General features: G+C 39.1%; 2 protein-coding genes across 5 annotated transcripts; one reads left to right on the forward strand and one right to left on the reverse strand.

The window, feature by feature from the left end:
- Positions 1-2,717: 2,717 nt before the first annotated feature.
- On the forward strand, positions 2,718-38,377 carry LOC117394822 (protein NDRG1-like). 4 transcript variants are annotated; one of them, XM_033993427.3, is made up of 16 exons: positions 2,718-2,869; positions 17,217-17,282; positions 20,458-20,493; positions 27,520-27,625; positions 31,407-31,527; positions 32,041-32,103; positions 32,274-32,334; positions 32,654-32,740; positions 34,038-34,094; positions 34,785-34,888; positions 35,053-35,112; positions 35,289-35,340; positions 35,611-35,658; positions 36,428-36,463; positions 36,727-36,778; positions 37,222-38,377. In XM_033993427.3, the coding sequence occupies exons 2-16, from the start codon at positions 17,229-17,231 to the stop codon at positions 37,482-37,484; spliced, it is 1,200 nt and encodes a 399-aa protein (XP_033849318.1). In that variant the 5' UTR covers positions 2,718-2,869; positions 17,217-17,228; the 3' UTR covers positions 37,485-38,377. The 4 variants fall into 4 exon arrangements, with proteins under 4 accessions (XP_033849318.1, XP_058866428.1, XP_058866429.1 ...); XM_059010445.1 differs by lacking the exon at positions 20,458-20,493; XM_059010446.1 differs by lacking the exons at positions 17,217-17,282; positions 20,458-20,493 and having other exon boundaries at positions 2,724-2,869.
- Positions 38,378-38,696: 319 nt separating this feature from the next.
- LOC117394918 (CCN family member 4-like) lies at positions 38,697-52,959 on the reverse strand. The gene is made up of 5 exons (XM_033993656.3): positions 52,447-52,959; positions 42,881-43,157; positions 41,483-41,737; positions 41,051-41,241; positions 38,697-40,550 (listed from the first exon to the last, which is right to left on the reverse strand). Exons 1-5 carry the CDS (start codon positions 52,501-52,503, stop codon positions 40,245-40,247), a joined length of 1,086 nt encoding a protein of 361 aa, XP_033849547.3. The 5' UTR covers positions 52,504-52,959; the 3' UTR covers positions 38,697-40,244.
- Between the last annotated feature and the right edge of the window lie 13,740 nt (positions 52,960-66,699).

The raw sequence follows: 66,699 nt of genomic DNA on the forward strand, positions 1-66,699 counted from the left end.
CAACATTTCCACAAGTCACTTATCATTTTACATTTTCCAAGGTTGTTTTCACTTCAATGGTACTTGGATTCACCATTCACTCTATGTGTTTCAAGTAAATAGGACTCCACATAGTGCTGCTGGGTTCGTATGTGTGGCATTGAACTTGAATGTGAGGTTCAGGGGGAGACAGAAGGTGTCTATCCTATAATTTTTAAGAACTGATTTTAAAGCGAGGACAATTTGCCCCATTTTTTCTTAAAGGAAAAAAAAGACATGTTGAGATATACAGTATAAAAATGGTGTTAATGTCTTAGTTATTTAAAGAAAAGTGGACCAAACCAAAGTTCCCTTGAGACAAATAAACACCAGTATATCCAGTTTGGTAGAGACCAGTAATTAGAATGACAATTGCTGTATAAACAAAGCGGAATCACAATGCTATGATCAGCTATGTAAATCAGACTAGTTTGTTTTGGAAGATGTAAAAATAGCTAGAATATTGTAGACTATCTCACAATGTTTAGTCCATAGATGTGTTGAGAACGTATTTTAAATACATCACAATGGCCAAAACAATTGTCAATATCATGCTGATATATGATACTGCAGTATGCTGGGGAAATGAGAATGATATGGATTAATAAAATAATAAAAAAAACACTGAATCAACGGAACTCAAACTGCTCGTCACAACCCCACTTTCAGAAACCCTGGTGAAAGTTCAGACTTCTTATCAGTGGCCTAACCCACTAGCCTGACCTGGCTTCACCTTAATAGCTAACACACGAATTATGCAATTTGAACATTTAAAAAAATGAGAAAAGAGTGGAGAAGAGTGGATACTTCATTAAATATAATTATTATTTGTTGTAATTGTAGTATACTGGACTCATTTAAAAACAAGCAATAAAGTGAATTTGAATTCTACTATAAGGGCTAAATTCCCCAAACTATTTACTCCAGTTTGTGATTAGCATGAACCCAATAAAGATACCAAACCAGAAATAAACAACTAAAGCTGAGTGAACACAAAGTGGCTTGAAACCTGGTTCCAGGAGACCAGCAGACCTGGTTTGAGGCAACTTTTGCTGTATTAAACCCCTGGTGTGCCATTGCAGTGGCCTGAAACCTAGTCTCCTGAAACCAAGTTCCAAGCCACAAAGTGCCTCTGTATTCCCTCAGCTTAAGACTTGTATTTAATTAAGAGACATGAATTAAGTATTGAGTTGTTTCTTATTCGTTTAAGACATTTTATTGGTGTTTTTTCTAGTCAGAAAACAAAGAATTGCACTAATGAGGAGTTAATACTTTGAGAATCTAGCCCTAAGTGTTCAAAAAGAACAATTATTAAACAAGAAGCAACCAGTAATTAGCAATACTCCATAATACTATTTTACTGTACATGAAATCGTGGGTGCATTTAGATTCACCCAAGGGCTCGTTTTCAGCGGAACAGATCCAAACTTTCTATGAGAATGTGAGTGTCAATTCTTGTCTTGTCAGCATTAAATGAAATAATGTATTGCATGGCATTTCATGTATTTCATCAGAGTCTCTGCTTTACTCTGGCATCGATGCTCTCTCTCTACCAACTGTGCTGTAATGTAGAAATGTAGGTCATACTGTGTAGAAAGGTATCAATTCAAACAATCTGGGTTTAGTTTGGCCAGCACACTCCCACTGTCTTTCCTTTTTAATATTAAGTATGCAGATTCGGGGTTCAGTGCTGCGCCTTATAGACTGTACTGTAGTGTAGCATGCATGGGGTTCCCTAATTGTGTTTGCAGCTTGGCCGTCTTGCTTGGTGAGATCCTGTGCAATTTGGTGCTGTCAGGCTTTTTGCTGGGCTGCTTTGAGTTGTCACTAAGCTCACCTGGGGGGTTCAGTGAATTGTGGCAGGTCAGACTAGGGGCTTCCTTTAACTTGATTAGGGAGAGGTAGGGATGGACACACACACACACACACACACACACACACACACACACACACACACACATACACACATACACACACACACACACACACACACACACACATAAAGGAAAATACGAAAAGATATATAAATAGGAATTTACAAACTTGTGCTAGGATGTGTTAATTCACGTTTGTACTGGAAGCAATGACACAGAGAAATGTGAGGGTCTGGAACCAACTCCCCAGTAATGTTGTTGAAGCTGACATCCTGGGATCCTTCAAGAAGCTGCTTGATGAGATTCTGGGATCAATAAGCTACTAACAACCAAACGAGCAAGATGGGCTGAATGGCCTCCTCGCGTTTGTAAACTTTCTTATGTTCTTTTTTGGTACTCATGAATAAAAAAAAATTCACAGCACAACAGTAGTACGGTTTTTTAGTACTTCTTGAATGGCCAGTCACAATAAGGCACACCACTATGAAAATAAGATGCATGTGAATGTACATTGTACTGTACCCATTGAAATGGTTTCATGATAGAAACCATGCGTAACAAACGTGTGTTTTTGTGAGAGTGGAGCCACGGAACAGCTACGTGCAAAGCGTGTTCCAGAAATATGCCTGAATTTACACAAATTAATAACTAAAAAAAGGACTCTCTCTGTCCAACAATACCCTACTCTCCTTCGGACATACCAAGGGCTTAATACACCTTTAATTGTAAAAATTGCAACGAAACAGAACATCATTGCCCAATAGCTAGAGTTAGAAAGACCGAAGTGGGCCGGGCTGTGTTCACTCCCAAGGCTTTATAAAAAGTCGCAGTATATCCGCTTGCCAGCTGTAAAAAAGAACAACAGGCAGTGTCTACTAGAAGGAAAACGAGGACACGGCGTCTTAAAAGAACCAGAACTGTTTTGTTTATTGCATTAGGACACGTTCTCATCAACGTTTTCCGGGCTATTTGAAAAGGTAAGAAGGTTTTTACACACTAGTTGACCACTTTGAGTTTTATACTGAATCTTAGCTATATTAAGCTATCTATAGTTTTAAAATGTTTAGCACAACTGTAGTCAAATACGGAAGATTTTCAAAGCGAAGTATCAAATGTACAGTCCAGACTGTGCAAATTAGTGTAAGCTACGTTTATTTATTTATTTAAGCCTATTTAGTTTGTATATGTTGTAATATTATGTAATTTCCAGATATGCATGCATATATTAAAAGAATGCAGAAATCGAAATTGCTTATTTTTCTTATGGCGTTATAGGGACAATGGTTTACTATAGATTATACTGAATTGTTTAAAGTTGTCTGAATTCTGAATTGTTGTTACATTACTTAGGGAAACCCCGTTGCAGAGTGGTACAGCAGTTGCAATTAGTTTGTACAGGTTTTACTTGGCGTTCAAAACTGAAGTTAATGTTTATTTATATTTCGTCCTGATGAGTTAATAACCATGGTACTTTTCAGTATGTCGCACTACTTGTCTTATGCAGTTTTCACAAATCCTGTACGTTTCATATTCAGATATGAAAGTAACACATTTCAAAGGACAACATTTTATGTATGCATTCACACTAATCTGTCTTCAAAATGATGTCATTTAAGATAGTTCATTAAGGATATTTTCTTTCATTTCCGTTCATTTGTCAATCTTGTTTCGGATCACAAAGGTATAAAACGTTTGGTCATTGCATGGCATTTTAACTGTAACATTGTCTCTGTCATTGACCGACAGTTGTGAAACGTGCAGTCTGTGAATTGATGCATCTGTGGGTCAATATGGTCGCAGTTTTGCCACGGCATTTGTATTTGTACATTCATTACTTTCCAAAAAGGCAAATGTAGTGCGTGGTAGTAACACTAGTTTTAGTGGCGCTAAGGCTGCTGATTCGGCCAGTAGCTGCACAAAACACATTCTTAATATTGCCATTTCACTTTCTACATCGTGCTTCTCTTTCTTCAGCCCTGATGTTAAAATACTGTCGGAAGTCTTTTTGGGACTTTTTACTGGCAGTAGAATTTGTACTGGTAATGGTAACCCCCCAAAAGACTGTTGTCAGTAGATTTTCTACTGTTTATAATCACTCCGTTAGAAAGAAAATCTCGCACGTGACAATAAATGTTTATAACATAGAACAAGTTACAGTCCTGAATCTGATCTAAATAAGTACTTTTAATCTGTTGTGTTTAATTGCCAGACAATGTTATCATTCACGTCACCTGTAATAAAGCGCAGTAAACAATTCAAGGATGTTTCCTGCCAGTTAACTTCAGATAGGCGTATATATAAGCCAATTAAATAGCAGCGTGGGAGTTTGCAGTGCACCGATTGGCGGTAATGTAGACTAAACTAACCAACAGTGTTACTGTGGGCAGCGGTTGGGACGGCCACTGTTGTTGCCAGAGTAACCAGTTACTGGACCAAGTTTTTAGTCAGAACTGAGTCAGAGCTGAAAATAGTTTCATGTGGAAAAGGAAAGTAAGTTATAGTAATTTAAGAGTTTTTACTTTATTTATTAATTAAACCATGATACCATTACAGTTATTGCCCAAGGAAATATCTTTACAAAATGTTATACTTGATCGCACGACTCGAGGGGGTTATTTGTGTGTGTAACCAATGAGTTAAATTTCTACAGATGACCGAGTGATTACTGTGATGTCAAACAAAAACAGTTGTGTCTTAACTCGCATATTTCAAAACACATTCACAACAATTCTGCCACATTTGTCACCCATAACCTTTGTTATGGTTATAATCGGTAGCATTTGCGGATTATAAAAACAGTTAAACATATAGCAATCTCGATTAACGCATCACACAGAGCGAGGCAATTCACACAGACTGAGGAGGGCGGGCGCGAGCCCGGGGGTCCTAGCACTGAAGCATAGCGCCAATACCGCTGTACAAAACAGCCGGCTCCTTTGCAAGGAGCGTATAATCGGGTTTATGTCTTCGTGCGAGAGGTCCCGGATTCGCGCCCACCCTCCGTCTGTGTGGATTGCCTCGCCCTGTATGATGCACCTGCCTGCGTTAACCGAGATCGCTACATTGGTGTCTGAAGTGGACGCAGATACCCCTGCAAGCACTAGCGTGGTGAGCAAGTCTGGGGTAGACTTGAGGCTGGCAGGGGAGAATGTAGCGTGCACGGGGAAGGCAGCAGCAGGGCTGGTAGGTGACACCCATGTAGCTCGGTTAAAGCAGGCAGGAGCATCACAGGGTGAGGCAATCCACACACAGGCGGAGGGCAAGCGTGAACCCTGGACCTCTCCCACCAAAGCATAGCGCCAATACCAACTGTACAAAAGAGTCGTGGTCTAGTCTATGGCACTATGGTAAGCTTTTTCCCACTTTCCTGCTATACAGTATTTATATTACCAGTGGTGTGCATACAATTTAGCTTTACTGTCGTGTTATTGTCATTGTTTTCCAAATAGAACTGTACCAAAATGGTGTCTGAGGTTATAATCTGTCATATTAAAAAATAAAAAAATAAGTTAACGAGCTGACTTGCATAAATATTTATGCCCAAGCAATTTATTATAAAATAGACACTTCTTGAATCCCTCTGTATTGGTTCAGTCAGTTACATTTCCACTCAGAGGAGATTTGTTGGGCCACATAGTTTGGAAAGTGGGAGAGTATAATTTGAGATGAAGAACCTGATTAGATTAGTAATGTTACAAAATTCAATTGTGAAACAAGTCCTTTGTCACAAATGTTGCTTAACAAAAGCAGCAAGCTACAGTACAAAAGGCGTTTTTCTTTCTTTCTCTTACCCCCTGTAAGACAGAACATTGGCAGCAGTCCTGCATACACTTCGACATGGTGGTCCAATGGGATGGAACGTATTGAAAGTCGTTATACTGTATGGCATATATCTTTAGGGACAGGGATATAGTGGAGTCTGACCAATGAAATGTACACTGTAAAATCAAGTCAGTTTGACTATTTCAGAGCCCCCTCAACTGAGAGATGTGAAAATATAGGCTTGCCCCAAAGAAATAGCCCATTGGATCCCCACATAGTCGCAGTTTTCTCCAGGTTTTTACTGTACTGCAAGGTCAGTTTACTTGAACTGAATGGCCCAATGTGTCGGGTACCTGCAGCACACAGTACGAAACTATTTAATATCATAGGGCAGTACTATATTTTTGTGAAGTTAAAGTGCTTAAGCCAATCCTCATTGAATTGGAATACACACACACACGTTTATGAAAGCATACCTGTACTCTGGGATCACGTGAAGTGTTGGGCAATAGTGATAAAATGTATATCACCGGTTTGCAGCCCAGACCTTTGTTCATTTGACACTTATATTATTTTATGCTATGGAAGGGCACCTCATGCAATGCAGCAGTCGGGCCTCTTCCATCTGCAAATGAGTTCACAGTGTCAAAGTGAAGTCTGATGGCTCTTGTGACATTTATGGCTGAGGAAGCACAGGGGTCTGGATTACAATTATAATTCCCTGTTACTTTTACAAGTTTTAGTTTTTAAATTCGTGCCAAAGACTGAGACGGGACCCTCTCGAACAAACAAGGTATATTGCAAAAAACTAGGGCCTAAATAAGTTTTGTACTTCATTCAAGATACTGTAAAGTTGACTATTCCTTCACTGGATCTTAAATCTGCAGATTCAATTGATTATGGTTAAAATATAAACATTATGTGCAATTTACCTCCTTTTTGTTTATTTGGGATTTCTCTTCCCTTAACTAGTAAATCTGGTTTCTATCTACAATCCTGGCACCTCACTTTAGAAAAGCATAAATGATCTCATGTACTGTTGCAGCTGAATCCCTTCAGCTACTCCAGTGTCCTGGCGGAACTATAATGTAATGCTAAAATGGGATATAAACAAACTGCAAGAAAGTGTGTGTGTGTGTGTGTGTGTGTTTTATTTTTGTTTTTTTTTCGAAAAATTTCTGCAATCAAAAATCTCTGTAAATACTGTTCCCTCATAACTCCATGGCTTATGTGATTTTTGTATTTAAAAAATATATAATTATAATATGTTGCATAATTTGTTGTGTTTTGTATGAAATTTTGTTTAATTATGGTGTCGTAGGGAATTAGTAGAGCGGGGAAAAAAGTTGGATCGCGCAAACGCAGCAAGGCAAAAGGAAGGTGCAGCAGCAGTTTGATTTAAAGGGGAGGTTTTTTTATTTATTTATTTATTTACTGTATATTAAAAGGTTTTGCATGTCAAAATGTTGTCAATCTTTAATTGAAATTAAAATGTTTTAGTAATATATTGTAGTATTGCAAGGTCTATTTTGTGAGTAGGCCTAGCGTTAACTATCACAGTTTACAAAGACGAAACGTTAACATCCTAGTTAAAAAAACAAAAAAAACAAAACAAAAAACAAACATGATAGCACTGTCTGTAAAAATAAATGAAAGAACAAAGCGTGTAATAAATAATAATAATACAAGTGCATCCGTGATTGCTGTGCATCATGGCCTAAGTTAGTAACCGCAGCATGAAGCTCAATTTTGTCCATGACTGAAAATCATACTTTAACTTTTTGATAATCGCTCGCATACCTATCCTTGCAGTACTGCTTACATGTTAAATATGTAACAAAAACATCTTGAGTTGCTATAACGTTTGTTAAACAGACATATAAATGACACTTACAAAGTTCATTTTAATTGATTTATTTTTAGTTAATCTACCCAATTAGCTTATTCCCTGGGCTCGATCTACTAATTCCCCAGACGTAGTCCTAGTAGGCGGAAACCTTAGAAACAATGGAACCTCCCCTTTAAATTCTAGACGGCGATCCACTTTTTCCCCGGTCTACTTATTCCCCAGGACACCGGTCACCAAAATATGTTTGCAAGAATGTTGCGTACATTGAACTTTCCTTTAGCATAATCCCGGAATCTGGACATGGATGTTCATGGTTCAAGAGTCGAATATTATCAGAAGTGCATTGTGACTCTAAATCAAGAGGATTGGCTTACACACTTTTTTGTTCTTATTGTAAACACATTTATCCAGTATAAAACACACTATTTTATACAGTAACGCCATCCATATAAATAAAACTAAACTATGAACTCTTCTTGCCTGCATTCATGTTTTTTGCTGTGTGTTAAATAAAGGAGTGCTCTTCGGATAACGCAGTTGCTTGTCACCCATGTTTATACTGTTAGTGTGTCAAATTATACCTTAAAGGCTTTTTAACTGCATTTCCACTCGCCTAATGAGCAACAGTGCATGGGTGCATAGTATTACACTTCGGGTGCACCTTTTTAACCTGCAGTAGTAGCTCTGCAGATAGTTTAGCAGAAAAAAAGGTTCTAAAGCAATCAATATTTTCACATGCACGTGGGATTTCTGGTATCAAACAATGGTATACAGGATCATTCTCATTTAATTAAGGTGGTATGTTGTAATTAATGACTAAACGGTGGAGTAGAATATTATGTGGATATAAGGATATAAAGATTAACCTCCAGATCTTTACACAAGGTATTTAAGCATAGGATGGTAGTTAAGAATAAAGTGTGTTGAATGTGTACACAGTATTTTCATGTTCACTGAAATCTTAATGCACTGGCTGAGTTACTACAGTATAACAACTACATGGTTTTACAACAAACACAATTTTATCAAGAAAATCAGCAGGTGAATGAAAAACATGTTAAACCTTATTAAATGACTGACCTGGTTCTTAAATACTCTATCGGCTGGTTTCACCAACCCCAATTTAATATAGCAGTAGTCTTGGGCTGCTTTACGTAAAGTAACATTAGTTAGTCCAAGATTGATAATCTTGTTCTGTGAAACCAGCCATATGAAGCACTCTGACTTTTAAATAACTTAAAAAAAAAAAAAAAAACTAGTCCCCATCACTTACAGTGTTGTATTTGAATGCTACAGATGAGCTATACCTGAGTTTTATTATCATTGCATTGGGAAAGCTGATATGACCTTTCTGTAGGTCTGTTTGCAATAATGTAGTCAACATTGGGTGGAAATGAACAGTACGTTTCTGTTGTATGATTGGTAACTAAGCTGTTTTTCTGGGCATGGAAGGTAGGTTTTGCTAGAAAAGGATAATTGACCAAAATGTTTTGTAGCCGATGTGTTGCAGTACATCTTGCTAGAAGGACTTTGCATTTTCATGTGAAATCTGCTTGACGAGTTCTTTGGCCATCATTCTTTTTAAATAAGTGTTGCTGGCTTGTTTTGGTCCATTATATTCCAGAATACTGAAGCCTCTAGGTACTGCTTTATATACACAATAGCTTGCTTGTGACATTTAAAAACAATAAGATCCATGCAATATTTGAAAAACTAATTCAAACCAGATGTACCCAGTGATTTGTAACTTTTGCCTTGCATAAGACATCCCAAAAGTTAGTCAACAAACATTTGTGGTATTGAATTTTATTAAGTTTCTAAACAGTTTGGCTCATTTCTCAATTGTTACCCTTTCATATTTCAACTTTTTGGAGAAATGACTCCATTTTCATCTGACTAAGGGTTTTATAGATGCATAACTTGTGTATAGGGTTGTTGGCCAGATTAATTTGTATAGCAGTTTTAGTTTAGTTGCTCCCAGGTGTGTTTGAAGTAGTCTGTTATTGTACTGTATTCACAGCTAAACTGTAGATTAATGAGCCCCACATAAGAACATAAGAAAGTTTACAAACGAGAGGAGGCCATTCAGCCCATCTTGCTCATTTGGTTGTTAGTAGCTTATTGATCCCAGAATCTCATCAAGCAGCTTCTTGAAGGATCCCAGGGTGTCAACTTCAACAACATTACTGGGGAGTTGGTTCCAGACCCTCACAATTCTCTGTGTAAAAAAGTGCCTCCTATTTTCTGTTCTGAATGCCCCTTTATCTAATCTCCATTTGTGACCCCTAGTCCTTGTTTCTTTTTTCAGGTCAAAGAAGTCCCCTGGGTCAACATTATCTGTACCTTTTAGGATTTTGAATGTTTGAATGAGATCGCCGCGTAGTCTTCTTTGTTCAAGACTGAATAGATTCAATTCTTTTAGCCTGTCTACATACGAAATGCCTTTTAAACCCGGGATAATTCTGGTCGTTCTTCTTTGCACTCTTTCTAGAGCTGCAATATCCTTTTTGTAACGAAGTGACCAGAACTGAACACAGTATTCTAGGTGAGGTCTTACTAATGCATTGTAAAGTTTTAACATTACTTCCCTTGATTTAAATTCAACACTTCTCACATTATATCCGAGCATCTTGTTGTCCTTTTTTATAGCTTCCCCACATTGTCTAGATGAAGACATTTCTGAGTCAACATAAACTCCTAGGTCTTTTTCATAGTTCCCTTCTTCAATTTCAGTATCTCCCATATGATATTTATAATGCACATTTTTATTGCCTGCATGCAATACTTTACACTTTTCTCTGTTAAATTTCATTTGCCATGTGTCTGCCCAATTCTGAATGCTGTCTAGATCATTTTGAATGACCTTTGCTGCTGCAACAGTGTTTGCCACCCCTCCTATTTTTGTGTCGTCTGCAAATTTAACGAGTTTGCTTACTATACCAGAATCTAAATCATTAATGTAGATTAGGAATAGCAGAGGACCTAATACTGATCCCTGTGGTACACCACTGGTTACCTCACTCCATTTTGAGGTTTCTCCTCTAATCAGTACTTTCTGTTTTCTACATGTTAACCACTCCCTAATCCATGTGCATGCATTTCCTTGAATCCCTACTGCGTTCAGTTTGAGAATTAATCTTTTGTGCGGGACTTTGTCAAAAGCTTTCTGGAAATCTAAATAAACCATGTCGTATGCTTTGCAGTTATCTATTTTCAATGTTGCATCCTCATAAAAGTCAAGTAGGTTAGTTAGACACAATCTCCCTTTCCTAAAACCATGCTGACTCTTACCATATAGGTAATTTTCCATATTGGATCTTATTATAGTTTCCATAAGTTTACATATAATGGAAGTCAGGCTTATTGGTCTGTAGTTACCTGGTTCGGTTTTGTCTCCCTTTTTGTGGATCGGTATTACGTTTGCTATTTTCCAGTCCGTCGGTACAACCCCTGTGTCAAGAGACTGTTGCATGATCTTGGTTAGCCGTTTGTAAATAACTTCTTTCATTTCTGCTATTGGGAGGATCTCATCCGGCCCAGGGGATTTGTTTATTTTAAGAGCTCCTAGCCCCTTTAACACTTCTGCCTCTGTTATGCTAAAGTTACTTAAAATTGGATAGGAAAAGGTCGACATGTCGGGCATGTTGTCCGTGTCCTCCTATTAAACCATTTTAGGTATTTTGTTTGATTTAGATTTGTCTACTTTTGGGATGTAATTGTTTTGTGCCTCTAGTACTACATTTTTAAAAAACAGCCATCCTTTTTCTGTGGATGTTTTCTCTATTTTACTCCATCCCCCATTAGTATGGCTTCTCCTTTTCTACACGCATTTCGAATGTCATTATATAACAGATTATTTTGCTCAGCGTCTGAATTTGGCGGTCTATAGCATGCTCCTATTATTATATCCTTTGAATTTGTGTCCATTATTCTGACCCATATTGATTCTGCATTGTTTTCTTTGTCCTGATTTAACACCTGGGCTTCAAGACTATTTCTTATGTATAGCGCTACCCCTCCGCCTCTTCTGTCCTGCCTGTCTTTCCTATATAGTGTGTACCCACTAATATTATATTCGTCTCCATCACTCTCAGACAACCACGTTTCTATATTATTATTATTATTATTATTATTATTATTATTATTATTATTATTATTATTATTATTATTATTATTATTTATTTCTTAGCAGACGCCCTTATCCAGGGCGACTTATAATCGTAAGCAAATAACACCTGTAACACCTATCACATCGTAGTTACTTGTTAGTGCAGTAGCTTCAAGTTCTAACATTTTGTTTAAGACTTCTAGCACTTGCAATTTTTGAAAGCATTTACAAGTCTGTTATTGGGCTAGTACGCATTTTACACCTGTTGCCTGTTGTAAATGCAATCTCTAAATCTAAATATCAGACACATGCATTAATAAAATTAACTGAGACAACCAACACTGCCAATTCATTTTTTTGCTTGTTTGTTTTTTAATACATTTTGTATGAAACTTTTTTTATAGACAGCTTTCCATGCCTTGTACAAAACGGTAGGCTATGGAGCGAGTGATTAATACATAAGTACGGTTGATGTCACGAATGGGGTTTGTCTCTGTCACAAAATGCAAAACTTGTGCTCTGAATGGCCGAAAGATCCTGAACAGTCTATAAAGCAGGTTAGTGCTTGCGTATGTAAATAACTACAGTACTGTTTGTGGAGTACAGTATAGACAGCTGGGATGAACAAGTGTGGTGTGTGTGTGTGTGTGTGTGTTTTTTTTTTTTTTTTTTTTTCCAGACATTTAACGCATGCAATTTTAGATGCAATTAATCCACTTCTTTCATTTTCTTGATATCTTTTGATAGTGGTTTTATAAATTCTGTCCTATGAATGACTCCAAACTCACTTGCCAATGACTTTGCCAATTCAGCAGTGTTAATGGATCACAGAAGTAAAATGAAACTATTTTATGGCATCTTGTTTGTTCGCCAGTGCTGGCAACAAGACAGATGCTGCCTCTAAAGAAAACAATAGCTTTTAGTTCCACTGTAGATCTGTTATCACCACCAGCCACTTTCATAAGGCGTTCACATGGTTCATTGTTGGAATCTATGTGGGGGGGACTGCGTTAGACTACAAAACGGCATGGTTAAAGAACTTAATCCAGCATCAATAGTGTGATCACAGATACAAATGCCTGTCTTGTTACTTAAAATGTTCTGGGTTCAATGCATTTTAGTTGCACCAAAGTCTGTATTGCAGGTATAAATTGCTTATGTTGTACATGGGGAGGGGGTTACATTTAGGATAAGGGCTAAGTTTGTGCATTATGAATTGGGTCAGGTGATTTATTCTAAATAAACAAACAAAAGCAATGCTGCTTGATTGCACAAACAAGTTACTGTGTTCAGTTTTGATTAAATTGCTTTCTAAAACAAAATTAGCAAAATCGGCTGTTTACAGCCAGGAAACAATAACAGTTGAGTGAGTTTTAAGTGACTAATCATCTCCCCTCTACTGTACATGCTGGAAGACGTTTGTTGCAAGATTAGTAATTTTGTAGGCAAGCCCGCAAGCACACGGCCAGACCACAGGGGTCGCTGGTGCGCAGTGAGCCGAGGATACCCTGAAAAATGTTGTACAGTCAAGAAAAATGAGAGATGAAATAATTTAAGTTATTGGGCTAGGGTGGGGAGATACAAATTAGTTGCTGATATGAAAGCAGAGGGCCAGAGGCTAGGTCAGGGTCAGGCAGGCTGGGTCATAACAGGAGGTCAGGGGCCAGGAGTATCAGTAAGATGGGCTAGGGAAAAGAGATGCGTTTTGAGAGAGGAGTGGAAACTACGCAGTGTGGGTGACTGTTTTATGATAAGTGGGAGTCTATGCCAATGAAGGGGAGCAATAAAGGAAAAGGAACGGAAACGAGATTGGGCACAGGGCGAGGGTGGGACAGAGGGACAATAGGGATTGGGAGCATAAGGGACATGGGGGAACATAGTAGGTGATCAGTGCAGCCAGATAAGGTGGGGCAAGACCATGGAGAGATTTGCTGGAGGAGAGGGGAGGTGTGGAAGGAGCGGGGGAGGTTGAATGATATGGGCAGAGGCGTTTTGAATTTGGTGTAAAAGTATAGGAGGGGAGGCCAAGGAGGAGGGAATTGCAGTAGTTGAGGTGGGTAAGTGAGAGTGGACCAGGTTTTTAGTAGCAGAAAAGGAAATGGAGGGGCGTATTTTGCGGATGTTGAATAGGTGGAAACGACAGGTGCGTGTTATGGCCGAGATATGGTCAGAAAGGGAGAGGGTGGAGTCGAAGATGACTCCAAGGTTACTGACTCTGATGGAATGAGGGACAAAGGAGGTGGTGGGGCAGGGTGGGGGAAAAGAGGGGGAGGGGAAGAAAAGGATTTCAGTTTTTGAGGAGTTGATGAGCGGGTATCGGCGCGCCATCCAAGATTGGATAGCAACCAAACAAGCTGTATATGGGCGGCAAGGTCGGGGGTAAAGGAGGGGAACGAAAAGAATATCTGGGTGTCGTCAGCAAAGAAATGATGGGGGAAGTTAAATGAGGAAATAGGAGCTTCAAGGGGTGAGGTGTACAGGGAGAATAGCAAGGGTCCAAGGACAGAGCCCTGGGGGACACAGACCGTCAGAGAGGAGGGGAGGGGAGATAAGTGAGGCTGTTGAAAACAACAGCAGAGGTGTGTGCAGATAGGTATGACTGCAGCCAGTCAAAGGGTGTACCAGAGATACCGAGGTTAGAAAGAGTGGAGGATGGAGTGATTGACTGTGTCAAAGGCAGAGGAAAGATCAAGGAGAATGAGAATTGAGGAGAGGCCAGCATGGGAGGAGTTTGCCAGATGATTCTCAGTGGAATGGGAGGGATTGCAGTCTCAGTGGAATGGGAGGGACGGAAGCCAGATTGAAATCTGGGGTAGAGGGAATTGGCGGATATGTAGTGTGATAGGCGTGAGTGGACTAGACGCTCAAGGAGCTTGGAGAAATATGGGAGAAGAGAGATTGGGCGGTAATTAGGACGACAGGCAGGGTCGAGAGAGGGTTTTTTTTTTAACAGAGGGATGATGGTAACTGATTTGAAGATGGCAGGACAGATACCAGTGGAGAGAGAGGAGTTAAACAGGGCGACTAGGTAAAGGAGGAGTGGGGGTATGAGGGAGGCAGGGACAGGGTCCAGGGGGAGGGGAAGGGGTAGGTTGGGCCTTGGCAATGATGGAGGAGAGTTCAGGTAAGGATGTGGGGGTGGGGGTGGGGGAAAGCAGTAAAGAGGGCATTAGCAGCGCGTGGAGGTGGAATATGAAATTGGAGGTGGGGGCTAGTCTGGAGCAGAGTCAGGAGGAGTAGGCTTATTGAGGGTTGAGAAGAGCTGATTGGGATGGGTGGCCGGAGCAGTGATGAGGGTTAGGAAGTAATTACGTTTGGCTAGTTCCAGAGCAGAGTGGAAATTAAAGAGGAGAGCATGGTAGGCTTGGAGGTTCAAAGGTGAGGGGGAGGACTTCCAGAGTCGCTCAGACTGACGCAAGGAACCAGTGTCAAGGGTACAGAGATTAGTAGGGAGAGGGAGAGGAAAAAATGGTCAGAGGGAGGTAGAGGGGCATTTCTGATGGATGATGATGCCTTTCAACCGGAGAGGAAGATAAGGTCAAGGATATTACCAGATGTTTGAGTAGGGGGAGGGGAGAAGCAGGAGGTTAAACGAGTTGGTAAGGGGGAGAAGGGCAGAAGCAGTGGGGGAACAATGTAGGTGAAGGTTGAAATCGTCTAGGAGAATGAAAGGGTGGGAGAGAGGGAGGAGAGGAGGCAGTCAAGATGGTCAAAGAATGAGGAGGAGGGCCGGGGGGATGATAGATCACGAGGAAGGTAGTGTGGTGAGGGGAGGCAAAGGAGGTAAGTTGGCACTCAAAAGAGGGGAAGGTGGTAGTTTTTGGGGGAGGAGGGGCAGGGGTCCAGGAGGAGGGCGCAAGTAGGCCAGTACCGCCGCCTTTACCAACTGGGCTGGGGGTATGGTAGAAAGTGGTGATTGAAGAGGTGAGGGCAGCGGGGGGTGGCTGTGTTATTTAGTGTGATCCATGTTTTGGTGAGCGCAAGGACGTCAAGGTGGAGGGAGAGGAAAGCATCTAAGATGGCTGTGGGCTTGTTGCAGACCGAACATGTGTTTCAGAGGCCTAATTTAATTCGGGGGGGGGGTGGGAAGAGAAGGGTTAAGACAGACTCACTCACATTGAGTCTGGGAATTAGCTATAGGGTTTATACTGAAAGCAGGGGGTGAGGGGAGTGGGAGTAATTTAGTTAGGGTGCAGGGAAGACAGAAAGAAATATACTAAATTGGTTGTTGAACAGTGGTTCCAGAGCAAGTAGTTATCAGACCAGAAAACAAGAGCTTTTAGTTCCACTGTAGATATGTCTTGACTTAACAACCTGATGCTTACATACAAACTCTGATACAACCTAGGTCCAGAACCTTATTCAAAAGCAGTTGATTTTGGTCAATTTTTCCATGTAAAGTAACACTTGGAGTGCCCATCTGTTTGCTGCATCTAGTTAATACTAGAAATTTCTGGTAGATACAATAAAAGGGTTAAATTTAAAACAAGATCCCCAAAACTACATGTAGACTTTCTTCCTATAAAATTGAAAAAAAAAAAAAAAAACAGCTGCTGTTGTGGTTTTCAGCAACTTCCTGCTTTGACACAAGCTGTGCCAGATGTGCATCTCGGTACAGGAAAAGAATGACCATAACCTTTAGAAACTTTTTTTTTTCCTCCTGAACAATGAACAATGTGCTTTTTGTACATTCATTTTAATCCATGGAAAGTGACAGTGCATTCTAGCAGTTTAGGTATCATTACTGCAACTCTCTCTATGGTGGTCTTCCGTCATAAACCGATTTTGCAGCTGGTTGAAAACGCCACTGCTAGGATCCTTACCAGATGTAAGAAATATGATCACATTACCCCCTGTCTTGCCCAGCTGCACTGGCTACCTATAAAGTTCAGGATTACTTTCAAAATTCTCCTGCTTGCCTACAAGGCCCTTCATCACACAGGTCCAGAGTAGCTATGTCCCTGCACACAAGCTGAGGTCCTCTGACTCTGGCTTGCTTGTTATACTCAAGTAAAAGTGCACCACACTCAGAGTGCTCTTTTAGCTCCATGGCCCGACTCTCTGGAGCTCTCTTCCAGCTTTAGTGTGTGTTGCTCGCTTCAAATCAACTCTCAAGACCCACTTGTTCTCTCTCTAAGCCTGATATCTGTTATATCAGGTTTTTCACTCCATCTTATTCATATGATTCTGTATGACACGCACCCACAATGTTTAAAATTCACACCCTAGCCTTGTATTTAATGTATTATGTCTGTATTTGATGTATTTGCATTGTTTTTTTACTGTTTGTATTTAATGTACTATGCCCTGTATTTCACTGTATTTAATGTATTATGCATTGATCCTCACTATCTTGTAAAGTGCTTTGTGATGGAGGTATATGCTGTTTTGAAGGCAAAGGGTGGTCACACCAAATATGGATTTGATTTAGATTTTTCTTCTGTTCACTCACTTTGCATTTAGTTAATTGATAAATATAATCTATTAACATGTCTATTTTTGAAAGCATTCTTACTTTACAGCATTTTTTCACACCTGCCTAAAACTTTTGCACATTTATTCCCATTTTTAAATCCATTTCTTCTTGTAACTGTTTCCATAATAGGTTGTACCCATCATGACGAGTGAAAAGCAGGATTCAAAGCAACTGCTGGTTGACAGAGAATTGCCGGTATGTTTGTTCTAACTTCAGTGAACTTTTTTAAATGTCCCTTCCTTGAAACTCATATTCATGTTTTAGTCACCCCAGCTCTGTGCATACGACTGTTCGACAAGGCCAACAGCAGGACATCGCACACAGCTCCAGCCAGCGGGCTGCACAGATCTCAATAAAAGTAAATTGCAACCCAAATACTGCCACCTTGACAGTGGAGATGAAGGAAACTCTACTTCGCTATTTCTTATAATAATGAATTACTGTACTTGACTTTTTCTTTACATCACGTTGGTTATAAACACGTGCAAATTATTTATATAAATGTGGTTATTTCTATAAGTTTGTATCTAATAAAACACATGTATTTTACGAAAGTGTAAAAGTTAATTGTGTGTAGTTGTGGCACACTTCCATGCAATAGACCACGGTGTACTACCTGTAAAATACATTAACACCCAAATTGAGATCAGACGTAATCATCATTCAACATCCATGAGCCTTTTACATGCGCCTAATAAAGGAATAGTATACTGCATTATCTGCAACTTGCACAAAAATAATGTAGAAAAGATAATTGAGTAGATCAAATCAATTATATCATAAACAGGGCCCTGTGAAATTCACTGGAGAATTAGAACGACATGACTATCCTGCAATTCAGTACTAAACCTCAAGATAGCCACCCCAGCTAAACTGATCAAAAGAATAACAAAGTAATCTGCCCAGATTCCAATAAATGGTTATAATATCTATAATGTTCAGGGATCGGTGCCAGAAACGTGAAATCCATAAAAAACCCAGTATCTTCTCTTCTGTTGAAGTATATATTTGTGCCTGGTAAGATCCAGATATTAAGAAAATTTAATGATTTTTTTTTAATGAAATGTTTTGCATAGTTGTACTGGTAAATTTTAAAACCTATAAATTTATTTATACTTGTTGTGAAAGGGTGGCGGGCAATTCACTGACACAAGGAGACAGTACTTTATTTGTAACGCCACTCAGGCGCACTGATTTATTTGATGCAGTAGATGGCGCTGTTGTCCGTGGACTGGATACTGACAACAGTAACCAGAACCACGGTGTTTACCAATACAGGTACAGGCACAACAAGTGCTCGTAAATAATAATGAAAACCAAAGGTGAAAGAAAAAGGGAAAATAAAACACAGTAATAAAACTACAAACAAAAAGTTCTGCTTACGCAGTGCCCCCACTGCCGCTAAGCCGGTCAGAACGGGCCTCCGTCCTACGCTCAATTACCCTCTATACACTGGGATGGCCGGAGTTCCCCGTACAACTAAGCACGTCCCCTCGGGTACGTGGTGATTTCTGTTATTTCTTTTCTCGTTAAATTATTTTAAGGCCGGCTGTTTCCCAGCCAGTTTTGCCTCGTTTTATTTTAAAACTGACGTCTTTCGTCAGTGTCACTGGGTATTCCCCAAACACGGCCACCCGAGCGCCCAACCAAACCAGATCTTATGGGCCGAGCAGTCTCCCAAGGCCCGCCCCTCAGCCACTCAGAGAGAGGGAAAGCACACACACCCTCTTTCCTCACCTCTCCGTGTCATCGCCATGACCGATAGGCGGATCCCACGAGACTGCTGCCCTCTACCTGCAGTAATACGGATGTGCCAAATAGTCAGTCCAGATCTCCCCTGTTACACTTGTTCTCTGAAATAATATTGAAAAAAGTCAAATTAAAATCCTGTTATGTTGTATTCACAGGGATGTAAGGGTTAAATAAATGTCAGTAGCCATCTACAGCATTCTATTTATTAATCTGCTAATACATACTTTTGTAGTAATGGGGTGACCAATTCAAATGGTTACTGTAACAGGATGATTGTTTAATGATGACTCATTACGTGGCTTAGTGTGGAGGCTATATCGACATCTCGTGGCTGTAGGACTAAATCACAGGTCAAAAGACAAACACAAGGCCCTAATCATAAAATAAAAACATGACCACAAACAAAGGAATTTAAAACCTAAAATAGAAATATATTGAAATTGTGTTTCCAGCGGAGACGACTGTTGTGCTTGTTTACTGTTTTTACCTGTTCAGAGCTAATACAGTACATTTTTATATTGGAGCTCTGCTGTGCAAAGTACAGTAGTTTACTAACCTACCCTTCATTTTCAGGGTAGTATTCCATAGAAACAAAGAGAAATCATTAACCTGAAACTAAAAATAAGCATTGCGTACGCATTGTTAACTCCTTGAGCTATTCAGGGCTGCGTTCAACTACGCAAATGTCTGCAGAATGCGTTGGCTACCCCTATGCTATGTAAACCAGTGGCCAACCACTGTCTAGAAACATTTGCAAATGTCTGTGTTGATGAACACCGCAGACTTAATTATGCAATGTTGCTTGATCTAACTAAATTGTGGGACCATATTTTGAACTTTGTATAATACTAGTGCAGATGCACAGGACGTTTGTACATAATTAAGGTATTTAAAGTGTGTGTGTGTGTGTGTAGGGGGCAGTGATTTCTAACACACTGCATTTTACAACACTAGAGAACATTGTCGTAGGTCCAGTTAAACAGTTTAAGTCCACTGCTTAAACTTTTGTGTTAGACCACCATACTGACTAGATTTACACCTCGGTTCATAGTGTTGTTTTTAGAGGGTACCTAACTCCCAGTTACAGTAACACTTTAGTCTTATGATACTGCAGACCTCATTTAGCAGACACTGCACAGGATACAGTAATATCCTTACAATAATTTCCTGGATTAAATAAAATGACTATTATAGTACATTTCCTGATGGTATTCTTAATAGTCAGTACTAAATTAGATGTCTGTAGAATATCAACTTCACTGCGGAAGAGGAATCCTTATCTGTTGCTAGCTTTACTGAATTAGCTTTAGAGCAAATTTGTTTTGGTTGTCTTATGTAAAGTTTGACAAACTGTTATTCACAGAGAATGTTTTTTACCATTTTGCCTTTTACATAATGACATTTCTGTACATAAAACTTCTGAAAGAATGGAAGTAAAATCTGAAAATCTGGTAGTCTGCAGTGTGTGTGTGTGTGTGTGTGTGTGTGTGTGTGTGTGTTTCAGTGATCCGCTAACATCTGCCCCTAACTCCCTCTAGGCAGAGTGAGAGTTGTTTGCAACGGTTCGGAGGTTACACGGTTTTGTCTTTTATGTTAATTGTTTTGTTTTGTTTCACAGGGGCTAAGAGAAGCCATGCAAGAGTTTGTCACCAAGGCAAGTACATTGTGTTTATTTTTGCTGGAGTAGGTAGTAATATATGTTCTTTCTCAAGCACTAAAGGCCTACATACCATAATGCACTCCTAACAGAATCTGAGCCTGTACAATACTGCGCTCTAGTGGAGAATCATGCTTGGGTTTGCTGACCACCTGCCCGAGGAGACAAATTGCCCTGATACCAGTGCCACTTTTTTAGGGGTTGATTTGACTGAATGTGTGTGAAAACTACATTTTGAGATCTTGGCATGCTTACTGAGTTTTAAAATATTGTAACAATCCCAGGTGAGGTAGCTTAGACATATTATTTCATACCTCACTCAATGGGTGGGTCTTCTAGTTATAACATTGACATTTATATAATTACTTGTGATAAGCTTAAGTTCAGCAGTACAGTAGTGCACTCCTTTTTGGTAAATTTCGTCAGGTTTTCCAAAAAAAAAAAAAAAAGTGATTGCCTATATCTGGTGGGCCCCGCTGAGACACTGGGCTGTAGAGCTGAAAAATGCAAAAATGAGATTTATTTATTTATTTTTAAAAGAGGAATATTTGGATACTGCAATCATACATGCCAACAGTCCCTATATGGTCGGGACAGTCCTGATTTCCTAGCAAATGTCCCGCGTCCCGATGCATAGGAAGAAAGTCCAGATATTTACACACAGAATAAAATTCACTTATTCTGCACAGTAGAGTTAGTGAAAATCACACGCTGTGCGGCTGACACATCTGATGATCACTAACTTACCAGTATACAACGCTTCATTGTGTCTGTTTACTGTCATGCTGGTCGTGTGGTGATGAGGGGATACATCTTATATGATAGAGTGTTTTTTACGTATGACCCCTCGTGTATGATGCATATAACACCCCAAACTGCATATTGCACCACTGAGCAAAAATCTAAATGGGGCCATTGTGTCTTGGTAAAAAAAATATATTTGTCATACAATGATGTTTTCCTGAAAGCTGTGTAGTACAAAAACAAAATCTTGTGCAGCCCTATTGTAGATATAAAGATGCCTGCTAACTGAGTGCCCTCTATCATGGGGTTTCCATGCGGGTCAATTTACACGTGAAATGGCGATGCACGTGCACGTTTGGGAGAATTATTCGGCTAAAGATAGGGATAGGGTAACTGATACTCATGTAAATGATGAAACACACGGGGAAAGCCACGCCCAGATTCGCATGGAAACCTGCATTTCACGTGTAAATGTTAATGAGCGTGTTTATTCTTAACTATAAATATTGCAAGGGAGCAGGTCAGTTGTTACAGTGGATTCCAAGACGGCAGAAAGTAGTGGCTGATGGGCGATTTTTATGGTTAGCAGTGGAGTAGTTCACCTTAACACTAGAAGGACCGGAGATATACCCGTACCTAGAAGCCCCGCAGCAGTCTTTCTGACGGCTGTATTCAAAACACTGTAAGTAGTATAACGAAAGGAGAAACAGTCGGATATAATAGTTGTTGGTGGAGGGGGGTTATTGAGTACGTGACCTAAACATTGAAAAACCGAAGCATATATATATACTGTACTGTGCAAAAGTTTTAGGCAGGTGTGAAAAAATGCTGTAAAGTAAGAATGCTTTCAAAAATAGACATGTTAATAGATTATATTTATCAATTAACTAAATGCAAAGTGAGTGAACAGAAGAAAAATCTAAATCAAATCCATATTTGGTGTGACCACGTTTTACAGAAGCGCACAGCACAAGAAGTTATATAAAGTCTAATTTTCTTTCTTTTTTTTCTTGTTTTTCGACAAAATTGGTATTCCTTTACTTTGAGTAAGATAATGCGCTTCTCCACGCCACCTTTCTGCACAGGGCACAGCTGTTCGAAGTGTTATTTTTATTGCATTGCCAACCTGCATTGGCGTCTCTTGCGACTCTCAGCAGGGTTTGCCAGCTTCAGCTGTGGGTACACGCTTGGCAGTTTCTCTCTGTTCCAAATGCTTCTTGCGAAGTTCCTGTGCTAACTGTAAAATATATTCTCTCCTTGGTAAATTCTTCTCCGTGCATTCTTTGTAAAGTACCCAGGAGTTGATGGCTGCTAGGTCCAATATATTGTAAAACACCTGAATAGGCCACCGTCGGGAGCCAGCTTTCACAGAATACTTCGTGCCATCTGATCCAAACATCAATTTCATATTTTGCTGCGTTGTAAAACTCCACGGTCTCTGGTATTTATTTTCACTAGTCACGATGCTAATTGACTGACCAAAGCAGCGCAGCTGGCAAGCAGGCGCCAGCCTTTGAAAAGGCTGATTGAAAAACAATAGACTAGAATAGAATAATCTGTCAGTCATTCACTCAGGCAGAGAGTAGAGACTAATCGAATTACAGCTAAACACATTGCAGACTGGTAAATAAAAATAAAAGTAGAATACCGTTCTGTATAATGAAAATACAATTGTTTTATGTGTGGCTGTCAATGTGACTGCTCCCGGGGCTTTTAGGTATAATGTAATATATCTCCTTTATTTCTGCACTCCTGTGTTTCATGCTTTGTGTGAATATATTTAATATACGGACAGAGGGGTACACGAACGCACAGCCCCATATGTGTTACACGACTGGAGAAAATTACATTTTAAAACCAAAAACCGCCAAAATGACCACAGCGGGGCTTCTAGTGTTAATGCTATTGCGGGCAGCCTTTTTTTAAATTTTTAAATTATTTTTTTATTTTATTTATTTTTTTATTTATTTTTTTTGCTGCGTCTTGTCTGTAATGTTGTATATATCTTGTGGGTTTAAAGTTCTGTATAAAACCACTTACCATGAACTGCGTTATGCATTTGTTATAGTATTAAAGCAGCTGTTTGAGAATACCCTTGCTGTAAAAACTCAGCTAACGTTACATGAAGAGCAAGTGAGCTGCTTAACTGAATTAATTCCCACGTTAATAATTATAGTTTGTGAACTGGATGTCATAAGCCAGCTCGATCGTCCAAAACAGCGCAACAACATCCAAGTTGTTGATGCCCTCTCAGAACTGACCAAATAAAATTGCAAATGAACGTATTGATTGTGTTTTTTATTTGTTTGCATCATTAATATTTAACACAGCAGTAAATCCAACACAACTTTAAAAGAAAGGAGAGCATCTCTGACGGCACGAGCCTCCTCAAATCGCTGCTGTCCAATTGAAACTGGCGGCTGAGGTAACCTTCACAGTTGCCTAGTCCGCTTATAATACATTTTTAGAGTCACGGGTTGTAATTTGCATAAACACTCATACTCTAACAGGGGTTGCGCTTGTTTTGGGCTTGTTATGAAAGGCAGTACTGCTTTTTTTTTCTCGTGAGACTGTAACCTTCCCCGTCTGTCTCGCAGGTAGCCACTGATTCCTGAACACCTAATTTTGTTGTTGACAAGTGTTTGTGCAGGCAGCAGGTAGTGGCAATTTTGGGAACGAATTAATGCACTTCAGTCTGTTTCATCAGTTTCTGCCACTTCCCTTTCAAGTGCCCACTACCCGTATTTGCCCAAGCGTGATGTTGAATGCTTCCTCAGCAGCTGTCAGCCGTCCAGACGGGTAGGGTTTCTAAGCCAGGGTAGTATACGCAGCATCACCTGATCCCCTATATGCTGTATTGCCTGAATGAAAGGGATGTGTGTGTGTATGTGTATATATATATATATATATATATATATATATATATATATATATATATATATATATACTATAAACGTCTCTGCCAGTTTTCAGCCATGGTATATCTGCAATACCTGTGTTTGGTCAGATTCATTTTATACCTCCAAGTTCCATTTTTAATTAATTATAGTCGTCAGATAAATTAGTTGAAACCGGATTTAATACTAACGACAAGCCAACCCACCTGACATTTGAAAAACAATTTGGTCAAGAGCAGTAAAACACATTATTAACCAAGCAGACACAGGGTATTTTGCTTTATTACAGCAGCTTAGATTCACTTGTGTACCAGTTCTCTGCGCATGGAAACCGCATTTTCACAAAATGTCACTAGTAATCTTCAAAAACAGCACGAGTACTTTGTGCATAGCTAATTTACATATCAACCCCCACCTTTCCCATTCATTTGCATGACGTTGGGTGAAAAGCCCGGTTTACTCGAGTAAAATAAACTGAGCGAATGGAAACCCAAAAAAGCATTTTACATGGCTGGTTGTAGTGGCGCCAGACGAGGAAGTGAAGGCCCCCAAGGCACTGGATCACATGGTGAAACTGAGCCGCTGCTGCGTTCAGTGTTTATTCACAAATAATACTTTCAAATAACAACACCCAAAACAAATGAAAGGACACGATGGCCAAACAAGCAAATTCCATAACAGTATCGCGTGCTGGTTACAACTCCCAGCACCCGTATCCTTTTATTGTAGATTCCTTTAGTTTATGCAACAGACCTATCGTCCCACTTCTGACACTCTCCAACCTGCACTGCAAAATGGCAGGTGTTTTATACTTTACAAAATAGCTAGCAGTTATCCTATTAACCCCTCAGCCATAGCTTTGCATGTGTTTAAATATAAATGTGTGACTGTCAGCTAATTTTAATAATCACTAGCTGGTCAGTCACGCATTCCCATGAGAGTACTTAAAACAAACAATACCAAATAATGGCAGACAGCTTTTTGTCCGCCCTGCAAATAACAATACACATTTATATAAAATAACAGCAGCAATAATAATCCGCGCACACACATTTATATACAAAGGGCAGACGCCTTACCACAAGCTGTCAAAGGGAAATAACTAAAAAAAAAAAAAAATAAGGAACAATGTGAAAAGTATTAAAGTAATGACGTAATTACTCCCATCACTATATAGTCTACATATTAAAAATAATTATTATAATAACTCTTACTTTTAAAATTAATTCGCAGGCACAACTTTCTCAAGGCAGAATTGAGGGGAAAATAAATCCCTGCAACTGCCCTAGCAAAACTTGCACCTCTTTTCAATATCTGGCACTTAGTTACTGGCAACACACCAAGAAATGCTTTAAGTCAGTTTGTTGACTACTATGTGGATGTGCTACATTGCAGTTAAAGAAGATGTTCATTTAGAATACGTAAGTATTTTTTAAATGGATGGTAATCCTATGCTGATCCAACAGATTACCGTGCTTGTGCAGTGCAGTGTTTAATATTGACAAGAGCCATGATGTTGGCACAAGAGAAATACCATCTGTTCTCGGTGCTTTGACCAGAGACACTAACCTCACGTAGACAACATCTCTAGTTAAATGGGATTAGTGAAGCTGATCACTTGTATTAAGGCAGACGGTGCATCAGATATGTTTTTTGTTTTGTCCTCGCATGTGGCATAATGTATATGTTTTATTTTATTTCCATTTACTATTGACAATTCAGTGCACCATGCATACTGTAGTTTCACAAATGGATTTATTTAAATACGTTGCAGGAAATTTACTATCTGTGTTTACTATCAGTAAAATATGCCTCTTCCTTTTTATAAGTCTAAACAAGGAACATACTGTAACGCACTTTTGTTATAACTTAAGAACAATTGTGATAACTTGGATTGGGCATTCCTTAACACATACTAATAGTTCATAGTAACATGTTTATGTGAGTTATGGCCACACATTTGATGAAACTTTGCATAAACTTTTGTTACATATAGTTTCCATGTGTGCGTATAGTTCATGGTGAGCTATTAAACGCCATGATTGTGGTTCAAACTTCAAAAACACACATTTCAATCAATACAAGGGAAATCTTAAGTGTAAAAACATTCTGCTTGTGTCTTCATTAGTAGTGGTTGCAGTCACTGGGGAGCTTTGCTCTATGAAAATAAGTGTATGTCATGCTTAACATTTCTGGTTGCATTATAATAACTAATAATAACAAACGGGTATTCTTTTTTTAATGTCGCACCTTCAAAGCTATAGACGTTTGTCTGACTTTGTTTTTGATGTTTCTGAACTAAAGAGAACCGGGATTCCCTAGCTAATCAAACAAACCTGCTTTTGACTGATCCAATTTAGAGATCTCTACGTCCAGGATTAGCTTGTTTTGGTGTCTATGCAAGGAACCATGGGAGTCACAAGCTTATGCAGAATAGCAGACAGCAGGTGTATAAAACAGAGATTTCAGCAGAGTTCCAGCTAAATACCTTAGCTGGCTTAAATGATTGAATCAATCCCTCACTGCACTACACCAACAATGATTTTGGATGATGAAGACTCGGTTTTTGCAGAGATTGCAATTGCTGTAAGTACAGGGCCTTTTAATATCTACAATATTTTAACGGGACTAAAATTGTATTGAATATTGAAGAAGACAGTTAAGTGTGATTGTGATTTTATTTTTAAATTCTGTTTTCATTTGGTTATAAATGACTGCAGCACACAGATAATGTAAAGTGCAATGGGTATTTAACAATACACAGAAAATGCTTGTCTTGGCATGCAGACCCACCATAAGGGTTTAATTTACTAACCTATAATCCAATCAGTACAGTAATCTTCCTGATTTGTTTATATTCCATTTCTGAACACTGTTTTACATTCTGTAGTTGAAATATCCATTCATACAGTATGTGCAAAGTTGGTGTTCTTGACAGTGTACTGTACTTAATGTATGCTTTCAGTTTGCTAAATATTTATCAAGTTACAGTAGCACCTGTGTTATGGTTTCTTCTGCTTAATGTGGCAGCTTTGAAGCCAAGACAAAATGGGGCATTCCTTGGCACTAGGTCTTGAGGGTGTGGCACTAGTTCATAGCCAGAAAGAGTATAGCCTCTAAGGCATGGCAGTGTTCAATAGTAAGACTGATGCCTCAGATGAAAACATTTTATGTTGCAGTCCTTCAAGAGATCTGGATGTTTTTGGATCTCTGTCTCTGCTCTGTGAAGATGTTCTGGGATTCTGCATTGTGCAGTACTGGGAAGACATGAGCTAGCTGCCAGCCTCCTTGCTGCTTTTGTGCCTTTTAATGCTGGCACTGGAAATGCTACTTAGGCACTTAATCAAAGATGCACTTTTTAACTGATCTTTATATTCCACAGGAACATGATATAGAGACCCCACATGGTGTCATCCATGTCACCATGCAAGGACTACCCAAAGGAAATAGACCCGTCATCCTAACCTACCATGACATTGGACTGAATCGTAAGTCTCCACAGTAATACAATTCTGCAATGGGGTAACTTCTGTCGTGGTATTTCCAAATTACACATTTAAAGTATGTGGCATAAGAAATTAAAGCTAAATACCTATTGTACCAGTGTTCTGTATAAATGACTTGACATTTCAGTGTTTACAAATCTGTTTTGGCTCCCTTGCTGTTTCTGATCTTGGTTAAAAGGGGCACTTGCATTTAACATTTCTGTAGCAATTTATGTATATAAATACCACTTAATAATCCATGGATTATAGTGTTTCTTTGCAATAAAAAGATATTACAAACTATACATTTTAAATGTGTCCATGACCAGCAGCCCTTCAGACTGTGTGTAGTGGCTGTCTATGTGGTCTACATTTGTTGAATGTCAGAGCTGGCTAATTTTTTTAAATCAAGTCGACCCTTTTTTTTTTTATTATAAATCACTTGATTTTTAAATTTTTTTACTACCTATTTTTATAGTTTCTTAAGGAAAATACATGAAAAACCCTTTTATTATCACACAGACAACATCTTAAACTCTTACTGTCTGTGAACTAAAATGTGCACTGAAGTTTATATTATGGCCTAATTTAAATCACTAAGCACTTTTTTAGTTCTCTTATCAAGTAATTAAAGTGGCATGTTGTCCAGTTTTGTATGTTAACTCTCTCTGCCAAGGATCTTTTCTGGAACCTATTTGCTTCTGGATTTAATGCTTTGGAAAGGAAAACTAGCTTTTGTCAAGAATTTTTTGCAACATACTCTCTTTATTTATGTATATGCTCTGAGCACACTCTTAAACTCAGGGGAGACGTTCAGGAGGACATTAAGATGTTTAAAACTCCTGTAGTGGATTGTTCGTGCACTGGGCTTGCAACTTAGCCAGATGACTTTTTAATAATCAAGAAAATCGCACAGACTCATTTAATTTCAAGTTTTAACGAATCAGAGCAGTAGTAGTGCTCTTCGGTTTATTAAATGCTTATGTTAAAAATAGGATTGGTTGGTTGCGCAGACCACCATAAATCCCAAGTAAAAAGCAGACTGGGCGATCCAGTGCTTTACAGGTTTAACAGCACTAGTACTTCAATACAGTAATACAGATATGGTTAATTATATGCTTAGTCCTTAGGCTATGCATGCATAAAGCTAAAAACGCCCACCGCTAAATTCTAGAACATTCAATATCTATCAATCTCTTAAAACTAAAACATAATTTCTATACCTTATAGCAATGCATCAATATAAAAGAGATATTAAATTCAAATATATGCTTACCTTCCAGTATATGGAAGTGTAGTGTAGGATATATTGAAAAATAAGAACTGTCTTCAAAAGGCAGAGACTTGTGAATACGACCAAACAGCAATCAGTTTTTCAGAGATCTTCAGAGCATGGATCACATCAGCTTGGAGTTAGGAAGTTGCGTGATACTTGACTGGGGTTTTACCTTGGTTTTTATAGGTTTTTCCCTCCATTGAATACATCAGAAGTCCCGTAAATCTAATCATCACTCTGCCTTGACATTTCTTAACTTTAACTTAATTATACATTCTAGAAGGATCCGGTCAACTCTTTTTTCAAAACTGATTGAATATAACTTCTTGCCAAAAATATTGGAACATGATTTCATCGCTCTCTCTTTCCAACTGCTCCTTTATTCGAAAAGTCAGGTGGACCAAAGTTTGCAGAATACGTGCTATAATATAATACAAGTGAATGTGTGTATATATGAGAGATGTTTTTAATATGTAACACCAGCTCTATTTGATTATATTAAGCTGAGTCCAAAATACATGTCCCTCTTAGCTGCATATTACATTACCTTTTCAGTGTGTTATCAATGAGTCAGTTTAACTTCATATACAAATGTGTGTTAACAAAGTTTTTGACAGACTGCCTTTGAATAAGCATACAGTGGTCAGTTCAGTTAGTTTCATTTAAATGTAAGCTATAATAAACATGTTAAATATAATAGCTTTATTTAACTGTTCCATTCTCAGACTATGCTTGACCTCTCGCTCTGTTTCTAAAATTCACCTACACAAGCAGTTTTCAGACACCCTGTTTACTTGCCAAGGTTAGTGTTTTAATTAATATGAAACTCCACTGTAAGCACTTTTCCAAATTCACCGCATGAAGTAATTTTTTGGCTGATTCAAGAGACACCTGGACCGGTATCTTTTCAGATAATACCAAAAAACGCTTGCATCCTAACTCAGCTCTCATTATTTTATTATAATATAGTGAGATACATACTCCTGTCTTTCTTAAAACACCTTCCATTGGTTATCATTCAAGGTTGGCAAATCCTGCTTTTAAGAGCCAACACCGAATCCTGCTTTGAGGTGCCAAAGACTAAGCTTTATTTTTTGAAGGTCTGATGCCCTTCCAGAATTCTACTGTGTCTCTGAGACAAACATTTAATTTTCACTTTACAGTTTCCCTGTAAATAAAAACCTTTGTTTCTTACTGCAGTAAAATCTTTATACAAACTAAACAAGTATATTCTTTGGTTTAATTTATATAGTAACGTCTAAATATTTTTTGTTTAGTTGGAGAAACTGAACTAATTCTTAAATCGATTAAATGAAATGAACATTATCGTAAACGTGTCAACAATATGGTTGCAATGTTGTCAGTGCCATGCTTCTGTTATAATAAATCTTTACTATGTTTTCAACAGTTTATCTTTAAATGGCATAATAAGATGTATTTCTAATTAAGTTACTTCAGTATAACAGTATCTCCTAGAAATTGTAATATTATTTTACTCCATTGATAAATCTTTCAAGATTTTAATAGAAGGTCCAGTTATTTATATCTAAATACAGGCTAGCATTAATATATTAGAATGCTATGGTGCTACAGTGACTGAACTAAGTCTGACCACCTTCACTGTTCATACAAAATCCAGTCAAAGCAGGTTTTAAGACATCCTTTGCTTTTTGCCAATTTTAGAGTTGATTAATATGAAACACTATCGTAAGAATTTTCCAATACACGTCCTACGCTTTCCATTCCCATCTCTTCCTGCCAGGTTCTAATTCATTTCTGTTATATATAGAAAGTCTTTAAAAGCCTGATACCTGCAAAACTTAAATCTTGTTAGCTGGGCTCCCATCTCTACATTCCCATTCCCATCATCAGTGGGCAAACACATTTTAACTGAATCTGGGTCCATCAAAGAACTGCACACCTTTGCAACCAAGGCCTTCCTTGCAAAAGGATCTAATGACTTCTAGTACAAAAGGGACATGCTAGTCTGACGCTTTGCTTTGCTTTTTCAGTGCCAAGGCGATTTAAATAAAATAAAACAATCGCCTACCCTGGTTCGAGTGCTGACCTGTACATGTCTGGCTTCTAACTGTAAAAATAGTCCCTCAGGGCACCTGTGTGGTATAGGGGTGTGTGTGTGTGTGTTTTTTTTTTTTCACCAGAAAGATTAACATCCTGGATTATCTTCCAACTCTATAAACCTTTACAGCCATCTGTCATTGTATCATATTTGTGTTTACAAATACTGTAACCTAATTTAATGTAAACTTGTATTATCCATATATCGATTTCTTTTTAGGATGTTTCGGACATGAGCCCATCAACTAAAATGCCACAGATTCCAGCGAGTTGTTATATTCAGTCAATTGTCATTTAAAACAGAATGAATAAACCAAAACCAGCTCTCTTGCTAAATTGTGTTTTTATTTGCGGTAATAGGCAAATATGAATTAAGATGACCAGCAGGTTTACAACTTGTTTAGAGCTGCAAAACTCCTTCTCTTCCAGATAAGTCTTGCTTCAACTCCCTCTTCAGCTTCGAGGACATGCATGAAATTACCCAGCACTTCGCAGTGTGTCATGTGGATGCTCCAGGGCAGCAGGAAGAAGCCCCTGCTTTTCCAATAGGGTCAGTGTTGAATCTGCATTTCTGCAGGGGTTGTTCTAGTTCATTTTTAATGAACTATAGAACATGACTAAACACTGACTTCTCAGTAATATAAACTTGAATGAACATTTATTTTGGTCTTCCCATTTCTGTTTTACACTGAAAAGAATAACTGAGCTTCCTCTGTTATGGACTGTCTGCATGCCGCAGAGTTCACAACAGTTCTACTGTAGATACCGTGTCAAGATTTGTTGTCAGTAGTTGTTGGAATTTCACCTATTTTTATTTTATTTTTATTTGATGTTGATGGAGCCATCTATTTGACACCCTTTTCAAACTATTTTTTACTTGAATTTATTATTGATTCTTAATTTATTATTACTGTATTGATTTATTGTCAAGTGGACTAAAATTTAATGAATCTTTTTGCAAGGGGACAAAACCTTTGACATCAGTGATTTTTGTAAAGTTTTAGTTTAATTTTAAGTTTGTGCTTTATGCCTGACCCTTTTTTATTTTATTCATTTTTTTCAGGTATAATTATCCGTCTATGGACCAGCTTTCTGATGTGCTTCCACTGGTTCTCAATAATTTGGGGTAAGCTTAAGAGTGACAGCCTCATGTAGAATAAATACATTGCATTTGAAAGATAAGCTAAAATAAAATAAAGTTTAAATTCTTTATCCTAATATTTGCCATCATAGTGAATGAAGCTTTTGAAAATAAACTAAACGTATTAAACTTTTTTTTTTTTCATTGCCAAACAGTCTAAAAAGTGTTATTGGAATGGGTATTGGTGCTGGTGCCTACATCCTATCTAAATTTGCGGTGAGTGATTAATTATCTTTTACTTTAGTGTTTATGACACTCTCCATTTAATTTTCCTTTCCATGTATATTTTAGTCTCAATGTATTTTAATGTTAATACATAAGGACATTCATCTCAAGATCCAGGCAAGTTTTGGTAGACTTGAATGCCATTTTACACCTACCTGATTATCTATGATGAGAGTAAAAATGACTGTTGACCAAGAAACTTATTTTTACAGGGATATAATATTCCTAACATTGTCTACCACCCAATTATCAATTGTTTTAATTTAAGCTGCTGCTGGTTGCTAATTTAATTTGCATTTCTTCATTGCAGCTAAATCACCCTGAGTTGGTGGAAGGAATGTTGCTCATTAACATTAATCCCTGTGCAGAAGGATTGATCGACTGGGCAGCTAATAAGGTACTAAAAATAAAGTAGATATTAATCTATCAATGATTTAGGACAGGAGTGTCAAACTCAGTTCCTGGAGAGCCGCAGTGTCTTCTGGCTTTCATTCCACCCAAGCTCTCAATTACTTAATTGGTCTAATTATTTGATTAACTGGACACATTTAACACTTCTCTCCAGGCCTCAAAATGTTTCACAGGTCGTGTACCTTGAATCAAATGCATTTTTAAAACCATCAACTGTAAGACCTTGAAAAATATTAAATATGTCAAATTCAACAAATAATTAGATCAATTATGTTAATTGAGAGCTTAACCCTTTGCGGTCCATTGTCGGACTGGGTCCGACATTGCAATTATTCCTCACAGGTCCTTTGTCGGACTGGGTCCGACATCATTATAGCAACGCAATAAACGGGTGTTTAGTCGTTTTTTCTCCGGAAAAAGCCGAGAAAACCATTCAATTGCCGAGTGGTAGCGACAGGAGCCGAGACAAGTTGGAAAAAAAAAAAAAAAAAAAAAAAAAGGCGTATTTCATGAATAGTCATACATGGTATCAGGTATCAGATAATGGGCGTCCATAATAAACAAGCTGGCTAAGTGCGTCAGCGCACTGAGACTATCATGGACATTTGCAGAGCTTTTTTCAGATGTTATAGTAATAAAATAATGACTTTGATCGCATTATTGAGGAGTTTGGTGATAAAACGAGTGATCTGGAGATGATCGATCGGTATGTACGACTATTATTATTATTATTATTTATTTCTTACACAGCTGAACGCTATAGCAAACAAAAGGCTGGGGAGGGGCTGGAGATGCCTAGTGTGTGCTTTGTTGATATGCAGGGCCATTTAAACCCGTTTGACTGAAAAAAAATACTTTTAAACAGCGCGTATAAAATTAACTGCGCGTGTGAAAATTAATTATTCCTGGCGTGCCTGACGCGCGTTTAATAAATGGACCGCAAAGGGTTAAGTTGTAATGAAAACCAGAAGACCCTGCGGCTGGAGTTTGACACCCCTGATTTTAGGACGTCTTCCACAGTGATTATGTAGGTTTATGCTTGGACTTGTGGCATCATTGAACAATATTAGGATGTCCATTGCAGAGTTGCTCATTTAAGGATGTAAGGATTACCAATCTGTGTGGATGTTTTACATGTGCTTTGGGTGTAATGGCGTAATTTTACAATGTCTCTCGTTAAATGTAATTTAATAGAATGTCACAATTGGAGGTATGTATTTCCAGAATTTAACCAAAATGTAAACCTTTTTTTTATTTCTTTATTTTTATACCTTGATTTTCAGATTTCTGGATGGGCACATGCTCTGCCAGAATCAATCATTACTCATCTATTCGGAAAGGTATATATATGTGTGTTTTTGTCTTTTTTTTTCTTTTTTTAAAACATACCATATCATTGTTAAGCTGTCTTATTTATACCAGCTACATGAAATGCAAGCAGTTTTTTCTTTAGGTTGTGCTTATTACTATATTTTGAAAACTTTTATATTTTAAGTGTTTCCACTTCTGAAGTTGCCAGGGTATGTGTTTACCACCAATTCACAGCAAAACATAAATATACAATAAATGTATATTCTATGTATGAACCAATCACTTGTGTCCAGGCAAAACCAAAAAAACATATTTTAAAAATGTCTTTGCTAACTCATAAAAATGAGTGAATGTTATGCAACTGTAAAAACCCCTGCCAACGGATTCTTCTAAGACATGGGTGGTCTGATGTGCCACCCAGTTGTTGTTCTTCTTCTTCTTTTTCTTCTTCTTCTTCTGTCATTTAGCAGATGCTTTTATCCAAAGTGACTTTGAGACTAGGGGGTGAACTATGCATCACAACTGCTGCTGCAGAGTCACTTGCAATAGGACCTTGGTTTTATGTCTCATCCGAAGGGTTAATAACCAGGGTTTTAAGCTAGACTGTATGTAAAATGTTCAACGTTTAATTCACTCCAAAACATTTGACGGTCAGAATGCAACATTTTGTTTGATTTCTGTCCTAGGCTGATGGTCTTACTTTTGTCTTTCCCATGCAGGAAGAAATCCAGAACAACCACAACTTGATCCAAACATACCGACAACTTATCACCAATGAGATCAACCAAAGCAATCTTCAGCTCTTTGTAAACTCATACAACAGGTAACTGCTGGTCAAATATTTGTATGTCATATTCAGGCAAGCTCTTTTTGCACTGGTTGGTTTTGAAATATATATTAAGGTCATACTTTAAAGGCTGAATCAAACATTGCTTCTGATTAATTAAAGGTTCTGTTCTTATTTATTTATTTGCTTCTCTTTTATAGCCGAAGAGATCTTGAAATCGAACGACCTATCCCTGGACAATCAAATGTGAAAACCTTGAAGTGAGTTTAACATATTTTATATAATTTGGATTTCATCTAAGCTCTTGATCAAATCTTTAACAAATCCTATATTTAAAAAAATTAAAAATAAATAATAATCGTTTTTGGCTGTGAGAGGAGCATTTTGAGATCCTAGCATTTTGAGATCTTCAGCTAACTTTTGTGTTGTATTTTAGATGTCCTACGCTTCTGGTTGCTGGAGATAGCTCACCAGCTGTTGATGCCGTGGTGCGTATGTTTATACATACAAATGCTATAGTGGTGTGGGGTGTTTTTATTTATTTATTATTAGAAAGGTATGAGAAGGGGGGGACTTTTACATTTAAAGATATTAGGTTGTACTAACTGTGCTGCGGCAGTGGGGCAGAAGTGACATTGTATTGAAATATATATATATATATATATATATATATATATATATATATATATATATATATAATTTTTAAAATAATGGTCTGTGATACAGTGCATTAAAATATTTGTTTTATTTTATTTTAGGTGGAATGCAACTCTAAACTGGACCCAACAAAGACTACTCTTCTGAAGGTAAGTGATTAGAATTAACTGCCCAAATAATTAGAGGCATTACGCTGTGTGTAGGGACTAATATTGAAGGCCACTGGCAGAATCCGCTTAGTTAGCAGTATATTGTCGCAGTCAGTAATGCCGATTTTTAATTATTATTATTATTATTTGTTTATTTAGCAGACGCCTTTATCCAAGGCGACTTACAGAGTATAGGGTGTGTGAGCTATGCATCAGCTGCAGAGTCACTTACAATTACGTCTCACCCAAAAGAGTGAGCACAAAGAGGTTAAGCAACTTGCTCAGGGTCACACACTGAGTCGGTGGCTGAGCTGGGATTTGAACCGGGGACCTCCTGGTTACAAGCCCTTTTCTTTAACCACTGGACCACACAGCCTGATACTGATCAGTAAATACTTGCTCAACATTCACAGCTATAATCTATTAATTTTGACAGCATTGCAGGTTAGTAAAAGTCCACTAGTCTAAGGCCTCCGGTATTTAAGTGTATATTATAAAAAAAATATTCAGAAAACTTTTTTTTTTTTTTTTTTTTTTTTTTTTTAAATTGTACAAAGTATCGAATCCATAGAAATATGCTAAAAGAATATGGTAGGGATGTCACATGGTTTGACCATTGGACTGTATTTGATTCCCATCCTTTCTGCTTTAGTCTTGTCCTTACCATAACAGGACAAATTAAACCAATGAATTGATACATTTCTGTAATTCAGTGTTACCAAAGAGGAAAGGCAGAATACGGTCAAGTATTTTATTTATGTATTTGTAGATGGCAGATTGTGGCGGTCTACCTCAGGTTGATCAGGTATGTATGATGGCATAAACCCTGCGACGGAATAATCTGCAGCAGCATACACTTCATTTGAGCTTGGAGGACATGCAGTGATCTGTATTAAGTATTTAAAATATTATACTGAGTTTGTAGGTTGTTTTTTTACTTGCAACTCTTACTGTACCAGTACTACTGTACTTCTATGTTGGTATAAATGCACATGATTGAGATTGTCGGTGTGTTTTTATTAAATGGTTGCTGCAAATTTACAGGATATTCTTGTTTCTCTTTTGCAGCCTGCAAAACTTACAGAGGCCTTTAAATACTTCATACAGGGCATGGGCTACAGTAAGTACTTGAAACTTCCTTAAGGAAAGTGTATCCAATTGTTAATAAAGAGTCGACCTGTATGTGTATTTCAAGAAAGTGTACTTGACACCCGGGTCGACCCAGACGAGACTAGAACTAATATCTGTTATATGCTTGATGGACTGGGTGACAATAAGGTGTATTATTTTCTTAAAGTAATGTAGTTAAAAGTTCACTTACTTTAGTGCTTCTTTGTACTTTATCTGAATAGGAATATAAAAGCAACCACAATCCATAAACTAATTTGTATGTATTTGAACTACATACTTTTGTGCTGCTGTCATCTGGTGGTGAAATGGTATAACCCACAAGGCTCCGATGCAACATGATCGTAAAGGAGTACTAACCAAGACTTTGAAACTTTTTTACACCTGTTCTGTCCCCGATTCATTGTTGTGATTTTATTTATTTATTTTTTAAAGTGCCCTCTGCAAGTATGACCAGACTTGTCAGGTCGCGCACTGCTTCTGGCTCCAGTGTGACCTCTATGGAGGGGAACCGGAGCCGAGCCCATACTGGTGAAGGCACAAGGAGCCGCTCTCACACTGGAGAGGGCAGTAGGAACCGCACCCACACCTCGGACGGCTCTCGCAGCCGCTCACACACTGACACCGACATCGAATCCAACTCCTCCCATGCAACTGCGGGTCCGCCCGTCCCCAAGGCCATGGAGCTGTCCTGTTAAACCACATCCACATCCTGCTTAAAAAAACAACACTGCTACCTGTGTTCCACCGCTGCTTATCACGAAAACCAAAGGATTTCTTTGTGTTTTTGTCCCGTTTTAGTTTTTAATTACAGATCAAGTGAGAGATGTGCAGAGTTTCTACTCTTTCAGCAGTAGGGTATGCTTCTGACAATCTAAAACTACTTTCGTGGTGGAATTGAGATAGGTAATGCTTTTGAAGGTAGGCTTTGTTTTGCAGTGGTTTGGGCCACTTGGATCAAAATGATGGCAAATGTCCTCAGCTACACTACACGGTTTCCAATGTTTGGTAACCTGAATTTAATGATTTTTTTTTTTTTTACATTGTAGTTCATAAGCTTTAAAGTTCAGTTTGCTTTGGGTTTTTAATGTTCTTGAAAGTGTTTATTTTGGTGCCAGCACTGATAAACTACTGTAGGTGTGGAGGTATGGCTGTCATTGTAACATCCTTCATTGAAATTGCATTTTTAAAGCTTTCTTCTTGTAAATGAAAAATAAACACTTGGCAAATGATTAATGTACTGCTATTTTGTAAATTACATTGTTCTTTGCAAGTTTGTCCAATGGAACAAAAAAGTGCCATTGATCCCAGTATTTGCATTTTCAAGCTTTTTTGTTTGTTTTAATAAATCTATGCTGGTATAAAACAGCAATGTTTAATATTTGATAATTAACAACATACTACAGGGTGAGCTGACTTGCTTACTGAAAAAGCTTAATATTTTAATAAAATTGTAACTATTGATTTGTTTGCTTTATAGAAAAAATAAAATGGACCTTGTAAAGATACAAAATTGTAGAGGGAGAATCGGTTTTCCTAATGACGAACATTTGTATTTATTTAAATAAAATGTGCAACTTTGCAAATACTATTTCTTTCAGTTGTGTGTGTGTTTATTTTATTTATTTTTAAATCGCGTTCATGAAAATTGGTGATTTTTCAGGGTTCAGCTCATTTTTTAATATTGTTTCCAAACTAGTCCTGATTTTAAAGTTTCTGTTAATGCAGTATTCAAAAATGCTCATCCAACATCTTCCTTGAATGAGGTCAAACTGACTCATTTCAAACAGGCCCTGATCAGACAATAGAAGGACATGGTTGCACTGTAATGAATCTAGCATGGCAGGGAGGTAAACATATGGAATATCCCAATCCTTTGAACCAACCATGAAGCCTAGGGAATAATGCAAACAAGAATGAGCGACTTCATTTGAAATGGTCATTTTATTATATTGACTTTTATATAGAATTAATTATACTTTTCATAAATCATTCCTTGTATACTGTGTATCCCTGATTTGGAAAAGAAAAAAATAATCTTGGATTTATAGTTCAGTATTTGCTGCTTATTATGCAGTAACAGAGAGTATAATTAAAACCGAATTCTTCAGATGGTCTGGTTTCTGGGAGGCTGAAAACAAGATCCATTTAAAGGAAAAGTGTAACAGTAAAAAGTAAAAGCAATTATAAAAGAAAAGCTGGAGTCTGTGTAGTTTAAAACAAACCGGTCCATACATGCTGATGACCAATGTAATTTAAATAAATATATGAATATACTAATTTTACTATGATGTGTGTAGGAGCTGAGATACTGTAAACTAGAAAACTGTATCTATGATATGTTAATTACACAAATTTCCCTTTGACCTGAAGACCAGACAACATGTGGTCCCATGTATTATAAACAGACCAGCCTGTGAAACTGACACCAGTGGTTTACTGTAAATTGACACAACAGAAATGCCAGTCATTATTTCATTGCATATAAAATTGCATAACCAAGGAAGAGACTGTATGTATGTTCATTTAACCTTTGCCATACTAATACTGTTTCTTCCAGAACTGCTTGTTGATTTGAGTGTTAAGCCCAGCATACACGAATAAAGAAGGCCGACTGTCTCCCGACTGTCTAGTGACAAACACCATATACCCATAATCCTTGAGTGGTTTATTTATAACAAACCTGTATATGCAATTATGCATATAATATACTGTACATATAACCAATCGGCTTCAGCCCACAGCTCTGTATAATTGCACTCGAAATGAGTCTTATGCATGGAAGAAATATCTTTATTCCATTGATCTAAATTCCACCAGTGTTTAAATATTAAATTGGAACCGAACCAGTCATTCTAGGGTACTTACTTTTAATGAGGAAAAACCACAGTTAAGAAAACCACACATTAAACAATAGCGGTTCAGATCAATGGAACAGACCCAATGTGGATTCGGAGAGGTCCTGGATTCTTTCAGGTTGTACTTTTCAAGTGAAGATCATTTTATGTAATAAATAAATAATAATTTTGGTGTTACCTATTGGAACACAGGCTGTCATTAAAAGTTCAATGCTTGTGGAATGTCTGCAGCATAAACACAGAAAAACCATGTGTGGAGAATAGCAAGAGCACTAACATGAGTGGACCCATAACGGGTTTGCTACATATTACTAACAGACTATACATAAAGCAGTTACTCTGTCCTGCCTAGGACAATGTCATTAACACCATTCCATAATAGTAATAAATCTCTTCAGATAGGAAAAGGTATACCCCCCCCCCCCCTCCCTTATTTTTAGAATATAGAGGTTTCTTTACAATCTCTCCAGGATATAACCTGCAATGTGAAAACAATAATTTTAACTTTATATACAGTGTGTGTATCACAGTTATTTTATTACTGCAGGGCTAATTTCAATCAGATGGGTGGGTGGGTTTAAAATCGCAAACCTCTTCTTCTTAGTTAACAATTTCAGAGTGATCGTAATAGTAATAGTGCTCCAAGTCTGCAAAAATGTCATTGGGGTTTTTACAACTCAAGTTGCAAAAGCAAGCATTGATCCACATCACTGGCCAGGAAAACATGGACCCATTGGGGCACTCGAACTGGACCTCGATAGTCTTTGACTTGTATGGAATGCAGCACCGGTTGTCTGTGCAGACCCCACAGTACTTTGGCCTGTATGTCTTTTGACTGACGCACCCTGATATGGTAAAGTTCTTCGGTTCATCCTCTCTGTACACATTCAGACATTTCTTCTCAGGCTGCAAGGCAACAAGAAACAACAGGATGTATGTAGTTAACCAGTCTGTACTTACTTAACATGTGTGTGTTTAAAATGAATACAATGTAATGGGCATTTCATACTGAGCAGGAATAATCTCTGGCTGCAATATAATAAACTAGAGACGCGTTGGAAAAGATGAGGCATTGCTGCTTGTGCCACTTTACTCTCCTCACCATGATTGTTACTCTGTTTATTAAAAGAATAAATCACAACATATGCATCACAAATAAACCAAAAGCACTTGTGTTTGTTTCATCTCTTAATTGTATTTCTTATTTTGTATTGTTTGTCAGGTTTGTGGTTTGCTGTGTGGTTTACAGTCTATAGAACTATGGAAGTGGGATTTTCTAGGGTGTTGAATTTGCACATGATTCACACAGTATCTTAATGCCTAAGAGAGGACTTTCAGTGTTACGGACTAATAATTTGAATGCACAAATAACAAATTGTACTGTACCCTTGTGGCTCAATCCTTACCTTGATGTGCTTGGTGATGTCGACCTCACAGGGTCGGATGTTGCACAGCCGCCTCTCTTTAACCAGCTCACACTGGTCGTTGGCGTTCGTCACTCTCATCGAGAGGCCTGTTCCACACGTTTTTGAGCAGGGGCTCCAGGGAGTGGTCTGTGATACACAGTTCTTATGCCAGACCTCGTTTTCATCTCTGTCTAATGAACCACAGGGAGTACAATGAAAACTTGTTATACGCTTGCTGCATAAAATCAACAGCCCTGGAAATTTAGAACAGCACATAGTCTGATACCCACACTATAAGTACCACCACTGTTTGTTTTCAAACACACTTTCCCTTGGCAAAGGTCTGTTAAGCATACCGAAACATTGGGAACATCAACTCAGTTAAAGCAGTCAAACAGCACATGAAGATACACAATACCTGGACAGATTTACCTGAGGAGACGTGCCGGGGGGATGTCTTCCTGACTTTCTTAGACTCGTCACAGATCCATTGCTCACAGCACTTCCCAGGGACTTTAACCCTCTTGGGGTTCTGACACCAGACGAGGGGCGGGCGAGAGTCTCGGCACACGGGCACGCACCCAATGGCCCCGTTGACACACATGCACTTGTACTTGCAATTGGGCTGGAAGCTCTGCCCGTTTCGGTAAATCACTCCATTATCCTCACACCCGACCCCGACCATATCTGCACAATCAAACACAGAAACAGAGTCCATCTAGGCTGCACGGAATCCAGCAATTCCTGCCAAGCATGAAAGCTACACGTAGCAGACTGACTGCAGGTTTTTATGGATTGTTATGCTTTTGCTCTTGTATGATTGTTGCCTGTTCGCTATTACTAGGACCCATAGGAAATTAGGGGCCATATTTTCAAAGCATTTAATCCAGTTTTTAATGAACTCCTGTTTTTTGAAAAGAGAAAGAAAATGATGTTAATTTTACAAAACTAGAACTAAACACCAAACCCATATAATCCAACCAGTCTTTAATTAGCCCTGGTTAATTTTACAAAGATAGAACCAGACACCTAACCCATATAATCCCAGTTCTCTCCAGCACTTCAAGGGGTTCTGTTTCTCATTTAGTAACAGTAACATGATTTTATTTCTCCTTTCAAAAAGCAGGAGTTAATTAAAGACTGGAAGAAACGCTTTGAAAATATGGCCCTGGATGTGCTCCACAAGTTTAATAATGGTTGAACCTTGCAGCCAGCATCACTGTTGTTGTGTGCGCTGAAGCGGTAGGGAGGCAACAAATAGGCTGATCCCTGGAGCCAGCTTTACACTCCAGCCATCAACACCGGGCCAATAGGAAATCCACGTTACCTGGAGGTAAAGCACTGCAGGCTCATATATTACAGCAAAGCTACATCTTGGCTGATTCCCACTATTATCTCATTTTATCTGGGAGAAAGCCGAGTCCAACATTAGAATGTACATACTTGCTACTCTCATGTAATGAAAATCAACAACTTGTTAATAGTGATGCAATGTAAAAGTCAATTAGAACCTTATAACTCACAAGTGGACCAAATTCTAGGGAGGTGTGTTTTACATTACTGGTTGTTATATACTGTAGCAGTCAATTCTCTTAGGAAAAAAAAAAAAAAAAAAAGTTTCTCTTTTACTTTATGTTTTATTCAAAGATAAAAAAAAGTCCTATTACTACAAAAGTGTGTAGGAGTTAAGTTCACAATTATCCTTAAATCTAAAGTGTTAATAAATAAATTCAGATATATAGATATAGGCAGACAGACAGAAACAGTGGCAGATGCATTATATATAAATAATGTCAATGTAGTAGCACAAAAATATATGATCTCACTTACGTGCACACACTCCTGTTTCGTACCTAGGCTTGTCCATGCTATAGTCGCAGTACAGTCCCTTGTGGTAGTCGCAGGTGTCAGCCTCGTTGCATTTCTCCCCCACCTGTCTGGCACAGGCTTTGCAGCAGTCGCAGCCGTCCATCACCAGACTGACCCCTGCAGAGCAGCGTGGCGGGATCTTTGGACACTTGCACGGCCACTTGCAATACTGTGTCCGGTTAAACTGCTCCGTTACTGCGGTCACAGGCGGCATGGCAGTCGAATTCTGGGAGTGTACCTGAAAGAAAAAGAAAAAGAAGAAGGTGGTGGCATTAGTTTAGCCCTATTCCGCTTTGTAGATGACATTCTGCATAAAGTATTAATTATGTATTTGATTATACATTTCTTCTATGTTAAAGTTTTCATATTTGTATGAGTTTTTATATTTTCACATTTTGATACAGCTTAAAGCACATGTAACTAGCTAGTAAGACATTTGCAGTCTCTCGTATATTGGCGTCTGGGCAGAGAGCCAAAGTAAGCAGGTGTTTAATCAAGATGTGTGAAGGAGTGGAAAAATGAGTGCACAATGTGAAAAGAGATCACCGCACACAAAGAACTAGTTTTAACAGCAACAAAAATGGGGTATTAGGATAAGCTAGTCTGTAAAATGCTTAAATGTGACGCACTGTACAATGTGATAGATTTGGGCGAGTTCCCCCCCTTACCAAGAGATGTGTTGAAGGTGTGTGATAGCAGGGTGGATCCATTCTGATTGGAAGAAATGGGGGTGGAAATGCTAATATATTCATAGTATTTAATGTAATGTTTTTGTTTGAATCGTCAGTCACTTCCTTGAATTGACGTCGGTGTTGTGATACAAGCATATACATTGGTTCATGCTGTGACCTGCGCGTCTTTGCTTGCTTGTATCCAATGTGTATACGAGTGTATTAACAGTATTTCTTTTATGCATATAAAGTATTTTTGATCAAAAATCATTTGTTGATTTTTTCTCCCTACAGTTTAAATAAAAAGAGTTGCACAAAATGTCACCCTGTCGCGCATTTCAAATACAGCTTTTCTTCCCATAAGGATTTAGACCTTGTTTAGGATCATTATCACTAATCAGTACCGACTTGAAGGTAAAATTATTTCACTTCTTGACCTCTATGTTTTTGTTGCTTCTTTATGTCACTGTATTGTGTACTACAATATCTTTGTAAAGTTGAATGACTTGGCACAGTGAGAACTGTGACAAGACTACATTGCTTAATATCCCTTTCAACAAAAGGGCACATTATATCACTGAAATAGGGGTATACATCCAACCAAAAATGAACCTAGACCTAGCTGGTCTGAATGCAGCTCCAAAGCATTTCCATCTGGTGGCTGACGAGGAGCCAAAGTGAAAAGAATTGTAAGCAACAGTTCCCATCAAACGAGCAACTGTTAGCCCAAGACTGACAGAGGTGAAGATGCTGAACACTCTTCATAGTCTACTTCACTGCGTCTTTTCTGTGGGGAAATAGAAGAGCATTGCATTCTCCAGCAAAGACCAATCACATGATCAGCAAAATTCATTACAATGCACATTAAAGCTCTGCGATATTGTACTATGCAGAAAGTCTTCTAAACTACACACCATCCCAGCAAGATTACATCAATCACGTGGCCAGGTGGTTATATTTTCTATATGGTCAACAGGCATACTCACTGGCTGAAGGTCATCTAACCTATACTTGGCTGGAGTTAAAAGGATAAATGTCCCCACCTACCAAGACATAATTAATCTCCTGTGAAAAATACCTGTCTGTGAATGGCTCTCTCTTGGTAGGGGTGGATTTATGGTCATAACAGTGAGGCAAGAAAGAAACAGGGGACGTACACTTCAGCAGCATGTGGTTTATCTTAGCCTTGGATTCAAACACATGACCCTGTTTAAAGGATTACTCCATCCTTATTGCCTTTGCTACTAAGCTTTAGAAAGCCTCTAGATTTGAACTTTATAAATCATATACAGTGAAGGAGGTCATTTATTTTGTGTGCATTGTAAACAAGGTAAAAAAAAAAAAATCAAATCAGCAAACTGTTACTCTGGAGCAGGATAGGATTATGAGAAACCTCACAGCTAATGCAAATCCTTCCTAAAGACATGCTGTAAGTACCCCTGAAGTGGGGCACGATGACACAGTCCGGTAATGCAGCAGCCATTCCCCTTTGATTGCCTGAGTTAGAGCAGGATACACCAGGTCACAAGTGGCATCAGCAGGGAGTCTCAAACTACACCTTAAAAGGGTGTAGTCAAACCCACAAAACAACACCACACAACCTGGCAACACTATCACTGGACACATTCTCCAAAAGAATGTCTCCAAAAAGAGGCCAAGAATTGGGTCGGCATGGAGACCAAACTGCTTCACACCACGAGGGCTGTCCCTCTGGAGCAGGGAGCTCACCTTGGACTCCTATAATAGAGCATGATGTCCTAAGTTTAGTAAGGTAAAAGAAATGCTGCTATAAAAACACTTTCTGTAGTTACACCTATTCCATATGGCACGTCCCTTAAACACATATAACTTGATTGAAGTATCATTTTCAACACATCTTTATAAGGCTTAATGTATAATGTGATATCTTGTAACAGTTGTAAGTCGCCCTGGATAAGGGCGTCTGCTAAGAAATAAATAAAAATAAAAGGCAGTAAGGGAAATCTAGCCCATTGCCACTGCTTATTACAGTACATGAAGGGCACCTTCTATCAACTCTTTTTTTGTTTGCTTGCTAAGGCATAGAAATGTAGTAAAGATTCTAATAAGGTATGTTGTATGAAATGACATCTTTCAAGCAGTGGAATTATCTTCACCTTCTTTGTAAATGTGCCATTTCAAACCATGGTAAGCCACCCCACTACTGTTCGCAACCTTTGTTGGTTTCTTTAAGAAATATCTAGAAAAAAAAATGGCAAATTAATTCAGATTTAATTAAGCAAAACAGACCTAAACCTAACCCAGACTTCACTCTGGAAAAGAGTGGCATGCTTTCTATCTAGGCTCTCGTAATTTATCCCACACCTTTGAAAATACAAACAATTAAATGGTTCATGATTGAGATAAAGTGCTTATTATCAGACATTACCTTAGTAACAGACCTTTTATTTATTTTTTATTTTTGATAAAATGCTGTCAACTACCAATATAACCAAATATAAAATGCCCTCTAATCTAGGTACTACTGCCTAACACTAACCCCCATAATAATAGTAATAATAATAATAATAATAATAATAATAAATAATAATAATAACTTTGCCCTAATATGAAACAATGTCCAGTCATTTTTAACAATGACTGTTTATCTGTCTATGGCATTGCTACCCTCTCATCCTTCGGATGAGATTTAAAACCGAGGTCCTGTTGTGTCTCTGCATGTATAGTTCACCCCCTAGTCTCTGCAAGTCGCTTTGGATAAAAGCATCTTTTAAATGACAAAATAATAATAATAATAATAATAATAATAATAATAATAATAATAATAATAAATGAAATGCTTTAAAGGCAGCTCTCCTGAATGGAGGCAGGCAGACCTAACATCATGACATCACCACCATCCTGAGCTTTCCTTGTAGTTTCAGGGAGCTGGTCTGCTGCTGAAGGGTCGCTGGCCCCGACGGGCAGTGGCTACACTACAGGGTGAAGCTGTACATATTGCAACTACACTACCTCTCCAGAAGGTGGCACCACAGTACGTACTGTGAGGAGTTATTTAGTGGGGAAAAGGCTTCCACAAATACTAAGACGTTAAAGCAGTATTATCTCAAGCATTAAACTTCACAAACATGTAAAAGAACCGTAATGGCGAATACATTGTGCAACAAAAAATACAACTTAATTCCAGCAGTTTAACATGGTGATAAATGGCCTTGCGGGAGGGTCTAATTAAGAGATTAGTGTAAAAGCCTGGCAAAAAAGACTTATTTCTGCTCCAACTGAAACCTTCAGACTATTTTTCAGTAGTGGCATGTCAGATTGTTTCCACTCATGATTCATATCTCTGCTATCCGTTGTGAAAGTATAGGATATCCACATGGTGCTTGATTAAAATTACACCGTGTGGGATGCAGGATTCAAACCACCAGTGCAGGATTATTAAGAGGCCACAGTGCTCATTTATTATTACATAAAGTCCCACTGTGAACGGAGATCCATAGGTAGTGAAACATACTTTAGGATTTAGGGGTTATTCCAAAGTCTTTCACTCTAAAGTGTAGGTTACACTGGGCTAAATTTTCAACGCATTTACTACAGTCTTTAATGAACTTCTTTTTTTTTTTATAACACTTGTTAATTTTACAAAACTAGAGCCAAGCAGCTCACGTGATATGTCACGTCCTCTTCAGAACTCTCAAGATGTGTTTTTTTTTCTTATTTTGTAACATTAACATGATTTTCTCTCCTTAAGAAACAATAGGAGTTAATTAAAGACGCTTTGAAAATGAGGCCCACCATTTCTTCCAAAAGGGTACAAACTGTTGTTAAAAAGAAAGGAACTTCCAGGTAGTTTTTTGTTTTGTTGTCCCCTTAACGTTTTGTAGTGTTTGCTTTTAATGATGATTCTAAATCGTTCATGTTTCAAATACTCAAATACTGTGTTCCTTTTACTTTCAGGAGCTGCTCTTCAGTTCATGTTGAATGCTATAGATCTGCCTACGTGTCTATATAGAAGTAAGAGTCAGTGTATCTAGTGATCTGTAACTTTGGCTCCTTTTGTTTTACTGACAATACACTGCAGTGCTACAGGGTTCTTACCAGCTGTCCCGACATATTTCCACCAAAACTTAAATGTCCCGGTTTGCAAGATTGCACTTCCAGCACCAGATAGCGCTCCTTCCGTTAATAAGGCAAGCAATCATCAACCATATTAAAACATGGTTCCAGAATAATATGCTTCATACAGGTTAATAACTAAATTAAAAGTCTGCAAACTGCTTGGAATTAAAGATAAAACCAATTAAATAGAATTATAAGATATAGTTAATGAAAGTGAACGTGGCCACAAATTGGAAAGGCAAGGTGCAGCAGTCAGAGGTTGTTGTTTTTTGTTAATTTAATGTAAAAAGAGTAAGAGTGATAAAAGGACTATATTCCAATAAGTAGTGTTCTTTAAAAGCACATTGTATAGTTAAAAAAAAATATATAATCTATGTGTCCTGGTTCTAAGCTTTGGAAATCTCTGGAGTCACTGCAACTAGTGTATGTTACACGTATGCTGATCTGGTGTATGTTACATGCATGCTGATCTGGTGTATGTTACACGTATGCTGATCTGGTGTATGTTACACACATGCTGATCTGGTGTGTGTTACACACATGCTGATCTGGTGTATGTTACACGCATGCCGATCTGGTGTATGTTACACGTATGCTGATCTGGTGTATGTTACACACACGCTGATCTGGTGTATGTTACACGTATGCCGATCTGGTGTACGTTACACGTATGCTGATCTGGTGTACGTTACACGTATGCTGATCTGGTGTATGTTACACACATGCTGATCTGGTGTATGTTACATGTATGCTGACACTATAATAAAAACAAGTGAACACAATACTTGACTAATGCATTAAGAACCACTCAAAATCACTGCACACATAGAAAGGTTTACGGAACCATAAACAAAACCGAAGAAAACGTCATCGAAAACCACTGGGTCTTAAATATTATCAAATTAGCAAGGACCGACTTTCAATTGGTGTTGTTTCTAATTGGGCAGAAAAAAAGTGCAACTTACACTTGGAGAAGAGGCCCCTTAATGCACTTTAAATGATTACTCTATTAGCTCACATTGCCCTGAAAAGATCAAATGAGATAATAAATAAAAGGCATTGCTTTTACTGCAGCCGTTTGCAAAGACCACCATCCTAGTACAGCCCATTGACTGTGCCCAACCATTTCATTTCAATGGAAAAAAGGAGGAAAAGATTTCTGTGGGAAAATGCTCAGCGAATTCAGAATTCACCCAGACATTTTTTTTATTTATTTTAAGAGGCATTTTAAAGGTTGTATGTATTTGCTGGTTGCCAAAAAAATCTGCTTGCACTGGCAATGTTCCCACAAGCCTTTCACATTGTGAATTCCTGACCTTGAGTCGTACATTCATCCCAGAAAACCTTCCAAGAATGTCATGCTTGACATGCAGAATGCCTTCAGCAACTGTCTCTTTCAACAGATACTGCTGGAAATGCTTCCATCTCGTCCAATGTTAGTATTATATGAGTCGCCAACTGCCATTACGTGGCCCTTCAAGTATTATATGCTCAGCTTTTTTTCCCTAATGCTAATAATGAAAAGGGGTTTTGGGTGGAAAGTATCACACTGTCAGGATACTTTTGTAATGACCACAGCTGCTGAGAAAGCATTCTTCACTACTAAAATCACAGGGGTTCAAAGCTAATCAAGTACAACCCTTATTCATGTACAACAGGAGGGATACTTCTGAGATATCCTACCGGTGTCCTTTCACATCAGAAGGAAATGTGGGCCAATATTTCTTGGGCTGTGTCCACTAAAACAAGCTGGTCAGCTTCCAGTATAAACAATCTCTACAGAAAGAGGACTGGTGGGGACGTGGCTTGTGGTTTATGTACTATAGTCTCTAATTGATTTACAGTTTTACAAGTAAAAACGTCTATAAATTCTTCCAACTAAATTGGGTTGCACACTAATTATGATAGATGGCTGAAATCCTGCATTCGGACTGGTGAACTCTGTGTTGTTTAATTTGCTATTCAGAAAATGACCCTATTGCTATATCAATTCAATTGTGACAAACAGGCTCTGTACAGCTAGCCCTTATCTTGAGTACAATAGTGCATTCAAACCTCTGTTATCCAAACGAATTTGGAGCAGGGGTCCTTTCGATTCATATGACTTTCCAAATCTAGAAACCTCTAAAAGTAAGATTTAATACAACCCCTTTACCTTTGAATACATGACACACAGTACTGCGTGCAATGTTAATATCAGAGATTGAGGGCTGCTTGGCACAGTTTGTATAGCAACAGGGCAGATGAGAGGCATTATGACCCAGTAAAGAGACCTGCACTACAGAGAGAGTGGGATATTAAACAAATCTAAAGCAGAAACCAACTTGTTAAGGAACAACGCTATGAAGTCAATTCCATTCGTAAGAGCTCTCTGGCGCACTCTGCTGGAAAAAAGAAACAATTGGTTTTACACTTGAAGCTGCACTGCATAATAACCGCGGTATACTGTGACGTGCGTGTACTATTCTTTTACTGTGGTACCCTCAGTGTATTACACTCATATAGCACTGTCACCCACACTCAGGCACAGTAGATGTCTTAAGCACCAACAGAATGCACAAGACCTATATTCAGATATCTGCCACTATCACATATTTACTTATTGAACTTGCAGATTTGATGATGGATATCTGTATAAACTGTATTATACATCTAAATGTATACAGTCGACTTGTTTGTCCGACTTAATTTGTATTAATAATAACAATACACAGGGTAACCTACATAAACTGACATAAATGGTTAATTCTAAAATCCAAAAAACATATCTATTACCATATTATTTTCACTGATGTCTGTCTAGCTTCACTCATACCACAATCTAGCACCTTTCATAAATCACCAAGTTTAATAACCCCAGCGTCTTACTTCAAAGACTTCTTATAGTGCCACGTTGCGCTTCAAAGAAGTACAGTAGTGGTAGAACAGATCAGACTATAGGTGAATATTAAGAGCTGAGATATACAATGTATCACTACATACTACACTGAAACGAGACATGACGTAACCACTGCAACGTCGGTGTAATCGATGACGTCAAATAACATTGCAAACCTGTCCGATGTTATTACAAGTCGCTTCACCCACACAAGAAGAGTGACCTGTTTTCAAACAAATCCAACTTGGGTTGCCACCTCTGGGGTACAAAAATAATAATAATAATAATATCTGAACAGATATGTGATTATTAAAAGTTTAAACTCTCCTTAGAAACCCTATAGGCATCCAATAGGTAACATTGATAATATTACTACTGTAGTACTGACAAGCAATTCGTATTGGTAGTTTATGGCAAAAATATTGTATTTTGATAGCGTACTCAATTTACTGTACTGACATTGCGGTGTTGTAGTAAGATACATGAATGTGGTAGCATAAGAAAAAAACAAAAAAAACAAACAAAAAAAAAACGGGGTAAGATTAAAATCCAGGATCTTTTAAATTCTTGATAAGGCATATTTGAATTTCAGGACTAATCTCAAAATCCAGGACAATCCAAGGAAAGCAGACATCGTGCTTCTTACACAGTTCAGTAAGTGTGCTGTTTGTCACATATTTGGCACATGACAGTACAAAAAAATAAACACACACACACAGCCAGGGGCATGCGCAGGAATAAACATTTGACCGCTATTGGGGGGCACATTAAACTATATATATATATATATATATATATATATATATATATATATATGTGCGTGTGTTATATAAATAAATAGCATTACACTCGCCATTTCAATGAAAGTCCATACGTTGTGGAGTTTTTTAACACTGAAACATCTTTCTGCAGTTGCAGCTGTAACAGGTAGTGTGGTCACAAACAACAGAGCAGGTCGAATACATCAGGATACAGAAGTCCCAGGTCGTGTTCTTACAGACCTTCATGAGTTCTGGCATGTCCGATTCCCAAGCGTTCAAATACACCCCCCCCCCCTTGTGCACGCTCCTGCATACAATAAATAAATTGTTTTTCAATTGCCGGTTAAGACTAATTGCGGTTTTAGCAATGCTGCACAGTCATCACCCAAATCACCCCTTCCCCACCCCTCGCAAATTATAGCAAGCCACCAAACTAAACAGTATGCAGAACCTCTAAAAACAAACACAAATTAGTATTTTTTTTCAGTGAAACTTTCACCTAAATGTTTACTTGGATTGGAAAATGGGTTTTGCACATACTGCTAATTAAAGTCCGTCAGTGGTGGAGGTCAAACATTAATTTATGCTTTTTTTTTTTTGTCGCATAACCTGTATACAATATATTTTATACAAGTGCCAGAGGATTCCCTTTCAATTCTGTGATAGTGGAACGCTATTGCCACGTGTGTAGTGTCAGCGCTACTAATGTGCTAATAACACTGACCAGCTGTCATTACTAAAGATGTTTTCAGAGCTAAAAGTTAAACCAACCGTTTCTTTTCAAACCCTTAACTTGCTTCACAGCTGCACTTGATACGGTTTTACAAACACACATTCACCCTGTTATCTACACTTAACTCCTTCAGTAATTGCCTTTTCAGTTTTGCCCTGCAACTGTTCTGCTATAGCTGTACTGCGCTTTCCAGTATATTCCCTTCCATACTTCTGATATCCATTCTTTTTTTAATTATGTATTTGCTAATGTGAATCCACGCATTCACAGGCCCCTTTTGACGTGTACTTTTTGTTTCAGAACCCCCCCCCCCTTCTCCCATCAAGTGTTGCTCTTGCAATGAAGCAAGCATCACAATAAACAGGTAAGTGAATACACCGACTCACCTGAGGAATGCTGACTGCTATTAGAATGACTAGCATCCAGGGCAGGAGCCACCTCATTACTGGAATCCAGTATCAAATGCATCGAACCCACAATGAGATCCTTTTAAAAACAACATATACCACTTTCTCCCAAGAGCTTTTAAAGCCTCCCTGCACTGACAGTTCCACCGACGTGTCTTTGCTCTGTTTGGAGTTTTTATTAAAGCCAGCCCTGACGTCAGGGTTAAGGACAAGCCCTGCATTTCTTCCTTCACTCAAACTTCCCCTGCCCTTCTCTCCTCTCCACCTCCCTGTATCCTCACTGTCGCGCTTCTATCTGCTTAAAGGGATAGCGATCACAACTGTACGCACTAAACGGCTCTGCTCTGTTTGTGAAGATTTGCATGACTGATGCCTTAAGGGTTGTATGCCTTTGCGTTCAGTAATTGCGATTTGCGTGTTTTAAGCAAATCCACAGGATACCAAGAGTCAGGCTACCGGCGTTACAGGTGGCCTTAGGGGTCCTGGCCCGTCCAGTATTTTTAAGCGTAGTTCACTATTTGACAGTAAATACTAAACAAAGACAAATTGGTCCATATTATTAGCCACCCAAACCAGCCAATCAATACTTTGCATCGACGAAAGCAGCCAATCCTGTACCTGCAACTGCCGAGAGCCAATCACAGACTGTCAGCTCGAGTGCCGCACAGACACGGCATCATATGTAGATTCAGGAGAGAAAGGTAGAAACATGGTGAGTGAGGAGGCATTTCAGGGTGGTGTTTGATGAGAGGTTGTATTGGTAGTTCAGACTCCATCGTACACTGACAGTCCAGTAATTGCTCCGTTCATTCCTCAGGCAATGTCCAGATTATAAATAGGGGTTTAAAACACTTAACAAGTTAATAAAACACTACTCCGCTCGCTTCACTGGCTCCCGATCACCGCTCGCATCCAGTTCAAGACTCTTGTACTAGCCTACAGATGCCTTGATCAGACTGCACCCAGCTACCTCCAGACCCTCATCTCTCCCTACACCCCCACTCGACCTCTCCGCTCCGCCTGCACTAGAAGACTGGCTCTACCTCCGCTACGCTCCCCTGCCTCCCGAGCCCGCTCCTTCTCCACCCTTGCTCCGCAGTGGTGGAACGACCTTCCTACAGATGTCAGGACTGCCCAGTCCCTGACCACATTCCGGCGCCTCCTTAAGACTCACCTCTTCAAACAGCACCTGTAGAACTCCTCTGTTGTATCCTGGGACACTATCACCCTTCATTTAAATATGCTTTATTTTGCTCTTATCTGCCCCCTATTTTACTGCATTTAATCCTGTACCTCAGAATATTGTAATCTCCCAAGTGTTTAATCTGTAGTATTTTGTACTTAATCATATCCTGATGTAACTATCACTACTTAATCATATCCTGATGTAACTTTCACTATTATCTGCTGTATTATTGAATTGTGGTTTGTCACACTTGAGAATTATTGTATTTCTTGTTCTTATTGTATGATTTATATTGTAACACTTGAATGTATTTGTAATTGCTTGCGATTGTAAGTCGCCCTGGATAAGGGCGTCTGCTAAGAAATAAATAATAATAATAATAATAATAATAATAATAATAATAAATCGATTTACTAATTAAAAATGCATCGTTTTTCTATTTATATGTATGTCATCCTTGTTTTTTATTTTAAAAAATGTTTGGGACTATTTTCTTAGAACGTCTTTACTCAGCGGAAAGGTACCCGACAAATCAGTACAAGTTCAATGTAAATTTAGGTTTTAAGTTTTTTTTTTGTTTTTTTTTAAAGAAACCAATGTTAAAATAATTTTCTAATAGAGATAGTGCCCTCTCGATGATGACTCAACCGTGTGATAGTTGACCTTGACTTTCATTAGTGCTCTCGCCTTTGGCTAGGTTGGCTCCAGTCGCGGTCAACTACCACACGTAGAGCCGTCATCGACGGGCACTATCGCTTAAAAAACAAAACAAAACAAAAAAAACAACTATGAGAAATCATTAATCAAATCAAATTAAAGTAAAGCAAAGCAAAGTACAACAACAACAACAACAACAACAACAACAACAACAACAACAATAATAATAATAATAATAATAATGTCTAGTCGGATTGTTTACACGAGCGTCTGCTTTTTATATTCAGTATTGAATAGGCAGTTGAAAGTAAGCATTATATGTACATTCGTTACTTTTGGCGTGTGTGCTGACGAAGCAAGCAGGCGTTCATCATGTCTCACCTGAAGAAAAAACAGGAAACTTAATACCATCACGTCATTCTTTTCACCATCCACATCCACGGTGACTGATGATTCAGCCGATTTTGAGAAAGGAATTACAAGTGAAATTTGTTCAGTGATCTCAGATTATCCCATAAATATCTGCTAAAAATGATTTAGGTGCGTTCGCTCACATTACCTAAATAACTCTTTCACTCTGTAAAAGCTGTCAAAGTACGGCCAATAAAAATGTATATTTTACTGGGCCTGCAACGAATTAGTCTATCAACTCTGACATGCATTGAGTGTTACTCCTGTCTCTAAAAATAAGCTCAAGCAGACTCTGTTAACCACATTGAACAATACTGCTGAAAAAAGCAGAAGATATTTATTTGGGCTGAGTGAAATGTGTTTATTAATAGCCAGAATACATACAGCACCGAGGTGCAGATGATTTTACACAGGCAAGACTCATTTTCTTATTTAGATGTAAATACTATATTTATTAATTGCTTGTTTTTGGAAAGGCCTGTTTCAATCTGCAAATTCAAAGCAGTCTGTAAAACTCTACTCTCTCCTTGTTCGAATATCAAACTGGCTCTGTCGATTCCTCTTTAGAAATTCTTCACCTGCCTCCAGTATTTGATAGTAAAATTAATTGATAGTTCTTTTTTTCTGCAAAGACATGCTGCTCATTAGGTACTGTCACTAGACTCCACCAGAGCATGTTGGAGAGGCCAGTCTCAACCTGTCGAACATTGGAGCTGACAGAGTCCCGGTTTAAACTGCTCTGCTCTTGGGTTGCTGCTGATAGAAACTAACCAGATTTCGGCCCCAGTGCCAGATGAAAACAGATCATTATTAAATATTTGGTCAAGGTCTCCTCTCTTCAGTGTCATCATGTATTGATGTGAGGATGGAATGATGAATCCTAGAGTATAACTAGAGTATCCCAGTATTACTAGTGTTACATAATCAGTCAATTATTATATCATTACATCCTGGCAGATTTCAGAACCCCCCCCTTCATCAACCGTCATCATCACAGGCTTGACCCTTTCACGCTATTACCTCTTCACCCAAGAGTAATGTGTGTTTCACCTGATGTCTACCACACAGGCAGTTATTGCTGGCTCTGGCAATACATCTTGCCAGTATTGCAGGGTAGCTGGAAGCTGGAAGCACTGTTAAAATCATTCACTCAAATTCTATTCTTGAAACAAAACACTGATTCCAATATACCAGTAATTGCATCTGCTTGTGCCAACTCAACTCTTCCACTCAGTTCACATTGAACTATAAACTACATAACTCGAGGAGGCTGGATGGAACAACCACATTCTGCAGGCATGTTTTTACCCACACTGCAGTATGACATAAGTATCAGAAATAAATCATTCCATTGTAATTGAAGAATGTGCACTAAACCTGACCTCCCTATTTGCCCGGATCACATGCATCCCCTGACAGATTCTCTTTATAAAATCTGTCAGAAGGTGTCATTTTCAGCATGGCAACCTGATAAACATACCTTGCTAAATGAAGTAGAATGTAAAACAACCGTTGGAATGTGAAATACGTCATCACTGTTGATTTACTATGAGGGAGGATACATGCAACCCTCTCAACAATTCCATTAACGATACAGCGCGATGTAGGTTTCTCATGATTGTATTTTAATGGATGGCTGGTAAAAGACATATTTCATGAACAATATAGATAATGCAGATACAATGATTTTACAATGAATTTGACACACTCTAGATATGGTTAGTATATGGGTCGCTGACGCTAAGCTTGATTCCACATGTGCTTTAGATATGACAGGGGTTCCCAAACTGAAGGCTGGGGACCCCTGGGGGGCCTCAAGAGGATTTCAGGGGTGGGGGGAGGGCGTAGCACATACAAAAATGTTGAAGAAGAATACATTTATTTCAATGTGTGTCTTTTTTCATTTTCACAAAAACCCCGTCACTTTAGGTAGTGGTTCACTCTTTCCAGTGTAACCATTTTTAAAAACAGCATCTGGAAAAGTTCTAATTCACACACTGCAAAGTACTTTCATAGTGCTTGCATAATTACACCATGGAAAAACAATATTGCTTTATCAAGCCTTAAAAATTATATTGCCCCTCTCCATATTTTGTTCAAACCTTTCCACTCATTTTCTCAGTATATCATCAGTAATATAAATTAAATTGTTTTCCCAGTAAGCAGTTGCTCCAATTCATATGAACTTAACTTTTGCGGTAAATAAGAGGCTTGCGAACACAAAACATTATTTTACAATGTATTGTTACCTGTTAAGTGTACTATTGCCCACATACCCTTTTGACTTGCTGAACAAAGATCTAATTGATAATTGTGTAAAAATGTGCTGCAACATGTTTGCTATCACTTTCCCACATGACATGAACCTTCTCTCATGTGTGTGTGGATGAGTGTGGGTGGGTCATGTGTGTAGTTCAGACCCAGTGAGAAACTATCAGCCTCTATGGTTGCTAACGAATAAAAAAAAAAAAAGTAAAATGTCTACTGGCGCCAGATTTGAATGTTGCTGGCGCTATATGAGCTAAACCAAATTTGCACCCCTGAGCGTTTTGAGCGCACGTAACTAACATATTAAATTTCACGGCAGTCTGGTTAAGCGTGGGGCCCCCTAAATGGTGCTCATCTTGCCTTATGGCCGGCCCTGATACAAGCCCACGCTCACCCACACCAAACAGATAAAATGTTGTAATCTTTTGTAAAATGCTTCCTATGAGTTTAAGCAAATGCTATTGTACAGTGTGTGCGTTATGGACAGCTTCATGATGCAGAAAGACCAATGACCTCTTGGAAACAGGAAGTTCTTGGAAACGGGACATGCCTATATAAAGGACATCCTTTACGATCAGTTCAGTAACCCCTCGACCTCTGAGATGGACTACATAAAGAAAGTAAAACTGAAGCAAGTCCCAGCTTCGGTTGTGTAGAACTGACTCCATAAGGACAAGAGCCTAATATAGGAGCTGTGCCCTCCCACTTAGACAAAAAAACTGTCAGCTGTACCTCAACATTGATATTTATTATTCTTCAGATAAACAGCATTGATTCTCATTACCACAATTCCACATCAGTAAATACACACAGCTTCAATAGTCAATACACCTGTGCATTATAAATATTAATATGGAGTTTTTGGATGGTTATTGTAGTACTATTAAATGGCAAAATAAACTTGAATCATCAGCATTAGATGTTATTAAGAACTGTAGTGCTGGTGCAGAATAGCAGGAAGCAACTTCTGTAGCAATATTGTCTCTGTTGTTTTAACAAAAATAAAGAAGTCATATCTCAGATAACATACAAATATATGATATGTCAAGAAAGTGAACGGTACTTTAAAAAGAAACAGCAAGACCCAAGTTTAAGCCTGTGGGAGGCTAATTGATGAAGTGTTTGATTTCAAGGTAGGGATTATGTTTAATTTAAACTCAAACTTCAGTATAATGCTGTGGGTACGTGAACATTTCTTGTAAATGGAAACCATTCAGTTTTTGGGTGATTTGTCTTTTTTAAAGCATCTCAGGATTTTTGGCTGCTCCATACAGTGGTTGATAGTGTACACACTGAAAATGAATGCAGCCTTTAAACTCATTAATCATCAGAATAAAAAAAGACATTCTAGCTGTAATGGGCAGTGTTGTGTGATACACTGTAGTTACAGATTCTGTCTTTACCCCCGTTGGTGAGATGAGATGAGGTTAAAAGCTCGAAAAAACTATGAATGCAAAGGAGCCAGGCTCCTTCTGTTGCGGTGCGCAGGTACATTTAAAAAAACATTTAAAAAGTGTTTTGCTGATAAATATTCTGTCAGACTGTGACAGGGTACCCCACCCCTGTATTTATTTGTGTTGTTTTGTATTATTATTATCTAAATGTACTGTTTTGTGCTTGTTTTATTGTTGTAGTAGTTTGACACGGTTTGTCAGAGGCGATATTTTCTTCTCGTCTCTGCCAGACAACATCTCGTGAGTATGCGTGGTCGGCAGCTATGATTTATTGACAGATTGACTGTTGACCACACATATGAGAAAGCCCATGCAGAATGTGGTTGAGGGATAGACTAGGTAAATGATGGCCAGTTAATCCCTCGACCACGATATAAGAACCAGCAGCTTTTGCTGACCGGGATTGGATTAATGATAACTCATTTCACTGATCACCTGAGCTGGATTCAGACCCAGGTTTCCAGATCTGAAAGGCACGAGATGTTAGGGATACAGGGAACAGCTACAGTAAACCCTCCTCACACCGGATGTGTGGTGAGCGAAGAGAAAATGCTAATTTCCTTCGCTGGAAGAGTCACACGAACGGAACAATAATTCACTCCTCGTCCTTTGCCAAGCCACATGAGAGAAACACTCCAGGTTACTGACAGGTTCCTTCCCATTATAATCAATGTATTACATCACTTTTTGTTTGCTTGCATTGCAACATGAATTTAAATATAGGACATGGTACTTACAGTAACTACTGAAAGTCAGAGGGTGTTTTACCAGACATCTTGAAAACCGCAGACAAGTTTCTCCCATGTAGAATTCATGAATAAAGTGTTACTCATTGTAGTGATTTGCTTAATCCCAGACACTTTTTTTTACAAGGTCTGCAGAAGTCGTAATTCCCAGAATTCCAGAAGCATGATGAGGATTATTCCATCTATTCCCTCTATCATTTCTAAAGATTCTTCAATTTTTGCATTTTTATAGAGTTGCTGGACAAAAATATATAATGTTTGACATTTCCCACCTACTGCCTTTACTCTGCATATCATAAAATCCAGTTTATGTGCTAAAATGCCTGTTAAATAATAATAATAAATTAAAATCTTGAATGGTTTCTGGCTTTATTCAAATAAAAATATAGCTTCTGTTGAAAATGAGCAGACATGCAGACAAAAGGTGATTATTGAAGGATTGTGTTCCTTCTCTGATAGGGACATGTGAAACATTGTGTGAGTCAATGCTCTGTTAGCCAGTACACTATAACAGACATTTAAACCAGGCTGGGCAATGCCAGGCAGTGGCGCAGACTACACAAGAGCTTGCATTTATAGTGCTCCTCTCCTGCTTGAAACAGAACCACAGACTGTCCACTGTGGTTCAAAGTGAAACCCAGATTCTAAGCAAAGCAAGGGCATTACTAAAATAGAATGGCTAGATCTGCAAACACCCTTAACTGTGTATGTGCTGTATATTGCGCTGGCCTTTAGCAAAAGAAACTCTAAAAATTGACTAATGTTATACTAACTGAATAAGTGCACAGTCACATAGTAAATAATTGGGCTGGATCAACATGCAGCATTGCCACATATCACAGATTACATCCTTTCTGTGGATCCTTGATGTAATATTCTCTGCTAATAGCACCATATTTGTTGCAAAATGTGATGCAAATGCAGTTTTTTCTAATCAATGCCTTCCGACTTGTATAAATATCTCTTACATACTCTTAACTGCTCAGCAAAGTTATTGTTAATTACTACTGGGTAGGCTGAGATGACTATGCTGATACGACTCAACAGTCAGTCATTCAAACTGAATGTATTTTTTCTGTGTGTATATTAAATAACTTAAAATGTAATTGTTAGGCCCTATTCATTAAGCTTGAGCTCATGAATTATTGAAAGACATTTTTCTTTATAATAAATAAGAAAACTTATGGACTAGTTTACAAAAACAAACAACAGTAAATACATACATACATAAATAAAACCAACAACATCAATATAAAAATCACTGTTTAAATACGGTAAACATATATAAAAATCACATTAAATTAAATACGTTAAACACACCATGTAACAAATATTTTTTTTTTTGTTCCTGAGTAGTAAGTGTTATTTCCTAATTGCTTATGCCTCAAAAGTATAGAAAATGGCTATTATTCCCCACAAACTTTGCTTTTGTGACCAGGACAGTGATATTTTGAAATTTACCTATTTTCCAGAACATTCCAGATAGATTCAGTGCTGAGTAAACTTGGAGTAACTTCGAGAACTTTCTAGAACTTTCCAGTAATATAAATAGTAGTATAAATACAGGGGCCTTAAGCCCACCAGTTCAATTTAGTTCCAGCTGCCTAAGTGGATACATATCTGCATTTTTCTGAGATGGCATCAAGGTCATAGGAGACTTCAAAATGGTGGCATTCCTGATGGGTCTCCAAGGCGGTTTTACCAAGTTTCCCTGCTATCTTTGCCTTTGGGACAGCAGGGACACCAAGGCGCACTACCACAGGCGGGACTGGCCACAGCGGACCGAGTTCTCTGTGGGGAGGAACAACGTCAAGTGGGAGCCACTGGTGGACCCCCGGAAGGTACTGTTGCCACCACTGCACATCAAATTGGGCCTTATGAAACCATTTGTCAGAGCTCTAGATAAGGAGTCAGCAGCCTTCAAGTACCTTCAAGACTTCTTCCCTAAGCTGTCTGAGGCAAAGGTCAAAGCCGGTGTCTTCGTCGGACCACAGATAAAGAAGATCCTGGAGTGCAATGAATTCCCCAAGAAGCTCACTAGTAAGGAGAAAGCGGCTTGGAACAGCTTTGTCGCAGTGGTTCGGGGCTTCCTGGTCAATCACAAGGCCGAAAACTATGTGGAGCTGGTTGAGACTCTGGTGAAGAACTACGGCACAATGGGCTGTAGGATGTCCCTCAAAGTCCATATCCTTGATGCTCATCTTGATAAATTCAAGGAGAACATGGGAGCGTACTCGGAGGAGCAAGTCGAGCGCTTCCACCAGGATATACTGGACTTTGAATGCCGCTACCAAGGACAGTATAACGAGAACATGATGGGAGACTACATCTGGGGGCTGATTCGTGAAAGTGATCTACAGTATAATCGTAAATCTCGAAAAACTACTCACTTCTAAATCTTTTGTAGTCATTTTTGTATTACTTTAGTATAAATACATGTTAATTTGGATTCATATGTTGTTTTTTTCTGACTTTATGTGAACGAAAAGACACAAATTCGCCCGTTTTCTCATTGGAAATAGGTAAATTTCAAAATATCACTGTCCTGGTCACAAAAGCAAAGTTTGTGGGGAATAATAGCCATTTTCTATACTTTTGAGGCATAAGCAATTAGGAAATAACACTTACTACCCAGGAACAAAAATTGTGTTACATAGTGACATTCTTTCTCTCACCTCAAGTTCCAAAGCAATAGCAATTTATAAGATTAGCTTGTAGTAATACCACCTTAAAAGATTAGCTTGTAGTAATACCACCTTAAAGATGAACTTGATATAGGTATGAAATATCACAGTTACCTTAATTAATGTAAGTAACCTATGAAATACATCAGTGAGAAATACCTCACACAGAGAATGTGTATTTTTCATGCCCCCACTAGGGACAGGGTGTTTCAGAGGGACAGGTAAATGCTACACCTCTGGCGTACCAGCTGCACTTAGTGAGGCCCCAGGATGTGACGGCTGAAAACAGAAAATGATACACAAAGTGACTGTAAACAACAATAATACATTAGTTAACTGGAACATGTAAGACCCATATACCATGTACGGAGATACATTTGTAAATGCAATAATCGAAAGGTGAACGACCAGTTGAGCAATTTTATGGGAATTATATTTTTGGTTTAATATAGTCATAAATATTGTGTCAGTTACAAAACTTTGTCCTTGCAATCCATTACCCCCCAGATGTAATAATACTGCAACTCAACCTCAGGACTGAGTGAATGGGTCAATAAACCCAATAGAATTCCTGCTATTCTCACTGCTCAACAAATATGCAGACAGTACTATAAAAACATGAACTGTTAAATTATCTAAGGCGATAGACTACATTCTTCAGATTCTAATAATGAAATCTCGCTTGTTTTCTTTAATACCCATTGTGGCAAAGTGGTAATGACGTGCAGGTGAGTGCAGTGCAGAAGAATCACACAGACAAACGTTGGTACAGGTGCAAGGGTGTTTATTTAAATTAATAAATGTCCAGAGCCTCAAGGCAAAACCTGTAACTAATAATAATGCTGGAAGTGATACAGCGGCGTGTATCACTTCTCGTTATAATCCTACGGGTTTGACCCGCAACCCCAAAGTCCCGTTCCGACACCCACACTAAACACAAACACAAAGACAGTGCGTGATTCAAGTGCTAAAAGGTGCAAAACAAAAGACAGTTCCAGTAGTGAAAAGGTGAGTGGTGAAGTCCGGGTTTGTCGCTGGCCTGCGGCTGCAGCTCCGGATCGTGCTCAGTAATCTTTAGTGAGACAACAACACACAAGACACACAGTGTTAGAACACAGACACAAAACACTCACGGTCGATCTCACAAACGGGCTCCTTCTTGGTCATATAATTTAACCATATGCAAAGGAACAGATCACTCAAGCCATGCCCTCTATTTATACCCTTGCCCATGACCCCGAGGTTAACGAGCTCATCCGCTCCTCCAGTCCTCGGATGCCACGCCGCTTACCGTCTGGGTCACTGAGCTCGGGTGCCATAGCTCCGCCCCCTTCCGAACTGACCGACTTCCATCTACCCTACGGAATAAATTGTCGTGCCATTTCATTAAGGGTACTCTGTTCCTCGTACACCGTGCTCTCACAGGTCGAAAGGGAGATCTAACACTAAGACTCATTCGATCTCTGTCACATATCCCACCGCTCAGAGTGGAGCCGAAGGAACACTCGGCTAAACCTACCTTTCCCATTACTCCCCCCTCCCGGGAAAAATAATCCGCATTTTGGTGGTCTTTCCCTGCACGGTGTACCATATGGTACATGAAGGGCTGCAATGCCAGATACCACCGAGTTATCCGGGCATTGCTGTCCTTCATTGTGCTTAACCACTTGAGTGGGGCGTGGTCAGTGACAAGATCAAATGAGTGTCCCAGCAGGTAATATCTTAAAGAGTGAGTAGCCCATTTAATGGCCAAACACTCTTTTTCGACGACGGAGTAGTTGCGCTCCCGAGGGAGCATTTTTTTACTTATGTACAGAACAGGGTGTTCTACTCCGCCTACCATTTGAGACAGGACTGCACCCAAGCCGACATCCGAAGCATCGGTGTGGAGGATGAATCTCTTAGTGAAGTCTGGCGTGATGAGAGCAGGGGCCTGGCAAAGTCTCTGCTTAACAGTATTAAACGCCCCCTGACATTCTTCTGACCATTTAATTGAATTTGGTGCGCTCTTTTTGGTGAGGTCAACTAAGGGATTAACCACTGTGGCATACTCGGGGATAAAGCGGCGGTAATAACCGGCTAACCCCAGTAGCGACCGCACTTGAGCCTTGGTTTTGGGGATTGCCGCGTCTACCAAGGCCTGGACCTTGGAGACAACGGGTTTCACCCTGCCATTCCCCATTACAAACCCCAAATATTGCGTTTCTTTTTTGGCAAACGCACATTTTCGCAAGTTAGCTGTCAGCCGGGCTGCCCTTAGAGACTGAAGGACGGCTGTGATCCTAGCCAAATGCTCTCGCCAGGTGGAGCTGTAAATGACCACATCATCAATATACGCTGCCGCATATTCACGATGTGGGTGTAAAACCTGGTCCATCAGTCTCTGGAAGGCAGCAGGCGCACCATGTAACCCAAACGGCATGGTTGTAAAATGAAACAGCCCCTCTGGTGTTGAAAATGCGGTTTTCTCTCTAGAACTACGAGTTAACGGGATCTGCCAATATCCCTTCGTCAGATCCAGAGTGGAGATGAACCTCGCCGTCCCCAGTCTATCTAGGAGTTCGTCGACCCGAGGCATGGGATACGCATCAAACTTGGCAATAGCGTTTACCTTGCGGAAATCAACGCAGAAGCGGTTGGTGCCGTCCTTTTTGGCCACTATCACAATTGGACTGCACCACTCGCTCCTGGAAGGCTCAATCACCCCAAGTTCGAGCATGTCCCATACCTCTTTGCGAACGCCACTCCGTCGACTTTCCGGGATCCGGTAAGGTCTCTCTCGCACTGTGACACCTGGGGGAGAGATAATGTCATATTCAGCGAGGTTAGTTCTACCGGGCGTGTTAGAAAAAACATCGCTAAATTCCTCAATTAACCTACGTAGTTCACGTTGCTGATCAGGAAGTAACTGTTCCCCCATCGAAATGTTCTTTGTGCTAGAGGGTTCTAGCTCGGGCCCTAAATCATCCTCTATATTGCCTGGGGCTATAAATAACACCTCTCTTGCCTGCCAGGGCTTTAATAAATTTATATGATAAATTTCTTTTTTGTTACGGCGATCGGGCTGTTTAATTTCGTAATTCACCTTTCCTATAGCCCGAATCACCTCATATGGCCCTTGCCATTTAGCACATAGTTTGGATTCCGCTGAGGGAAGTAGCAGCATTACTTTGTCTCCAGGTCGAAAAGTTCGGATTAATGCATTTTGATTGTAATGCTGCTGTTGTCGATGCTGAGCCGATCTGAGATTGTCTTGGGCCAAACGACCGACCAAATCTAGGCGATCTCTCAGTAGGAGCACATGCTGCACTACATTTTTGGACGAGCCTTTGTGCTCCTCCCACCCCTCTCTCAACAGATCGAGAATGCCGCGAGGCTGTCGGCCGTACAAGAGCTCGAAGGGGGAGAACCCTGTCGAACTCTGCGGCACCTCTCTCACCGCAAAAAGGAGGTAGGGAAGAAGCGATGCCCAATGTTTTTGCTCCTGATTCACAAATCGTCTCAGCATCGCCTTTAGAGTCTGATTAAAACGTTCCACCAAACCGTCCGTCTGTGGATGGTAAACCGACGTTCTGATGGGACGTATTTTTAGTAATTTATATACCTGCTGTAGCGTATTTGACAAGAAATTAGTTCCATGATCAGTCAATATCTCGTTGGGGATCCCTACTCTTGCCATAATCTGCACTAGTTCTTTGGCTATCGCAGCAGCACTAGTGGACCTCAATGGAACTGCCTCTGGGTATCGCGTTGCGTAATCTACCACCACTAATATATGCGTATACCCGGAGTCAGAAGGTAGCAAAGGGCCGACTATGTCCACTGCGATGCGTTCAAAGGGGGTGGAAATAATCGGCAGTGGGACCAAAGGGGCGGGGCGCACTCGACCCGGCGCTACTCTCTGGCAGTCTGGGCATGTGGCTACATATTTCGACACTTCCTTATAAAGACCTGGCCAAAAGAATCGAGCCAATATCCGTTCCCTTGTCTTGTCAACTCCGAGGTGCCCCGCAAAAGGGATATCATGCGCCAGCCTCATGACCTCCAGCCGACAAGACGGGGGGACCAATAATTGTGTTACAGGATGTCCTGTGCCCGCGGCCAGGTTTACCCTATATAGTAATTGCCCCTTGATAATGAAGTGTGGAAATACTAGTGCCCCAGCGCCTTCAACATCCTTACCTTCAATGGACCGGACCTGTCCCCGAATGTGCACCAGTGATGGGTCATTGTCCTGCTCCCACACTAGGTTCACATTCGAGTGCCACATGTCCGGTATATTGAGCGGGGCGGGAGTAACATCTGCCCTTGATGGCCCAGTAACCTCGCCCTCTCGGTCACACTGCGTTCCGACCCCCTTCGACTGACGTTTTTCACCGTTATAACAGGCTCCCACCAGCCCCCAGCCTTGTCTCATTAACGCTCCCTCCCATTTCCGCAGCCTTCTCTCTTTGTTTGTTTTTTTCGGCCGGAACAGGGAAGAGAACATTTCCGCTTGAAAGGGAAAAACATTACCAATCATTTCCCCTTCTACTTTTTCTGCCACATTTGCGTGTATGGCCGGGACTGCCCTTAATTTCAATAAATCTTTATAGTTGGGCCAGTCCCGACCCAGAATAATGGGATGTGGTAACCTTTCCGCTACCCCAACTACCAGGGAACGTTTCATCGGACCGACCGATAAATATGCTTTTACTGTGGGGTATGTTGCTGTGTCTCCATGGATACAGGAGATCGCCACCTGACCTTGTGGCTGCCACACCATACCGCCTAAGAGAGATGCTCTAATTAAGGTCTGACCACACCCTGTGTCCACTAATGCATGG

The sequence above is a fragment of the Acipenser ruthenus genome, chromosome 3, assembly GCF_902713425.1.
Source record: "Acipenser ruthenus chromosome 3, fAciRut3.2 maternal haplotype, whole genome shotgun sequence".
Lineage (NCBI taxonomy): Eukaryota > Metazoa > Chordata > Actinopteri > Acipenseriformes > Acipenseridae > Acipenser > Acipenser ruthenus.

Bases quoted from the DNA above. Each gene is read 5' to 3' on its own strand.
- LOC117394918 (XM_033993656.3), bottom strand. From the start codon at position 52,503: ATGAGGTGGCTCCTGCCCTGGATGCTAGTCATTCTAATAGCAGTCAGC. The intron at 41,738-42,880 runs GTAAGTGAGATC...TTGATTGTGCAG, and splicing joins CGAAACAGGAGTGTGTGCAC to ATATGGTCGGGGTCGGGTGT. The intron at 40,551-41,050 runs GTAAGGATTGAG...GTTGCCTTGCAG, and splicing joins ACATCACCAAGCACATCAAG to CCTGAGAAGAAATGTCTGAA.
- LOC117394822 (XM_033993427.3), top strand. From the start codon at position 17,229: ATGACGAGTGAAAAGCAGGATTCAAAGCAACTGCTGGTTGACAGAGAA. The intron at 27,626-31,406 runs GTAAGTCTCCAC...CTTCTCTTCCAG, and splicing joins CCATGACATTGGACTGAATC to ATAAGTCTTGCTTCAACTCC. The intron at 35,113-35,288 runs GTGAGTTTAACA...GTTGTATTTTAG, and splicing joins TCAAATGTGAAAACCTTGAA to ATGTCCTACGCTTCTGGTTG.